Source organism: Chenopodium album, chromosome 18 (assembly GCF_948465745.1).
Source record: "Chenopodium album chromosome 18, dcCheAlbu1.1, whole genome shotgun sequence".
NCBI classification, from domain to species: domain Eukaryota; kingdom Viridiplantae; phylum Streptophyta; class Magnoliopsida; order Caryophyllales; family Amaranthaceae; genus Chenopodium; species Chenopodium album.
In genome coordinates this window covers 1,599,046-1,671,134 of record NC_137851.1, presented here as the reverse complement: position 1 = coordinate 1,671,134, position 72,089 = coordinate 1,599,046, and the positions used below count along the sequence as shown (strand labels likewise).

The following is a 72,089-nucleotide window of genomic DNA, read 5'->3' as shown; positions in this document are numbered from 1 at the left end:
CAATAATGATGTCATAAAAGTACAATAATGTCTTATTAGTGATATCATATAAGTATAATGATGCCATATAACCATAATAGTGATGTGATGTGACTTGATAATATTAATGAAAAATAACACATGCTATGATGTAACTATGGATAATCATAATAATTTTTACATGTGTGTTGATTGATGTGATGTGATACGTTGATTGATAGACTTTGGATAACCATACTACTATTTATGTTTGTAATGTAAGTATCATATCTTATCTCATGCAAACACAATAATCAATTACCTCATTTCATCATCAATTAACACAAATTGTCCTCTGAGGTCAATTACCTCTATTCCCGGTCCATCCCTCGAAAGACGGACAATAAGGGTAATATGGGATGTACTAAAGTGTCAAAAACCTATCCCCCCATCATTCCCAACTTTTTTCCCCATTTTCTGGGACTGCTTTAACAACTTTTCCTAATTTTCCAATCATCGCATTTTTTTCCGTATTTTCGGGATGTTACCTTGATGTACAATTTCTACCGAGCGGCGGGTTGAATCCTTTGCAGATGACTTAAATACATGACGGGGTATTGTAAGTGGCAGAGTGGTCTTGCTACCACAATCCACTAAAATTCATCTCTATGTTGCTTCGATTCGTCCCTCCCCCACGACCCTATGGACCCAAGGACAAGGCATACAAACAATGAAACAAATACTTTTGTCATTTAAGGGTATGTCGTTTTTGCCTTAAAACATGATGATTAAAAATGAATGAGATGGTTTCGGGCACTATTCATGAGTCTCAACTCCCAAGGCCTTTTGAGAACCCATGGAAGTACCCAGATGCATAATCTCGCCGGGTGAAAAAATGATGTATGGAACTCAAATTGAAGGCTATAATACACGAAATCGGAGCAATTAGGAGGTGTCGGGATCCGGTGTCAGAAATTCACGGAATTCTATGGGATGCATTCCGGGTTCATATAATGTTACTTCGACCCATATACGATCATTAGTCGGCTATATAAAGGCCTTGTGAAAGCTTATAGCCCATACAAGAGGCGTGTATGAAAACGGGTTAATTGGATGCTTTAAGCCAAATTGGATGGTTCCACCCACCCAATTAGACTCTCGGAGGGTATTAGAACCTATATATAAGAAGCTTGTCGGCAATTTTTGTGTTCCATGTTAAAAAAAAAAAAAAAAAAAAGAGTAATCTTCATGTCCAAGCCCAATTATTTTCTACAGGGTTGTCATTATGTGTGCTACTTGATAAATGGACTTGGACTTTTTAGTACAACTTTTGGGCTAAGTACAAAATAAATATGTTAATTGGGTTTGTTGTGCCCAATGATCCATTTAGAAACACTAATTGGTCATTTTCATTTTTGCATCATATACTAATAATTATCCATTACTCCGTACTTAATTGTCTCAGTTTTCTATTGAGCTCCCAAAAAAATATGTACTTGTAGAAATAATATGTAGGGGCCGTTGTGAAAACATTTTATGTGTAAATGTGTATATAAGCTTCATTTATATGTCTATAAATTGATTTAAACCCACTTGATAAAAGTTTTAGCTCCGTTAATGTGGTTTTAGTTTATTAGTATTAAATTAAAAACCACATTGCAACAATAAATTGCTCTATATATGCTCAACTTGCTCGAATGTATATAGTAAACAGAGTATTGAGTACATGATAAAAACATCAAAACTTTATTTATTGATTTGTTTGTAAATGTACATACGAAAATAAAGTAGGAAAAACTCATAGCTAGTACATAATAGAGCATAATATAATCAAGCATAAAATTAGGCTCTTGCTTTTTAATCATACTTAATTAATTTAATTACTAATAGCAAGTACTTTAGATGGATCTTTTTGACATTAAAAATTAGGCTTCCACGAAATAAAATTTGTATGAATAAATCATCAAAAATTATCGTCATTCTCCATTAATTAAACGGATTTTTTGGTATTTTCCTGAGCAGTGCGCTTCTCATAATAATGGTACATTGCTGCCCCTGATAACACTGCCAATGTTAAGGCTTGTGCATGCATCCTGTCAATTAATAACAAAACAAAAGTACCAATTAAGTTTATGTGATTAGGAATTCTTTTTCATAAGAACTTATCAGTGCCTTACCAGAGATAAAAGAGATTTCATGGGATGTAGCTGAATAAAAATTTCAATTTATCTACATTAGCCCGTTAATGTGTCGTTATGACAATATTGTAACTCGTCGTTTAACAGTTTTTATATATGGGCTATTGTTTATAAACATATTTGGTAAAACTCTTTTGTTGAACTAAGGACATGTTCTGATTTACTGAACTGAATTGAACTGAACTGAACTAATTGGAGCTGAGCTAACTGAAGTGAACTGAATTGTTTATATATGAGAGAAGGAAATTAGGGTTAAACTAAACTGAAATTAAGCTGAAGAGAATATGCCCTAAATTGATAAAAAAAAAACTTTGTCATTTAAATCCGGTCTAGAAATGTAAAATTAAACTACACATCCGGTTAGAAATCATATTGTCCACTTTTAACCTTTTTAGCATAGTAGAGACTAGAAATCATACTAATAAGGAGCCATAATCAAAGATAGTTATTTAATAAATCACTAAATTTATAAAAATGAGGCATACCTAGCATGAATTAGCTTGAGGCTTGGCTTGAGAGATGATGATTTCGAACGCGAATTATAAGCAATTGATCCTCCAACTGCTGAAGCCCATAATGCTCCTGCAAGACAATACATAGAGAGCATATAATTAAATCATTGCTAAAATAATGGTTACATTGAAAATGTAATTAGCTTGATACTACTTATGTACTTTAATACTACCATTGCTCGGATTTTGGTGCCATATTACTAGCTCGAAATACATATCAACATGACAATTAATTTCGGACAAAGGGATAGTATAGATACGTAAATTAAATCAAATGATGACATTTACGAAAAGTAAAGATTAATACTCACCAATGCTAGTGAGTTTGTGCTCAGAAACCCAGGATTGCATGGCATCCATATTTCTAATTGTGTATGAGTCTTAATTTGCAAATGTTGAAAGATGTAGTAATAAGCTAGAATTGATGATGAACAAAGAAAGGATAATGTGGGTATTTATAGATTTGATGATGAGTTAGTAAGCAAAATAAATGTTGGATAAAGTGTGGCCCCTAGATTTGGATTATCTTTTAAGAGTATCATTTTTATTTTATTTTCTAATAATTATTTTCATTTATTCTAGCTAGTTTTGTGGAAAACTAGTGGCTCAAGTTGCCTGGTTTTTTAATTTTAAGGCCAAAATAAGGCAAAGGACTAGGAAAAAAGTGAAGAGTATGGGTCACGTGCTGTGGGCAAGGCCGGTGGTTTTATGTTGTAAACTGATCAAAAGCTCGGATAAAGATAGTCAGATTTTTGCAGTTAGTGTCTAATTAGTGGTTATGTGCATGAATTTAGTCTTGATTCTTCTCAAAAAGTTGTTGACATAGGGATCGGTTTTTGCTTTAATAATACAGTCATATTGTAGGATCCTATAGAGTATTCTTTTTGTGCGGGATTAATAATCATATGTACGTATATGTTTAAGGAATAGAGTATTTAAAATAGAGGTTTAGAATTAAACTTGTTCGATTATTACCCTTGTTAAATTTAAGAGAATACGAAATGGGTTTAGGCTTGTCAAACAAGGAGGAGTTGATGGGGATATTTCAGACCGCTTACAAGTCCAAAAGAGTTTCTATACTACAATTGATCGGTGATAATTGCATTTTTCTACCTTATTAAATGGTGATATATTTGTTCTCTTCTATACGTGTGACAACTTATATATGAATAGCAGTGGGGTTTCAACTTTCTCTGTCATGCGAATGTCTTAAACATTTCAGGGATAACTAAAAAAAGATAAGTAATCAATTATACGCCATGATACTTTTAGGGGTTGGATATGATGTCCAGCCAAATCTTTATACAATTGATACTACATGCCCAGTTTAGAAGAACACAACCTAAACTCTAGTTACAAGAATAAATTTGAGTTAATTTAAAAGAATTTGAGTAAATTTGGGCAATTGTTTTGATTTGATGCAAACTTGAAATCCAATTTCACCAATTGATTTTATTAATCATATGTTGGTTTCACTGATTGATTATATAGATCAACTAATGTTGGTCATAGTGGATTCTAGAATGGACCCGCACTCTTGTTTTTAACTTTGTTAATTCTCTAAAACACCATTTTCTTTTTTATGAAACACCATTTGTTTAGACTTAATTGGCAAACTATTTGGCTAATAAAGTTTTTGAGTCGATGAAACTTTATGAAATATCTTTCACTAAAAATAAAGATAAGCACAGGCTTAATTATACTAAGAGTACACACAAATCACATATTTTGTGTCATGTCATGCCATGCTTGATTGATAATTTAAATATAACAGTCGATTAAAATATGCTTCACATCAAATTTCCTCAATTTTAAACACGAAATGAACCGATTACTTTAAATATCGAATATAAAAATTTGAAAATAATGTCCATATAGTAGTCGATTATCAAATTATTAATCCACTAATACGACATTTGGGCCATGCCAACACTAAACTTAACTCATGTGGAACCACCTTTTCCCAAATAATAGTGCATTGATAAGCAATTTTGGCGCATTTGGGCTTTTTAACCATCAATCCACAATCATCACCTTTACTCTTTTCTCCCTCTTTCTCATTCCAGAAAATTGTCGAAGACGGAAGATTTTCCCGCCATTTCAAACTTCTTCTTCTACCCAATTCACTCTTTCTCTCTCCTCAAATTTATCAGCAATTTTGCAGCAATAACCCATTACCAAATCACAGTTAACAACAGCAAGCTAATACAATTCAACAATGGAAGCTGAGCAACGAAGATCGAAGAGGAAACCCCTTTCTGATTGCACAAATACCCTTCAAAATCGAAGGAAAAATCCTTCATCTTCTTCGAAAATACCCAAATCGCAAACCCTAATTAAACCTCCTAAACCCTTTAATTCTGCTGCTAATATTGTCAGTAACAAACAGGTTAATACTAGTTCTTCAATTTGTAGTTCGCCGAAATCGAATACTAGTACTGGGTCTAATAATTCTCAGAATATTTCATCGATTCCTCGCTCTCCTGAGCCTCCTGCACCTGCTACTCCTCTTTCGGATGCTGGTATGTGATTTTCTTTCTCTAATTTTGGTTAATTTTGATTTTGATTGAAACCCTAATTTTGAATTTTTTTTTAGGTTTTTGAGTTGTTATGTGTGCTGTTTCTTTGATTGAATCGTTTTAAGATGTAGATTTGTTTGTGTTAATGAGATGAAGCTGCTTTTCTGGGATTTATGATTGATTTTTGAGGATTGAACTGAGTTTCTGGGTTTGATGAGCTGTTTTGCCGATTTGGGTTTATATAATTTAATTTTTAGGGGAATGGATAGTATATCTTACGAAGTGGAACTGTGAAGTGTTCCTCTATTAGCTTACTCGGACTCTGCTAGAAGTGTCCGACATGTCAAGTGAATTTTGAGTGATTTTGATCTGAAATGAAGTCTCTATGTGCGTATCCATGTCTAAGTGTCGAGTATCTGACATGGATAGTTGAGGTGAAACGAGGAATCAGACTATTAGAGTAACATAACCGCTGCACTTGATTGAACTCGAAACCTGATGGATAAGGGTTTAGATGAAAGAGATGGGAAGATGAGTAACGTGGGGATCATATTGTTAACTTGTGAATGAATATGCTACTTTCATCATCCTGAGAATTCACAGTCTCCGTTAGATGCGTTCATGGACTGAATGCTATAGAATCGTTTTTATTGTGCTTCTTGAAGTGTTGCTTACTTGCTTCAATGAGACCGGACATGCTCGTTGTGATGAATTTGATTGCCCATGTAATGGTGGTGCTATGAGACCCGAGGTTCAGTTTGCTGTTGTGAGATGCAGAGAATAGTTGTGAGCTTGTTGAAAGGCACCTGATGCTTAGATAAACGTCTGCGAGTTAAATTGTATCTTGCAACACTTGATATTGAGGGATCCACTGGGTTCAGCTTGGATACACGGAATTATATGGAATGCAGTTGCTAAACAAAATTGAAATAGATCTGTTGAACAGTGGCATCTTATTGCTTTACTTCCATTGAACATGCTGCTTGCATGGAAATTGTTCTATTCTTAGATGTCATCACTTTCGTTTCTGGCTTGTTTGGCAGGCAATAATTTATGGTTTTACTAGTAATGGTCTATATTATGTTCTCCTATTTAATAGAAAGTCTCATTCCAATATCCCTGATTTTTTTCTTTACCCAATTATTTCTTTTTTGCATATGTTTTTATTGCCACTTTAAAGATGGTATTGACTATTGAGTGACAAGAGACATTTATGTAAAAAAATCTACCATTTATCTTGGGCTCTTGGCCCACCTAACAGGCCAATAATGTTATCATTTGGTTGTTGACTATTTGACTTAGGTAGTTTGGTTATGCCTTATGCTGTGCTACTCCCCACCTTTATTGATTATTTTGATTGCATGGGGGTACAGCTACATGAGTTTCATATCATCAGTGTAATTTCAATCCATCAAAAGGTGTAGTTATTCAGCTTGCCTTGTATTTGATCTTCTTTCCTGATAGTGCAACATTTACCGAGACTTTTTAATCTGATTTTGTAAGGTGGCGTAGATGGTAAGAAATCTAGGCTTTCAGCTGATCAGAGTCAAAGACATGATGCACCCAGAAAGGATAAAAGAAAGATGGTTGCAGATGATCAGAGTCAAAGACATGATGCACCAAGAAAGGATAAGGGAAAGATGGTTGCAGATGTTCTTGCAGTTGATCAGAGTCAAAGACATGATGCACCAAGAAAGGATAAGGGAAAGATGGTTGCAGATTCTTCTATCATCCAGTTACCCACATCTTTGACATCTAATTCCTTACAGGTATCATCATCATCAGCTCCTGGTCATTGTTCTCGCCCTGATAATCAATCTGTTCAGAATGAAAGCCTACATACACAAACAATAAAAGATAAGGGAAAGGCAATTGTAGATGTTCGCCCTGAGAATCAATCTGTTCAGAATGAAAACCTACACACACAAACAATAAAAGATAAGGGGAAGGCAATTGTTGATGCTACCGTTATTGAATCACCTTCCCCGTGGACATCAAAGTATTTACATTCATCATCATCATCATTCACCTCCGATGATTCTCTCTCCAAGATATCTGCAGTTTATAGTCAGAAACTCCATGTACTAACAAGGAAGGATAAAGGCAAAATGGTCTTAGAGACTCCTACCACTGAGGCATCTGAACCATCAACTCCACATGCGCCCCATGCATCACAAGCTGCTTCTGGTAAATATTCCTGCATCAATTACTGTTTCTTATTTTAATTCTCATGAGTACATTAGCTATGTGTAGCAGTCTCTTATAAACCTTATGAAATACTTCGTTTATTTGAACATCATAAAGATTGACTTAGACATCCTTATTTTCATATTTTATTAACATCATGTTTCATATTTGCACAATGAATTTGCCTCAAGTCTGTCATTGTGTCCTTTTATATAAATATCCATTCCATTTGCCACTAATTTTATTTAGCACTGTTGTTTTAGAAGTTAGTTTGTAATTGAGATATGTTTCTTCGAGGAAATATAATCTTATTGTTATAGTTGGCTTTTAGAAACATTTGCTAATAATAAAAAAATTGTAGTGACCAAACATTACGAGAAGTTCACTGGCATAGTTTATAATCTCAATACTGCATACGTAGTACATTTTAATTACATTTATTTTTTACAAAAATAAATTTTATGTAATTTCTATAAATATTATATTTAAATGTATATATTATACCTTATGCTATATTGTAATTATTGTTTCTTGGAAATGTATTAATTTATGGGGTTTGCCTTACTGTTGCTAAGGTACTCGCGGGAGACCTCTAACGGTCTATACTCATAGAAAAGCCCGACAAGGAAGAAAGCATGCAGCTGGAAAGATCAGTGAACCTTTAACTTGCCCTCCTGCCCAGAGGATAAAGAAGAAAGGGTAATTAAAACTCTCCATTTATTCATACTTCTGTATCTTCCCACTCTCCACCCATCCCAAACCTCATGTTTCCTGTTTATAAATCATACAATATCGTCTCTGAGAATGGAAATCTTGTGATTAATTTCTATCTTGTCAATTAACTCAGATACTTCTTAGATGAGAAGCTCCTCTTGTTGTATGTTCTGTTGGTGTCTTGAATGAGATGGTGCTTTTTTCAACTTCTGAATGATATTTGGCAACCATATTGGTGGCACTAAAATGCCGTGAATTCATAGTGTACGGAGTGCAAGTTTCAATGCTTTATCACTGCTATGACAGCTCCCTATTCCCAGAACAATTTTTTTTTTTTTTAAATTATAGTTTGGATATCTCATGCCGATTTTTACCCTCATTCATATTTTGCACTGCTCTTATTACTCTGTATACTGCAGGTTGGAACTAGATTCTGATCAAGGTGATAGCAATTTTGGATCACATACAGACCCTCTTCCAATGCATAAAAAGGTTAGTACTTGGACAAGCAGCAATTGAAAATTTCATTCGTCCACTTATGCATGATATTATGCTTTTGTTGCTCCCACATTATGATATTGTTTTCTTTGTCCGACTTGAGCATGTATTTAAAATTTCTCTTTCTGTTGTGAGCTGTCCTTGAAAGCTGATCCTCACACCTTTTAAAATGAACATTTGTTTGCCCTTGTAAACTGTCCTAGACAATCTTGCTTGCTGAATGTTGCTAACATCTTGACTCAGACTTTTCCTATTTGGGTGGCGGTTTTTTTTTTTTTTTTTTTTTTTTTTTTTTGGGGGGGGGGGGGGGGGTGATCATTGGCTTTTCATATTTGCTTGGAAAATGTGTTGCAATGATTTGAGGATCTCTTAACCAATTACTCAGAAGTCAATTCTGTTTTCATCAGTAACTGCATTTCTGTGTGGACTATTGGTAATATACCTGGGTTGAAAAGTCTTATTCCTTTATGTATTTGCAGAAGCGGTCTCGTCAAAAGTATGATGATTCAGTGCATGTTTTGCCAAAAGAAGAGGTAGAAAGGCTTAGAGCAATGTATGCAGATATAGATGCTTATGAGTTGCCAGAAGAGGTTGCTTCAGAAAGTGAGCTAGAGTAAAAGGATGTAAGCATCATTTTGGTTTCTTAAAGGAGGCACTCCAGTTCTTGTATAGCCGCTAATGCTAATATAATACAAATTGCATGAAAAAAATCATGTCTTAGAGTGTAGATCAGTGTAACCTCATTAGTGTTAATATCAAAGCATGTCGATGTATACATCAAGTCATCAACCTTAGAACAAGTAATATGCAAGGCATACGGGCTGTAAATTGTTACTGATAACATCAGTGGGTAGCAAATCTGAGAGTTAAGGTGCTCATTAACTGATGCTCCAGCACTCCCAGCCCTCACTCGAATTTTGTTGATGGTAGAATCATGCCCCGATAGTAGTAGAGTATATGATTGTTCAGGCTGACGGTTGTGGCTGGCTGCAACCGTTACTTTTGCTGCATTATAAGTTGTTTAGTTACGGAGTACAAAACAGAGTATTTTTTTACTATTTTTATTTTCATATATATTTTACTCCAAGCTTTCAAGTAACCACTTTTTTATATATAGTCTTAGGCCTGCTTATTCATTCGTCCCATTTTTATTAAGCCAGGTTGACCTTTTGTAGTGGGCTTAGCACTAGGCCCCCGACAATTCACTTATTTTGTTGCGACCTTGGGTTTACAAATCACAATCAAAACGGAGGGATTATTTACTTCTACCTTTCACCTAAAGTGTTTTAATGTGTTCAAGGAAATGACAAGCTTTCTCATAAAAAAAAGGGGTATAGATTAGTAAAGTTTAATCGAAAAATTGATTAAAATCACGAAATTATTGTTAAGAGGGAAGATTTAAGCGTAACGTCATTTATGTTTTTTGTTTACTTCATACTTTCATATTATGTCTTTCTTAAAATACGTATCAAGAGGAGATATTGCAAGCGGGAAAAATTAAATATAGTAATTAGAGAGTTTTTATCTTTAATACCGGTAAGTTATGCCTTATTATAATAAGTAACAATTCCAATATTAGTACACTAAATTATGAGCGGGAGCTACAGTGCCGCAGACATAACATAAGAGGGCGGAATAAAGTCCTTTAGGATACATCTTATCGATCAGCAAGTGGGATGGGTGCTGCTATATTTTGTTACCCCCGTCGCGTCGCTCGTTTTAGATGGCATATACAAGTCTCCGTGTTGTCGATAGGCATTTCAGGTTCCGGAGCCGTACTAACTCATGAGGGCTTATCGCAAGCTTGGGGTAGGTTCGACCTACCTGTGTTAAGGCATGCTAAGGCATAAAGGGAGCCCATTTTCAAACAACCTTGGGGTCGATTTCGACCCTTATCTCAGTTAAGACAAGACGGCAATGACTGTCCTCGGTCTGGATACCACCTCATGAGCACTTACTGGTAGTGTGGGATAGGTTCGACCTATCTGTGTGTCGGTGTTCTAACGAGGACGAGAAAAGACTCAAGACGGGAAGTGGTGAACCCCTACCAGCTTGAGACACCTTCTCGCGCTATACCTATACTTGACGGTGGCTCCATACGGTATCAAAAAATTCTCATAGCCGTTGAAGTCAGAAAGTTTAAGTTGAAGGTGGATTTTTTTATTTGAGACATCAAGATTTTGAGAGAGATGGAAGGCGCGGTGGGGGAATCCCCCCCCTGTGACCCCCCCCCTTATTAAGCGGACCGTTTCCCCCTAACCCCTCGGGGGGAGCTTTCTGGCCGGATTCTCTTTTCTTGAAGGAGGTCCGGTGTTCGCTCGTTCGCGTCCTACTCCTGTTTTGTCTCCTCCCCAAGGTAACATTGCCGCTGTGTTAATACTAATCCTTCTATGTTGAAAGGTCAATAATAAAAAATTGCTTAATCAAAATTGCATGGAGAAAGTCGCCATAAAACCCCAAAAAAAATGGTGATCTAAATGAAATTGCTAAAGAAAGAAAGAGCATAAGATGCTATGAACTTAAAATAAAAACAAAGATACTTAATATAAAAAGAGAGGACAGCATGTGAGATGAGGGTATTTCTTAGCTTACTTCTCACTCAGCTTCTTTATAAAAAATCATGTTACTCGTATTTATCTACAACTTATAATTTATACACTATTCTTATTGAAACATACAAAAATCGAATCTTTGTTGAGGAAAGTTCTAAAGCCTTTAATTGAAGAGGAAAGCTGTTTTTCTTCCCTTTTCCACCTTTATAATTATTAACCTTTTATTTTGTATGTTTAATTTAAAATTACTTTTTCCAAAAATACACGAGTAATCAATCTTGTTTATTCATTATTAGTAATAAAGCTATGAATTAGACACCATGTGGTTTGTGGAACAACCGCTAGAGGAGAAAGCTAAGTCAAATGCCTTGGTTGATTCTTGTATATGCCTTTTTTTTTTATCGGTAAGGAGAAGAGTCCTAGTGGGTCGAAATCTCTTACATACTTGTCACGAGTTAGACCCTATAGGAGTGGGAGGAAGGGTAATGGAATCCCCACTAGATTGAACCTTGTTTGGTGATGTATATGCCTAAGTTGATTTATCTACGTACATGTTAAAGTTCTACTCTTTTGTAACCAACATTTCTAATAAACAAACATTTCTACCTTCTTACAAGTGCCCATAATTAGTGTAATATTAGTGATGAATATAGCTATCCAAAAGTTAAACTCTTTATTCAAAGCTTGAAATGTAAGTATAAAATCAAGGAATTTCTTTTTACTTGGTTCTACAATTTTTTCACCTTTTTTATTTTTATTTTTGCTTTTCATTGTTAACTTTACTTTTTAGCCTAGCCAACTTACCAACCTACTCTCAAGTCTCAAATGTTCCTTGCATTTTGATGGAAGAGAAGTATGTTAAGCAACGTATATTTACATGATTATTCCACTTTGAAGGGCACGGCTCTCCCTAATTTTACGGTTTCACCTAGACATTTGTGTTAAATACTAAAATACTTCTTATCTTTTAGCACAAAACAAATAATAAGAATCATAGTGGAATTTTAATATATAATACTGTATTTGTTTATATTGTTGTTTTTGTGACCCTTTATATTGAACTGAAAAATTATTTATCACCTTCTTTTTATTATTTAATAATTTTTTCACTTATAATATTAGTTTGTAATTAGTCTACATCACCTTTTTTTTTTTCTTATAACAATAGGCTAGCTAGCAATTTGATGTAGCCGCTACATAGCCACCGACGATTCTTATTAAATGTGCATGAAAAATAATTCAACGAAGATTGGTATCGAAAAGCTCCTTGTGAATAAGCACATGGTATGACCAAAATTTAACCAATTGATGTTTCATCAAATTTGTCCTACACTAGTTTACAATCTTATGTACTAGTACTTATAAAGATAATGCATGTCAATTTAGGTAACTAAATTAGCATAACATGTATTATTGTGCCTCCTTAGCTGGCTTTCACGTCCCTTACTTAAGGTCCATTCATTAAGAATATAGCTTTCATTCATGACTCGTCGCATTTTGATTGGCATTATTTACTTAAATAAAGTAAGCTCCACTTTCCATTGGATAATCTCCTCTCTCATTATTGGGGTACTATGTACTAATGTACCTAATTAATTAAAGGGGCCTTTTTTTTTTTTTTTATTTTTTCTTTTTTACTCGGTTTACCTATTTATTGTATTTTGTATTTATGTTGTGTCTCATGTGATTTTAAATATAGTTTAATATATTGAGGTCTTTGATGATGACCTTTAATCGAACTATGACCTAATCTGAATTTTAAGCATTTATGTAGATCACTATCAGTACTCCATACCAAAATTATAAGCTCTAAACTAGTGAGAACTTGGCTTAGTGTCAACAATTGAGAGTTATTGTGCAAAATATCACAGGTTCGAGTCACCTGGCCTCAAAGTACGAGCTCTAACTAACTACGAAGTACTTACTTATAAAAAGAATTAAAAAAATTAATGCTTAAGTAATGGAATAATTATACACCTATTGACCTATTTTCAATTGGTCCTTTAATCTAGAACTTTATTGTTTTATACTTCTTAATTAGATCATTAGATACTATAACTTAATCTTTCAAACTTTTCATCAAATAAAAAGGAGAAAAAAAAGGGTAATGATGCCCATATGACACGAAATGAAATTAATGAAAAAAGTATCACTTATTGCTTGTGATTTTAATTTTTAAAAAGTTACTACTTGTTGGTCGAGATTGCTGACGTGTTTAAAAGAAATTAGCATGTTGTTGGTCCACCGACCCTTTTTTTTTTTTTTTTTTTTTTTTTATGAGGAGATTGTTTACTTAATAAAGAGGAAAATATTGTACTCGGTATTAAAGGATGCTAAGAGCCTAAGATCCTCTGCTTTTCTTAAGGGAAAGATACTCTGCTTGAGAACCAGTAGCATTTAATTTTAATCCAAAGAATTAGTGCTCGTTGAATTTTCTGATTTTATTCGGTAAGCATGGAGAGTTCATGCACAACTGCATAATCTAAGTCAATTTATTATTGAAAAATTTGTCAAAAATAAGCAAATATTTACACGGTCTTTTCAAAATAAGCAAACTTTTTGATTAAATCAGAGTAAGTTGACCTTTATGGGGTATTTTCTTTAAATAAGTCAAATGACGTATAACCTACTAAATAGGTCACTTTTTCCTAATTCTAATTAATTTTTTTCTTATTTTATACTTCCTCCGTTTTTTTATAATTGCAACACACCTTTTCTCACGCTTTTTGAGGTTGTGATTACACTAGGTAAATGAATGAATTAATCTATGAAATTTAAACCGTAGCAAGTTATCCCTTTCTTCTAATCGGTGGTAAAATGTTGTAAATTAATTTATTCGTTTACCTAATCTAATATCTTTCTTAAAATGCGTGCAAAAGGGGTGTGTTACAACTAAATAAAAACGGAGGAAGTAATTGATAATTAATTAAATTGTATTTAAAAAAAAAACCCACCACATACCAGCGCTCAACCCCCATCCCCGCCAGCCACCAAACAAACCACCTCCCCCTCTAGCCTTTGTTCCCCCCCTTGAGCGCCGGCGACCCATCCTAACCAGCGCAGAAAGCCCGAAACCCACCTGAACCACCCTACCTTGAAACTCTATTTTACATAACCTCTTCCGAAAACCACCACATACCTCGATTCCCCACCCTAACAACCAGAATATTACCATATTGACCTTGAAACCCAACCAAACCCACCTCGAAACCCAACACCCACCTCGTGATTGTTGTTATGTAGATTTGCGAATACAATTGTGGGGATGTGATGCGATTTTGGAGGTGGGGAAGTCAAGGGATAGTGGATTTGATAGGGATTTTGAGGGTGGAGGTAGGAGGGATGGTGATATAGGTGGTAAAGGTAGGAGGTGGAGGTATTTCGATGCTCTGGGTGGTATCGACGGTAGCCGAGGGGCAAGGGCGGGGAGGGGTGTTGGCTGTAGTAGTGGGGGTATCTAAAAAATTAAGGGTTTTTTTTTTTTAAAATCTTGAAAAAGTGTTTTTTTTTAAAAAATTATTTTTTTTACAAAATTTCAAAAATTAATTAAAATAATAAATTTTAATTAAAATTTTAAAAACCGACCAACCACACAATGACATGTGGCATAAGCAACCAAACAACCGGTTACACTTAAAACAAACCGGTTATGACTTATTTTGAGAAAATACCCCATAAAGGTCAACTTACTCTGGGTTAATTAAAAGGTTTGCTTATTTTGGGAAGACCGAACAAAGATTTGCTTATTCTTGACAAATTTTCCTTTATTATTTTAAATACATAGGTATTAAGAGAAGACTTGTCTAACTTCTTATGCATATCTCTCTTTATATACAACATTACACACTTACACTATTATAAAATAGTTATAAACGTTTTGCAAACTTTTAAATTGAGTTAAACTGTTAAAGTACATGTTAAATATAAATTTCTTTCTACGTAGCTATCTTAATTTTGGATTATTCCAAGAATTCATAATAAAGACAATATTAGTATGACAGAGATGCAAAATGTTATATAGGGTCAATGATAGTTACAACAATTCAACTTGGTCAAATGCATAATTATTTGGAACATATTGAGTACAAACTTGGGTTGCTATATTGTAAAGTACCAAATAAAAAACAATATGATCAAAAATTCAAAATGAACATTCGATGGTATTATATGGATTATGGAGTTACATAATAATAATATTGGTAACTTAAATAACTATTTCATAGCATTTTAAGAATGTTACAAACTTACAATTATTAGGGTGAAAATTTCCTAATGTACATAAACAAAGAGGAGTAATATACACTCCTATATACTTTGAACACTAATGTGTGTAAAAGAAAAAAAAAACAAAAAAATAGCTATGTAATTAATCACATTTCAATACAAGATGAGAAACAACTTAATTAATCAATTAGAAACCTAGCTAATTATCGCGCTACTCGACAATTTTGTCTAATCTCACCTTCATTACCAAGAAGAGGGCTAATTTCACTCATCTTAATCATACCTTTGGAAAAATCCCTATAAAATTTGGAAACATCTCTTGAATATTTTCTAACAATCGGATCAGCTTTGTTGCTATTGTATATCTCTTGATCTGAATGAAGTAAACCTTTTTTAGTCAACAAATTCTTGTAGTATAAATTATCAAAATGTGATGGAGTTTTGAGGTCCAATCCTTGCAAAACGTCGTCGTTTCCAACAGGAGGACACTCTCCTCTTAATTTTTGAGCAAATGAAGGACTAATATCTCTATCATTGTAAATTCTTGACCTAAATGTTGTGCACCTTGCAAAGCCTAATGTATGTGCCCCTGTAAATATGACATCATTCACGCGTCATTAAAATAATGTAATTATTTTATTCAAAAACTAAAATAAAAATAATGTAATTATAGTAAATGGTTGACATAATAAATATAGATATGATGAATAAATAAATTTACAACTTTTTTTGTAGCTAAAAGTCTTAATCATTATGATTATTGTTATCATAAATATATGGTGTCATTATCATATGCATTACCTTTATATAATTGTGTATGACAACCCCATGATCAATTATTATTTTTTTGTTGAGGAAAACCCATCATCTATTATTTCAATTTATTGTATCCTGAAATTTCAGGAAGCTATTCCAAATGTGATTGGCATTATGTGATTTTTTGACAATTCCAATGAAACTCGAGGTTAAGATTGCGTATGACATCTGATCGATTTTTTGTCTCAATGTTTTATACTACGTATCTAAATTCTACTTAGTACATGATAGTACTATAATTGTCTGAATGAAAGTGTTTGGAAAATTGTGAAAAAATAAAACTTTTCTTGAATTGATTTGAGCGAGGATAAAGTTTATACTATTCACAAATCTTTACTTAATTAGTCACACTACCAATTTGAAATAAACTTAATCATAGTAGTTATAAAATGATAATGTTGCAAAAGGAGAATAAATTTCCACCTATTAAAAAGAGAGAATAGGTGGAATAAAAACTTTAATTACAGAATCTATAATAGGACAAAAGAAATTATTATTATTATTATTTTTTATATAAATGAGAATAAATAAAGAAGTAAGAATAAATAAAAGTATATATTTTTTTTCTTTTTTATGAGAATAAAGAAATATAGGAATAAATACCAGAAAGTGACACCAAGTCTTTGAATGATAATCCTACATCTGCAAAATTAGATTTAAGAAGAGTGATATTGGAAGATGGTGCTGGGATAAATACGTTGGCAGCTGTTAAGTTTGCTGTCAGAGAGTCTCTTCTTCCCAATCTTACATCCCAAGTAGGACCTCCTAACTGTAAAATAAATAAATAATTAATTTCACAATCAGAAAATCTGTAAAATAAATAATTAATTTAAGTAACATGTCATTAATACAAATAAATAAGAGTATTATTAAATGACAATGTTTAATTAATGTCGTCGACACAAATATTTGATAAACAATGTTCTACCAAATTAGTGAAGTTCATTAATTATCAATGTTCACTCTAGGAAATTCACAGGGACAATGCAAATTCCTATGAATTGACCTTTATTAGCAAGTTACTTTTTTATTCGAGTTAATTTTATTTTACATGTTAATTTGCTAGTTGTATAATCATTTTTCATTATTATGAAAATGTGAGTTATAACTTACATGATAAACGGAATCACGAGCAGCAATAGCGAGGATATCAGCACAGGAGACAATAAGTGGGCAAGCCTTCTCCAATCGAGCTTTAATGACATCTACCACATCAAATGCTCTTAGTGAATTACTATTAGGGAATGCATTTTTTTCTCCGGTAAATGTTGCATTATCATCCAATAGTACGGATCCATCACACCCCTACAAATCCGAACACAAATCAATCACCAACCTAATTAAACCAACTCTTCCAATCAAATTTCTTAAGAGGAGCGCGAAAAAGAATTATATTACTCACATTGACAAAGCAATCATGGAAATGAAGGCGAAGCAAGGAGGCACCATTTCGAGTCTCGTTCTTAATAGCTTCTACCACGGTGTCGCGTACGATATCCAAAACCTTCGGGCAAGTGTAGTAGTAGTAATCAATCGAAAGCTGCTCTTTTCTACGAGCTTCAACATTACTAGAAAGGCTAAGAATAATGAGCACTGAAATACATGCTATGAAACACTTGAAAGAAGCCATAGAATAGTACGAGTAGTATGATAGTGCCATTTTGCTTTTGCAAAAGTGCTATTTATATGGTAGATTGACGCATTTATATTTTTATATAGTACTACACTATTACTAAACACATCGGATGGTCCAATTAATGCACCTTAGTATTCGCCGCCACTACAAGATGATATAAAAGTAATGCTACTAAAATAAATATATAAATGTATTTTATATTATATGGTTTTAGAAAAAAATAAGAGAACATGAAAATATATAAGTAACGGTTGTCCACAAGTAGCGAAAACCACGTTTAAGACCACAATTTAGGGGACATTTCTTGCTCTCTCACATGGAGTTTTTGCATATTTTCATGCGGTAAAATTATTTTTTATATTCTAAACTAATGAGTCTTATTATTTGTTGAATTTAATTACCTAGAAATTTGTAATTATTAGTCCGCAAAACTTTGTTAGATGGGTGTGAATAATGTTGATCCCCATGTTTAAGAATTTTAGACTTGATTTTTCTTCTTATAACCTATATTGCTTAAAATCTATAAATATAGAGTACTACTTTATACGGAGTGCGTGTGTATATACTATTTTAAAATGTTATTGTATAAATTAGATCAATTTATTTTTTCAAAGAAAAATAATATCGTATGAGGATTATAACAATTTTTAGTGATATTTATCCTTCATTCAAATGAGGGTGATTATAACAGCTATTATGTCAAATTTTGGGTATTATTTGTTAATTATTAAAAAAAATTCAAGAGTTGCACATAATAATTAATGAAGGTAGTATTAATAACTAACTAAGCGTTTGTCAAATTTAATTAACTAAAGAAGGTTTTTTTTTTTTTTTTGCAAGATTGCAAACTAAGTAATCAAGCAAAGAGAAAAACCACATTTAAAAAAAAAAATTAAGAAAAGTGAAAAAGACATAACATAGTGTAGGCTAGTCTTTTAGGTTGTCTATGCACATTTCTCTTGCCATTGCAATTTAGGTTGGACAATAAAGCAAGTTTGCTTGGTTTATTATTCTCATGATATTATCACGAAAAGGGTAATCAATTTCCCTAAAGAGTAAAACACTTAAAAGGTGAAATAAATGAGTAAAGGCGCACATTTAATTCTTGCTTACATAATTAAGGTTAAAATGTTGTAATTTTTAAACCACTTGGTAATTAATTATGAGTAAACAAATTTTTTGCATGACCCCACTTGAGATAAAAATCGATCATGATTGATTTTGCATGTTCTTTTCATGCATGCGACAAATTTGGAGAGTGTCCTGGAAATAGAGTAGTTGAATTGTAAAATATAAATCATGTTACTAAGTTTATATTGACGTGTTTGAAGGGGTCAATGATAAATCACACCAATTATTGCAATGAATATATATACAATTACAAAGCACCGTTAATATAATCAACAATCTTATTGCTTATTATGTATTAAAATATAATATACTACTTCGTATTCAAATACACAATTGGTGTGCACCACATGCAAGTCTACAATCATTAGAAACGGATATCACCAATCTAGTATAGTGTCGCAACTAATAAGTGAATGATCAACTAACTTAGTTGGTTGAAGTCTCGAGTAATCTCACCACGTAGATTATTTGTCCTTATTGACTCTCTCTACACAAAAGAAAAAGTTTTATCTTGATTGTTAAATTATTTTGAGGATTACAAGGGACAATGATAGAGCGATGATGCTATATATAATGATTTGTTTTGGTGCAATAAGTCATAAGGGCAATATAAAGTACAAAGAGAGTTAACTTATTGTACATAATCATTCAGTCTTCAACACTAGATCAAAACCTTAAAAATGCTATGTAATTGTAACTAGTTCTTTGAAGCTTTTTCTTTCTATTTGTTCTTCAAAGTTCTTGAATTTTTGGAAGATCATAACTACTTTTTGCAAATTTCATACATGATATGATTTTGGGACGAGATGTGGGGCTAAAATTAGAAAGTAAAAGTCGTTTATTAATATCACTTTTAGCATACTAGCTACTAATTAAGTGATCACATCACCACAAGGACTAGCTAGGAAAACTTTGGTGTATGGAGAATCTATCATATTATTCCAATTTGCGCAGTTTATTGCCTCGCAGTCCAATTTTATAAATTTACGAAATTTCCAATTATTATTGTAAGGCCATATCTTGTTTTGCCTAGATTCGTTTGTTCTTGGAAATTGGAATGGGCCATCATTCAATTCATGAACGTAATAGTAGAAAAATGTTGCAATGAGAAGAAATTAGAATGTCCATTAATACTCTCAATTATTATTATATAGGAAGTTTCTGCTCCTTAAATAATCTATGGTATAACGAGACCATGAGACATGCCGCAAAGTATATGTTCTTTTAGACCAAAGAACAAGCAATTTAAGGTAGCTTTCGGCCAAAATTTTCATGACCATACCCGGATATAATTGGGCTTAGTCGGGCCGGGCTTTAGCACATGTTGTGAAGATCTCCACCCGTCAATATGCACATACATCGATGTTAACGAGGAATTTCATCTTTGAATACATCCTCCAGGAGTTGCGCTTGAGTATGCTTTTATTTAGTTGTATTGGATGTGAATCTTGTTTCCGTATTTTAGATCTTATTGATTTATGTATTCATATCCGATGTAGATGTCGTATGACTACTTATTAATGAAATTCATCCTTCCTTGTCAAAAAAAAAAAAAAAAAAAAAAAAAATCTAATGGTTGTTATCTTTAAAATGACTGTTATTGTACTAATTTTTTATTTGCTGAGTTTTGATTATTTTTTTTGTAACATAATTAATTGTAACTGTTTTTCTTATCTTAAAAATTTATTTTTTCTTTTTATATTTATATTTTCATAATTAGCTTATGAATTATTTTTTAAATTTTGCAATAATAAAACCTTAATTTTGTAAATTAACTAAGAAAACTATACAAAAAATTATATCAAAATTAATAAATGTATTTTAAAAATCAAATAAATGATTTACAATTAATTTTGACATTACAAAAAATCAAAATCAGCCTATCAATTTTTTAGGGTATGTAGTCATTTTTAAAAATGACTATCATAGAATCATCTTAATTCTATTAAAACTCACTTTATTTTAATTGCTAGAGTAATAAGCTTAGTTGGTACTTTAATTCAAGAACAAATTCTTGCATAATTTTTTTTTCTTGCTCGATTACTATGGCTTGTAGTACTTAATTAGTTCCAAATTTAATTCTTTTGTAAAATCAAACTTAAGATTGACGTAACTATTATATGCATTTAATCTTAATAATAGCCAAACTAAAATCCAAGATTTCCAACAATAATTCTCAATCTTTAGCTTAATTATAATAACTATAATAAAATAAAAAATTCTCCAACTAAAGAGAATGGACCATGCCACAGTTGTAAACATCACAGAGAACAATGTTATCTAAACTCAAAAAGCGGATTCATCCACGTATGTAATTTCTTCATATTCAGAAATCTCTCAATTTCAGTGCTAGAAAAAGATGTTTATTATGCCTTGGAATATTATTCAAAGCAGACGTTTGAGGTCATATACATCATAACATGCATATGACATTTTACGTCCTAATCACACCACATGGGATGATTGCTATGTTTTAACAACTAATAATACTATTACTACACTTCCCTCCAAATCAAAATGTTTTTGAGTTAGATTAGGTCGTCTCTACACTCTACAATATAATATCTTGCACAGATTTGTAATACTTCTTACACTGTATGTATATATTATCATAAAATATGTTGATAGGATAATTTGATCTGAAAAATTGATGCACCATTTGAATAACAATATTAGTATGCTCGTGATAAGTGAAAAGTTATTTATTGTCTTCTGAATCTGCGACAATGTCACTGTTATGAAAAGATTTAACTGAATATATGTATGTAAAAGATCGATTGAGTTTCTATCATAGTTTAAAGATGAATTTGTAGTTTTATCAAACTTGTTTGTGATCTTATTGGTATTGCTAGGGACTTATCGAGAGTGACAGTTGTAGTTAACTCTACGTCAAGTTTCCATTAGTTATGTAAGGGAACACCGGCCTCAATTTTGGGTTAGGGATTTTTTCGATTGATTGAGGAGGTATTTGTCAACAAATTCTAGACACATGTCATGAACTTTAAATAAAAAAACAATTGTTATAATTTATTTACCCAAAAGTATTTTGTCGTCCTTGCACGCATGAAAACATTGAATTGTACGTTGTAGGTTGTACAACTTGTACTAGTATTAGCACTACTTAAGTAAGTTGTAAGATGCCGGCACTTCGTACATACTGTATTTGGTAAGCCTTTAGAGATAATTTTTTCATAAATATTTTCACCTCCCATAGTTTCCGAGTCATCTTATACTACCTCTGATTCACAATAGTATAGTGTTTTAGTTTGACTTTATAAGTTAATCCTCTATTAACTTTATTTACCCTTTATAATATTTTTTCATTTTTCTAAACGTGTCGAGTGAATATATTATGATTAAGATAAAGTTAGTTTTAATTTTTATATATTAACATAAATATAGATATATTAATTGTGATTAATTGAGGTAATGTACCTGGGCGGATTTGAATCACTTCAACTCTATTATTCTTCAAATGAATCAAATCTTAGCTAAAAAGATAATTGATTATTACCGACCATCTTATTTGATTTTAGTTGTCACGTTAGTATATATATATATTACTTGCTCGAAATACAATATTAACACGACAATTTATTCTTGAGAAAAAATTACATAAAATACTCCATACCAATCAAAACATCAATATAAATACATCTTTCACAAATTTACAATGATTAAAAATAAACTTGGACATATGTAAAAATAAAAAATGCATGTACGTAAAGGTCTATGAATTAGGGACTAATCTCTAATTAGGTTTACGGCAATTACGCCTAATTTCGCCGTTACTTCCGGTAAGAGGCTTGATGTTTCCCATTCTAATCATGCTCTTAGCAAAGTCCTTAAAGAACTTACATTGATCCATTGCATACCTTTTAACACGAGATTCAGACTTCTTGTCTGCATTGTAAAGTGTCTGATCCGAGTGTAGTAATCCCTTCTTAACTAGTAAATTTTGGTAATATTTGACGTCGAAAGTATACTTAGTTTGGTAGTCTAAGGGCTGTAAAACATTGGTATTTCCAGTTAGAGGACATTTTTCCTGGAGATATTTAGCGAAGGCGGTGTTGATATCAGTATCATTGTGGATATGTGTTCGGAATGTCGCACATCTTGCTAATCCAACCGTGTGTCCGCCTTCACATACAAAGCATGCAATAAGTACAAAGTTATTAAGTCGTCATTTGAGCTAATCTACCAATTAGCATTATTTTACTAAATGCTAGCCATCGTTAAAAGTTATACACAAATTTATTATAAAAAAGACATTAATAAATAATAATGCATAGATATTATTATTCTACGTCGTGACATATAATTATTGTCTTAGAGTCTATTCATGTTTGAATAAGAAAACTAAATTAATCAAGTGGTTATGCATTATGTGAAAAGAAGGGAGTGGATACAATTATAAATAGAGATGATGGGACTCTTTGAGTCTATTCATGTGTTTGTAACTCTGTATAGTGTAGGTGTTGATAATAATGGACCAATTAACTAACAAATTAAAGGATGGAACAAAAAGTAAAGTTAAAAGAAGGAAGAGAAAACCACTTTGAAGATGTGTTGATTTCTAAAGTAACATATACAATAATCCTTCCATTTTAAATTATCTAGCTACTTGTATTATTTAACTAATTTCTCATTCCATTAATTATGGATAATATGTAAAAGATCCATGCACCACTATATGTAGATTTTCAATATCAATTCTCTTATTGCATGTTTGCGTTAAGTGCTACGTATTAGTAAGTATCATTTTTTTAAATTAAAACGAGTGCATTACCTTAAAAAATCATCAATAAGAAATTGATGGAGTATAATACTCTTGTATTTTTATACTAGTTACGTGCTTTTTTGAAAAAGCTTTTTCTCTCTTTATAATTTATACGTAAAGTAAAACATATAGTCACAATAAACCTTTTTCCTGGTCTAAAAAAAAAAGTGAAAAGAAAAAGAATACGCGAACTCTAAATTTGATTTGTGAACGTATGAACGAAACATGATAAGAAAAAGGGATTAAAAAAAAAATGTACCAGAGAGGACCACCATGTCCTTGAAAGATAAACCAACGGCGGCAAAACTGGAAGTAAGATTACTAACATCGAATGAAGGTTGAGGAATAAAAGCGTTTGCTGCACTTCGGTTTGCTGTGAGAGAATCTCTTCTTCCCAATCTCACTTTCCATGTTGGACCACCATACTACAAAATTTCATTTCTTCTATTTAGCTCAATTACTATATATATATATATATATATTACATATATATATATATACATATATATACATATATATATATATATATACATATATATATATATACATATATATAAATATATATATGAAGAACAAGTTCGGGAAATAGTGGAGAATAAATTCGAAAATACTTACACGAACAACTGCATCACGAGCAATAATAGCAAGGATATCAGCACAAGAGACAACTCCAGGGCATGCCTTTTCTAACTGAGCCTTAATGTTGTCTACAACCTCGAATCCACGGGCTGAGTTATTATTAGCAGCCGCTGTTTTCTCACTTTTGAAATTTGGAGTATCATCTAGGAGGATTGATCCATCGCAACCCTAGTTAGTTCATCAATGACAATGCATATATTATTAATTAGTTAACACTACTTAAAAAACACTTAATTGATAAAACTAGCATTAATTACAATACTACCTTAACTCGGGTTTTAATTAATGAGTACTTACATTGACAAAACAATCATGAAAATGCAATCGAAGAATTGAAGCTCCAACTCGAGCCTCTTTTCTTATAGCATCCTTAACCCCTTCCTTAACAATATCAAGGGCATTTGGACAAGTAGAAGCATAATAATTTGATGAAAGTTTGCCTTGTACATTATTTAGAGTAAGGCAAAAAATAACAAAGAGTAGGAAGTAGAACTTGCCACACGCCATTTTCATCAACTCACTATACTTAGCTTCGTGCCGACAATTGTTAATAAATAAACTTGATGATTTGTTTAGATGAAGGCTTCGTCTGCCAATTTATTATGTGATGTGCCAAAACGATGGACAAAATTCCAATAATGTTGAGCTATATAGTATATGATTGGTGTAATATAATTTACTCAATTACTTAATAAAGTTAAATAATATAGAGGGTCCATAAAAAACAGTGCTCGTGATATGCTAATCAAGTCATTTTCGAATACCTCTTTCCTAAGTTGGAGCTTTGCTTGCTGTGGTTACTTTGGAATTTTATCTTTATTTCTTTTCTTGATTTGTCAATTTTAATTTTGCTTTTACAATTCTACTAATAGTATAGCTTAGTTACTAGATTACAAAGTATCTCGATGAACATAGTTTTTTTCATAAAAATTTTTAGCTATAAGATTCTAGTTGTCTAATAATAAGTGATTTTACAAAACTTCTTGAACTCAAAACAAAAATTCTCATATTCCTAAAGAGAACGACAAAAGCATTTATTATAATTTCGTGTTCCTTGTAACAAACATTCTAATTGTGTTAGTGTTGGATCATTTAAATGAAAACGATCCACAATATTTAATCGACGTTGTAACAAACATTCTAACTGTCTTTGTGTTGGATCACTTAAATGACAACGATCCACAATATTTGATCACTAATGTCGATTAAGTAAACATTAGCCATACATTAAGACAAAATTTCTAAAATTAATTTAGGTTGTTAGTTTTTAATCGTTACCCTACATGCATGCAATTTGTTTGATTGTGGCCAGCAACTGGTAACCTTTCATTTTCGTGGATAAAAAGAATTCATTAACAATTGTTACAAAGTGTGGCAAAATGACAACCTTCAGAATAGTTATGGTGCAGTAGCTTGATTTGATAGTTAGCTAATCAGATTTTGTGTATAATCTTGTTTAATTAGCGTCGAATATATAAAGTAAAAATACAACAATTATTGTAACTAAGAATAGTTAAAACAATAATAATAATATTTAATATTCTTCATATTGATCAACTATAATATATGAACGTACACTATATAAATCACATTAAAGCGATTAGACATTCAATATATACGCAAATTCAGAAATTCACTTCAAATCACAAACTACGTACATTTAGGTGAAGATATTGAAATGGTCACGCGTTAGCGTTAGTTCAATTTGGATTACGACAATTGCGCCGGATTTCTCCATTACTTCCGGTAAGTGGCTTGATGTTCCCCATTCTAATCATGCTCTTACCAAAATCTTTAAAGAACACGCATTGGTTCATAGCATACTTTTTAGTAAAACAATCAGCCTTATTTCCATTGTAAAGTTGTTGGTCCGAGTGAAGTAACCCCTTCTTAACTAGTAGGTTTTGGTAATACTTGTCGTCAAAACGAAACCTTGTTTGGTAGTCGAGGGGTTGCAACACGTTGTCACTTCCATTTCGAGGACACTTTTGTTGTAGCGATTTGGCGAAGGCCGGATCAATATTGGTGTCGTTGTAAATGTGTGGCCGGAAACTTGTGCACCTAGCAAATCCAACAGTGTGTGCGCCTATGCATAAAAAGTAGTAAACAAAGTAACAACCAAGTTAGTTCAAAAATTCAGGGTAACACACCACGTCCTTCCACATGTAACCTTATGTCATTGTAACATTGTATTATCCACAAAGAAAAAGACATTCACTTTCAATAAGTAGTTTAAACATATCATCAAGTAACACCACACGCCATTCAATAAGATCATCGTTATAATTTTACGTCACTAATTATTGTACATGCAAGCCTATATATGTTAACTCGTTTGTTATCCAGTATGAAGTAATAATCAATTGTGATACTAGTAACCAAACAGCCGTTATAACGCCAAAGAGATGAAACGAAGTATCGAAAATTTGAAGGAAAAAAAAAACATAATTCAACTTAAAAAAAGAACCGAGAAAGTATAAATCTTACCAGAGAGGACCACCATGTCTTTAAAAGATAAACCAACGGCGGCAAAACTAGAAGTGAGGTTACCAAGATTGAACTTAGGTTGAGGGATAAAAGCATTGGCTGCACTTCTGTTAGCCGTAAGAGAATCTCTTCTTCCCAATCTCACCTTCCATGTAGGACCACCGTACTGCACTTTCCAATTTTCTCGTTAGCTCCATTATATTGGCTCAAAAACAAATGCATATCTATATAAAATACGAAGTACAATGTTCTTTATCATAATAAAACGATTAAATAATTATTACTCCTAGGTTTTTTCATTCTATAATAATAAAAAAAAAAAAACGTCCATGATGTAAATGAACACTAAAAATTTTAGTTTGATAGACTTTAAACAACAATCCTTTTTTCAAAAAAATTTTTGTTGGGAAAGTAAGTTGGGAGGGAAAAAAGAATAACATTTAGTACAACATACGTGAACAACGGCATCACGAGATGCAATAGCAAGAATATCAGCACAAGAAACAACTCCTGGACATGCTTTCTCTAAACTAGCCTTGATATTGTCCACAACTCCAAACCCGCGAGCTGAGTTTTTATTTGGGTTAGCCGATTTCTCACTTTTAAAAGTTGAAGTATCATCGAGTAAAATTGATCCATCGCAACCCTAGTTGATTAACAAAGTATAAACAAATGAACAATCACTTAACATAACTAGCATCATAATATTGCCTTACGACTTTAAGTAAATACTTACGTTAACAAAGCAATCATGAAAGTGCAACCGAAGTAAGGATGCTCCAACACGAGCCTCATTTTTAATAGCTTTCGCGATTTCTTGCTTAACTATACTAAGAGCATTAGGACAAGTAGAAGAGTAAAAATGTGGTGAAAGATGGCCATTTATGTTTAGAGAAAGACCAAAAAAAATAAGCAATAACAAGTAGAGGTTGCCACAAGCCATTTTGGATAGTTTAAAATTCATACCGACAAATAGTACTAGAAGCTCGCTACTTTATAAGCATCTTAACATGACTGTGTCAACTAATTAATGATGCATTTTTTTAGTCATGAATTAGAAAATAAAGTTTAGTAAAGGTTTTAAGAGCCATTCATGTCACAATCAAGTCAGTGTGACTATTCCATACGTAGTATTATATTGCCACTTTTCTAAGACAAGGAACATTGCTTGGCTTGGTAGTTTGGAAATCTTTATTGAAGAGTATGTATAGTTTTTTTTTTTTTGGTTGGTAAGGAGAAGGGTCCTACCGGGCCAGAACCTCTCACCGGCCCGGGTTAGCGGGCTAGACAATTTGGAAGAGTGGGGGGAAGATAAGGGAATCCCACTCCCCAAAATTGTCACTAATGGGGATTAAACCCCCAAAAGTGCTCTTCTTTCCACTAGACCGAGATTAGCTCAGTAAAGAGTATGTATAGTTAAGTTACATACATTTTTAACATATTGCAAGACAGTATATCTACCAAGTAAAACCCACTTTTTGTACAAATTAAAACATGTGTACTAGTTTATTCTGATTAATTAGTTCAAATACTTTAGAGAAGGAACTTATTGTGTGAGTTTTTTTGGAAATCTAGTTTATTCTGATTAATTAGTTCAAATACTTTTGAGGATGAACTTATTGTGTGAGTTTTTTTGGAATTTCCAAAAAAACTAAATAAAAATAAATAATTAAATAAAAAATTATTGTTTGAGTAGTTATCAGTTATTAGGCTATATTTAATTTGTATTTTCCCCGTTATTTGAGTGCAACCGTATTTGAACTTCCCATGTATTTGAATGCAACCAACAAAGCCTTTACAGTTACACATTGACTAAAAAATAAAAAATAAAAAATAAAAAAAAAATAAAATAAAAAAAAATTAAAGAAAAAATTGGGTGTTTAGGGAGCCACAAGGACGGGTGATGAAAAACGATCCTAAGATCTTTTGGAATCGAAAGGGGAGCTCTAACTAGGGGTGGCAATTCGGGTCGGTGGGTCGGGTTCGGGTCAGATTTCGGGTTATGTTTAGAAACAATCAAAAATAGTGTAAAACTTAATATTATTACGAAATATGAAATTTTGGTCAAATCGGGTCGAATTCGCGTTATTCGGGTTCGAATCAGGTCGGGTTCGGGTTTCTCTCAGTAACTTCGGGTCGGGTTCGTTCGGGTTATCGGGTCAGGGATTGCCAGCCCTTGCTCTAACTACTTGAGCTATCCCTCACTCTCAATTTTAAAAGTTGATTAGTACATAAGTTGTGAAAGAAGATGTTTGTGTAAAGATACAATGGATGACTTATATGACTAAAACTATAGATACAATATTACAATCGTGTGAAATCTTATTTGAATCTTTACGTAGATTACATTAATATTTACTAATTAGAGATATTAATAATTAATAATATATTTTCACAAGCGTGATAAAAAAATTTGTCAACAAAAAAACATGATAATAAAAAGAGACGAAAGAAGTATTACAGGACAAGGAGTATTAAAACACCTCCAAAACATTAAATTTATTAAATGAGCCCACAATGTCCATACAAGAAGAAAAGACCTAACTAAACACAAAGCATAGTACACAACGTATTCATTGGCTAATTGCCATCCCAAAATGGCTCATGCATTACAACTTTTACTTACTTTTCCTTCAACCCGTGAAAATATACACGGATTTTCTTTCTTATTTCTACTAACATCTGACTTTATACTCTCTTGTACTCACTCCCAAGAGGTTATGACGCAGATTTCACAAGTCACAAACGATGACAAAAATATGAAATTGTATAATTTGTATGCAACTACTAACCACCTCTGAATCCTATTCCATCAGTAATTTTAAATAAGTCGTCGCGATTGTTAATATCTTCTCCGAATGGTACTAATCTATGAACCTAGTATTTTACCATCTAAATATTATCCAGCATACTTGAGAATCAATTCTATAAATTCATATTATAAAAGTTAAAATACTTCTTGCGCCAAAAGTACATATGGAGAAAAAATTAACAGTATATACATGAGCGTAAGGGTATGCTATCTAGTTTCTCCCAACTCGTCTTAATTAGGTCATTACCGATAAAACAATTATAAATGTATGATTATACTCAACTAGGATCTTACTAAGGCGCGTTATAATGTCCAATTGTCCTTGTTACATCGCATATCCACGCGTACCACATCTTAACTCGTCTTAATTACGTCATTACCTATAAAACAATTATAAATGTATGATAATGCTCAACTAGGATCTTACTAAGGCGCGTTATCATGTCCAATTGGCCATGTTACATCGCATATCCACGCGTACCACAACCCATGTAAGAAGTCGTAAAAGGCAACAAATGGGCAAGGCAGGGCAACAAATTAGGTAACGCCCTATGGGCTTAAGAAAAAGTCTATCCACTTCATAGAGCGAGCACCTAACTGACGAGGTATAATAGAGCGAGTACCAGGCACTTAAGTTTTGCCCCCCAACCCATGACAGTTCCTAACCAAATGCAAAATTGAAGAGGTCTTCTTTGGCTGTACTACAAGGTACTAACTGAAATAAATTTGTCAAGAGACATCTCATTTTCATCTATTCTATAATCTATAATGTAGACTTACACATTTTCAAATCAATACTATCCAGGCTTGCTGGTGCATTACTAATTCGGTATCTCATACACAGATATACTTGCCCGCCCATTCTAACTAACATAGTCATCCAACAACATATAAATTAGAGTATTTTCTTATTATAAAAAAAAAAACCAATAACTACTCCGTAATTATTTCCTTTTATTCCATTAGCTTTTATCTACCCGTGTTTGAATAAATGAAATGTTTTGAAATTTACGAAATTTCAGAAAAGTTAGTTGAATTTATTATTAAAAAGTAGAGAGGTTAAAGTCCATTAATTAGTAGAATATTATTGAAAAATAGAGAGAATATTATTAAAAAAAAAAAGAAAAGTTACTTTAAAAAAATCGTGGAGTATAAGTATTGTTTTTGTTCACAAAGAATATATTTCATGCACTAAAATGTGTACATTCTAATACGTAGTATATATATACACTAACATGTTCTCTGCCACGTCAAGAAAAAATATTAGGCCTATCAGATCAAGATCGAAGAACAAGAAAGGTAAAATATATTTCACAAGAATCTAAATTCAAAAAATAACTTGCTTTCTTATAAGAATCCTCGCACATGATGTTTTACAAATGAAATAAAGAATAGGGACATATACACCAAATAAGACTTTCTTTAGCTTGGTCAATTCTACTCACATATCATTAAGATCAACAAAATCTCTCCCTAAGGTCTATTCTACTCACAGATTATTTAGACAAAAGCCATCAAAATACAAGAACTCCTCGTCTCAAACTCTTCCTAAAACATGAATTCTTCACAAAAAAGCACTATACGAATATTCTTCCCACACAAGGTATGTATTGAAATCTCCAATAGGGAGAAGAAAAAAAAAAAAAAAACCCCTCAAATTATCCTTGGAAATTCAATAGAGAACATAAAGCAACATTAACACCCACCCGAGTAGATCAATCTGAACTCATAATATTCCCAGTATCTTCCAAAACCCCTCAAACAAGACCCATATATCAACTTCATAAACACAACTACCACTAAGAGCAAAACCATTAGGCAGTTAATACTAATATTTACTCTTGCCTTTAATCAGCATATCAATAAAAATAATTCTAAAACCATGCACAAGCATTTTGACACATTTCCCATTCCTCCAATACACCACACTACAAAAGACTAGTAGTATACACCTCACTATCTCAAAAGTAATAGATACCTTAGTTTACATAACATCATCTATCACAATGTATCAAAAAATCTATTCACCAGATGTAGCTTCACCATAATTCATTATCACACCCTTCACTTAACCAAACTTTCAATCCTCAAATCAACACCCCTTGTTGATCATGCCAAATATATACAAACACAATCATTACCCAAAAGAAGAAAAAAAAGCTCAATAACTAGCATCCTACTTATGAAGAATTACATTCACCGTTTACAATAGGAATAGCACTCAACGTAAGCAATAGCACAAAAAAAACCCAACTTTAGCAATAGCACTCACCATAAGCATCTGCCACAATTTACAAAGTTTTCACAAAAGGAAGTTTCTCCACAACTCATAATATCTTTAATGCCAAACATCCTCCTCAAAATCTACATTGTCCTAAACCTACCTAACCTTGAAAATAGCTCTCACAATGAGAATCTAGATACAAACTAATAGTATATCTTTAATACTTGCACCATTTCAACATCCTTACATCACTTCCAATTCCATCCAAGAGAGAAATGTATTCCAAAGTTCTATCAAAGACAATATCCATCCAACAGTTCATCACTTTCTAGTCTTAAATAATCCCTTGTAATAATATTGTTCTAAACACAATTTCCCATCCTCTATTAAACAACACTCATTTCTAACCACAAGCATACCCCCCCCCCCCCCCAAAAAAAAAAAAAAACACCAAAAGACTTGGAACTCAACATCCTAAACTCCCTCAAACCTTATAATAGATCACTGCAATACATCAAGACATGCATCTCACAAACCAATTAAAAAAACAAATGCAAAGTTTGTGTACTTGGAAATTTAATTATGTAACGTGTAGCAGTATAACAAACTCTAACGTATATTAAGTAGATCAATCAGAACTCACAATTCTAAAATGCCCGCATAACATAGACTAACAACCCTCAAAAACTACACCTGCGTATCAACATCACAAAACACAGCCTAAAAAAACAATCTTAAGCATGACAGCACATTAACACTTCTAATAAATATTGAACAGCACTGCAAAAAGCTTATATCACTTTAGAATCCTTCCATGAGATACAAAAACATGACAATAACCATTCAGCCAATTCTTCATTATCTAATCCAAAATGCCATATAAAGAATGGGACTAATACACCGAACAAAAGTTTCTTTTGGCTAATGAGGTACCATCATAATTATTCTTTTCTTCTTAACACAATTTCCTATCCTCAATTCAAATGGTCTTGCCTCAAGCCAGATTATACCACAAATCAATTACAGAGAAATCATCAAAATACATAAGACTCGGCATTTCATACTCCCCTCAAAACTTGAATTCAACATCATGCTCTCTCATCCCATAAATCTAACATCTCGATCAGAAAAAGATACTTAAATTACATCCCTAAATTATGAGAGTTAAACAATAAAGCAGCTTAATTTTCCCATAATGAATTCAGATTCCAAATTCTAAAAAGCCCAAATAATATAGACACAATTTCAAAACCTTACTCATCTCCTAGTACAAAAAATAGATAAATAAGATCTTGCATTTGATTCTGTCAGAGAACAAAAAAAAAAGAGTTTAATAATAAAGCAGCTTAATTTTCCCACAATGAATACATATCAGATTTCAACTTCTAAATAGCCCAAATAATAAAGACACAATTTCAAAGACAAGCTATTCTCCAATTTATGCTCTTCTATTCGCTGTCCACCAGACCCAATATAAGTTTATTTATTGTCATAATCAGATTTTATACAAAATCCTCAAGTCTAAGGACATTAAGCCCACAAATCATTTAGGCAAAAAACATTAAGATACTTGAACTCGACATCTTAATATTTTAATTCTTCACAATCAACCATTGTACTGTTCCCAAGCAAGGCACGTATCTAACCTCTTCAAGATAAAAAGATTCCTAAAATGTCCATAGAAATATAATCATACTAATTAAACAATCTGAACTCATAATTCTAAGAATCGCAAGTAACATAGACCAACACCCCTCAAAAACTATAACCACAAATCAGCTTCATAAACACAACCACCACCGAGAACAAAAACAATGCTACCTCCTTTAATCTTCAAAAAAATTATACAGTCTAACAAGTATATCCAGTCTTGCCTTACAAGAGTTCCACTTTCTAGCGTTGTAAAAATACACGGCCCATAACTATGTGCCACCGATATCTCAAGCACTATGGCATCAACTCCTTTACTATACCATTAAAGGATAATACAAGCATAAAATCTACACACAAATATAGTAGTACATGATTAGTCCAAAACACTATTGCAAAGCTACTAGGCTCAAACACTCACTATAATAAAATGTAAGCATACAGCTCAATAGAGATACAACTTCAATGTACATAACACTATCTATCACAATTCACCAAAGAACTCGATTCACCAACGAAATTTCTCCATAATTCAGTATCACACTTTCTTCTAAATCAAAAACCCTGGTCAATAAGGCCCAATAAGACGTAAACACAACAATTAACCCTAAAATCCTCCTATTCCTCCATAAAAATTATATTGTCCACACTTGACCTTAACAATAAAACTCACAAAAGGCATCTACCAGATGCAAAAATAACTTTAACACTTGCGCCACTTCAATCCTTTCAATAGAGAAATAAACTCCAAAGCCATCAACGTTATCTTGTCATTTCATCATTTTCAATCAATTTCCTTCCTCAATTCAACAGCTCTCATTTCTGACCAAGTATACATTATACCCACAAATTGAATGGAACAAAACCATCATAATGCTTAAAACTCACCATCTAAAACTCCCACTTGAAAATTATACCTAGAGTAACCTTAACAACAACTCATAAAAGGCATCTAAACACATGCAAAAATAACTTTGACACTTGCACTACTTAAATCCTTTCAATAAAGAAATAAACTCCAAAGCCATCAACCTGGTCAATTCATCATTTCCTAATCAATTTCCTTATTCAATTCAATAGCTCTCATTTCTAACCAAGTATGTTGTATACCCTTAAATCAAATAGAAAAAAACCATCAAAATACTTAAAATTTAGCATCGAAAACTCCCACTAAAACTTATATCTTTCAATGCATCTGACACTTCACCAAATAACTTTATTCGCCAAACGAAATTTCTCAAACAGATATAGAAATAACTTTAACACTTGCACCACTTCAAAATCCTTTCAATAGAGAAATAAACTCCATAGCCATACATCATCTTGTCCATTCATCATATTCTAATGCATTTCTCATCCTCAATTCAACGGCTCTCATTTCTGTCTAAGTATACGGTTTACCCACAAATTAAATAGAAAAAAAAACCAATAAAATACTTGAAACTCAGCATCTGAAACTCCCATTCAAACTTATATCCTTAGACAATTTTTTTTTTAGATTATTAAAATTAAAAATAAAAATAAAAAAATAAAAAATAAAAACTTGATTTATGTCCTCAAAATTTGATAGTATAAAATGGAGCAGCTTAACAAACCCAAACTTACTTGTATATTAAAGTAGATCAATTGAAAATTATAAACCCACGTACAATAGACTAATACACCTCAAAAACTAGACCCATAAATCAACTTCACATGTGTTCGAGATTTTTTTGATCAAGGGGAGTGTTAAGTTAATCAAAAAAAATCTTGAAATATCTAATAGATATCTTGTATGAATGTACTAGAAGATGCTTAAGAAAAAATCAATGATAAATATCTAGCAAACTTAGAAAGTCCTAAATAAATTTCACCTAAAATATCTAATAGATATCTTGTATGAATGTACTAAAAGATGCTTAAGAAAAAATCTAGGATAAATATCTAGCACATTAGAAAGTCCGAAATAAATATCACCTAGAATGTTCTAGATAGAAGTAGAAAGATGTAGGGGTCGTAAGCTATGTAGTATGTCGGTGGAAGCAAGAACCGACATACACTACTACTATAAATACTGCCATGCAAATATAAGCAATATTCATGTAATAAAGCTCTTACTTTTCCAACCCACTACTACTTCCACTCTTTGATTGCCAACAACATGATCACATCCTCAAATCAACAGCTCCGCTTATTAGCAATCAAACCCACAAATCAAATACATAAAATATTTTTAGCACTTGCACCAATTCAAATTCATTACATCATTTCAAATCTATTTAACAAAGAAATATGTACCACATCCAGCTAATTCATCACTTTCTAGTCCCAATCAAAAACTCAATTCACATTTGAGTGAAAATTCTTAATCCATAAAAAGCTCAAACAATTCAGATATTTAGATCAGATGAGATCGTTAAAAAAAATCAATTTATTTCAAATGCAAAATGTTCGGATAATTTAAAGCTTTGAAAAGTAGATAACCTTATTTCAAATAGTGTATGTAATAGAAATCTATTATCATTTAGTATAATTTTCCACTGATATGTCACAAATGAAATAAAGAATTAGAAACAATACACCTAACAAAAGTTTCTTTATGAATATAAAGATAGTCTTCATTACTCTTTTGATCTAATAGAATTTACCATCCTCGAATCAACAACTCTAACCTTGTCAATCAAGGCCAATAAGACATAAAGACAACCATTACCTTAAATAGCCCAAACTGATTAAGTAGCATTTGGCATCCTCCAAAATTAAATTGTCCGAACCTAAAGTAAACTTAACAATAGAACTCACAAAAGGCTTTTAACACTTGCACTACTTCAATCCTTTCAATAGAGAAATAAACTCAAAATTCATCAACGTCAACTTGTCGGTTCATCATTTTCTAATCCATTTCCTTCCACAATTCAACAGCTCTCATTTCTGACAAAGTATACGATATACCCACAAATAAAAAAAATAAAAAACTTAACTCAGTTGCTGAAACTCCCACTCAAACTTATATCCTTCAATGCATCTGACATTTCAACAAATAACTCTATTCACGAATGAAATTTCTCCATAATTCAATATCACACTTTCTTCTAAGTAACACCTTCCAACCTCAAATCAACAACCCTTGTCAATCAGGCACAATAAGAAATAAAAATCAGCTATTACCCTAATATAGCCCAAACACATTAAGTAGCATCTGACATCCTTCTTAAAATTAAATTGTCCAAACCTAAAGTTACCTTAATAGTAGAACTCACAATAAGCATCCAAACAAATACAAAAACACTTGCATCACTTCAAAATCCTTTCAACCGAGAAATAAGCTCCATAGCCATCAACGTCATCTCGTCAATTCATCATTTTCTAATCCATTTCCATCCTTAATTCGAGAGCTCTCATTTCTGACCAAATATACGGTATACCTACAAATTGAATAGAAAAAAACCATCAAAATACTTAAAACTCAACATCTGAAACTCCCACTCATACTTATATCCTTCACAACAATGCATCAACTATTGACTATCTAAAAAAAAATAAACCTTGATTTATGTTCTTAAAATTTGATAGTATAAAATGGAGCAGCTTAACAAACCCAAACTTACTCCTACTAATTAGATCAATCAGGATTGAAAATTCTAAATCCGCATACCATAGACTAATTAATTACCCCTAAGAAACATGCATCAACTTCACATGATCACATCCTCAAATCAACAGCTCCGTTCTTGCCAATTAAACCCACAAATCAAATACTACATAAAAACCATTAGAACATTCAGAACTCACTCAAACCAGCATCTCATACTCCCCTCAGACTTAGAAACTTAATAAGGCCAGCCAGAAACAGTTAATAGTTACCTAACCTCCATTACCACCTTCCTCATTCAACAAAGAAAACTACGCGATAAACCAAACCAAATGGTAAGAGAAAACCGAAATTTGAGGTTACAAGTATAATTAAACCCCTACGCAACCAAAAAAAAAAAAAAAAAAAAAGAAAAAATCAATAAATTCAGCCAAAAAGACGAGATTTTTCAAAAGTTCATCCCTACTCACAAACAATTTTATTTAGGGAAAAAAAAGTGATTTTTTTTTACAGAACAATCTTAATATTTCTGTGTAACACTTGAAAGATAAAAACTTCACACTATACCCTCTTCCTCCTTTTCATATACAGCATTACAGACCGAATCATAACATAATTGGAGTAGTTCAGATAATTATACTAAACACAAAACAACAACAAAAATCAAAACAGCCAAAAATGTAACTAATTTGAGACAATATTCTGGAAATAAACATACATATTCAACTCAATAAATCAACAAAACAGAAAAAAGTACCCGAAAAATTCCTAAACTCTGAAATAAATTTCGCTAACCGTAGGTGATTCCTCGTAATTCTACTTCATCAACACCGAAAAATCGGCGAATGTACTGGAATCACCGCCGACAAAACCGTCGAATTTCCAATTCAGACATTAATTTGTTGCCTAAAACGGTAATTTTTCCCCAAAAATTGAAGATTTTGATCGATAATTTCATGTAATCCGAGTAAAAACTAGACGAATTGGAGAAGAAATGAACACCATTTAGGGTTAGGGTTTTAATCGGAATTTGTTAAAATTTCACCGAGAAGAGGTTGATCGGAGAGAAATTTTAGGGGTTAGGGTTTGAATTTTCACTGAAAATGAGGAAGATTTCTATAAACGATTGTTGTATTATGGCGGTGAATGGTACAACGGTAATAGACTTTGCAACGGTCTTTTTTTTTTTAAGGGTTTAGGCTTCAGGATTTTTTATTTGACAAAATTGGTATAAATCTCCTGTTTGACTAACTTTTTTGAAAAAATTACTTTTTATTTTATTTTTTTTAACTAAATTACCTTTTAAGTACCTAAGTTTTTTTATTGCATCATCCCTATTTCAAATTTTGACAAAAAATTTAATTGAGATGTCAAAGGAGCCACAACTTGTGATTTTCCTTCTTTAAATCATTTATTTTTTCCCTCCTAAAAACATTCGACCCTTCTCTATATAAATGCATGACTAAATTGAGTAAAGCTCTATAAAAACCAAACGTAATTTTGCTGCACAAATTAAATTGTAATCTTTGTTTATTCTCAAATCCTAAATTGAGGTAATTGAAGTGGATAGTTGAGATGGAAGAGAAGGTTTTGTTGTGCTTGTTGATTTGGAAGTGGATAATTGAGATGCAATCCGTTAGATTTGAAATAGGGGTGGTGCAATAAAAAAACTTAGGTACTTAAAATGTGATTTAGTAAAAAAGAAAAAAAAAAAAAACATAAAAGGTGATTTTTTTTAAAGTTGGACAAAAAAGGTGCTTTATATCAATTTTACCTTTTTATTTTCTTTGAAGGAAATTTTTTTATATTACCCAAAAGTTTAATTTTTTTTTTTTTTTTAATTACAGTTATATAAACTTTTTGTCAAAAAAAAAATATGCTATGGGCTCAAAATAAGTTAGCCACATAAATAATAAATTTATAAATTAAGAAAAGTGGCAATTCATGGAACATTAATCATTTGTATAAGTATTTCTTGCTACTAGTGGTATTTGCTAAATATTTCAAATATGTAATGGCACTAAAGATACTTCAATATGTAATATTTCAAATACATATGTTACTAATGACAAGGATCTAGCTTGCTAGCATATGCATATCTAATCATTTGCTTCAAATGCTTATCTTAATGTCTGAAAGGTCTTTATGTCTCAGAATCTAAGTATACGCTAGATATAAGTTTTTGTTTTAATTTTCTATTACTTTCCCTTTTATTTATATATTTGCATTGGTTTTCTTATACCCTTTTCCGTTTTCTAATGGGTTAACGAACCTATAATTTGCTTTAAAAACATGTCATGAGTTATGGAGTATAATTCATTTTAATTTGAAATATTCCGTAGCATTTATTATAATAAAATTAAGCAATAATGTTTGATAATTAAGCTCACCCTATTTGAACATCTTAGACCCACTATTGTTGCGTGATTGTTTGGTTATTTAGAATTTAAAAGAAGAAATGCCGTTCTCTTCGCCTGATTTAAACTAATGTTATGTGAGTTTATTATAGTTGTTCTTGTTTAACTTATGAAGTACTTGAATTTATCAGGTATATATCTTATATTAGTGAACCCTTTAGGGTCTTAGCTTATTAGACTATATATTAGATCCTAATGGCCCTAACCTTTATTTGAACTTCCTAGACCTTCTTTATGTATACGTTTTAATTTTTTTTTTTACCATCTTACAATCTTACCTAATAAATTTATTATTCCTAATCTTATCTTATTTTATTTAAACTAATTATCAAATATAAGATACTTGAAAATAAGATAAATTGAGTTAAACCGACCAAGGCTGGAGCCCTGGACCATTGATCATCTCTAGAATAATGATAATGAAATTTATCATTATCAACAAGAACAAGAAGTAAAATGGAAGAACCGCCCAAATAAAAAGTGAATGATAATGATGATCACAATATAATGGACATCCCCAAACAACCTTATCACAAAGGATTGGTCAAATTTTAGGAAGTTTTATTAGAGGTTGTGACAATTATGTCAACACTGACATGACAAACTGTTGGGGTATATTATATGGCTATATGCCGTGTATTTCCAAACTTATGAAGTCCAAATTCCTCGTGAGACCTATATGCAACTATGTAACAGCCCACCTCTTAAAAAATCTTACTATGTAGATACATTTTTATTCCTAAACCGACATAATTACTTTTTCTGTTTCATTTTTAATGTACTCATTTACAATGATATAAAATAAGAAAAACAAATCTAAAAAAATAAGGTGATTTAAGTGTAATTTGTGTAAAATTAAAAAAAGGATAAAATAGAATAAAGTGAATGAAATTGTGTAAATATTGTATGGGTGAAGGCCTGAAGGGTAGGATAATACATTTGTTTGGAAAATCTAAAATTAAGTAGATTGGGCTTGTCTTTTGGTCTTTTTCCTCCCTTTCAATGAATCTAACTTATAAAGTTGGACTGAATTAACATACGGGATGTATCCATTAAAAAAAAAAAAAGTGTCATTATTTTAGTCTTTAATGTTCAAGTTTTACGTACGTAAAGGATCAACTTCGGAGCATCTTATGATCTATGCCCATGATCGAATACGTCATTCTCCTATTTTGTACTCTGTATTGTCAAGTAGACCATGAATGTTGTACCTCCAATCCCCAATTTAGGTTTTATGTTAGTATAGCTAAGAGAGCTAAACCCTCTTCTTGTTTTACTTGTAGTGTCGAGACAGTTGGGAGCTAGTTTTCTTTTTGGACCGTTGTTAATATATATATATATATATATATATATATATATATATATATATATATATATATATATATATATATATATATATATATATATATATATATATATAAAGTAGTTTAGTTTTTTTATAAAAAAAAAATTCAATAATTTCTCATAAATGCCAACATTAATTTATTTCTTTACAACTTCAATAAATACAATAAATACAATTGTTATTGTAATGTCCTGTGTGTAAAACACAAATGCTAAAATATTAATATTATAATTTTATAAAGAAAAAGGGGGGAAAAGAAAAGGGATATTTGCCAATGCTATTTATAGCCTAACACCCACGACCTCCACTCTTATATAGTGTGAATTATCCACCTAGCCACCTACTTTCATTCCATTCCATTTCTTAAAAACTACAAAACTCAACGCACACTCACAACCAAAAGCAAACAAAACTAAGTAGCTAGTGATTTAGCAAACTACATACAAATTTGAACTTCAATTCATTCTCTTCTACCCAAAATAATGGATTTGGAAACCAACACTAAGGACTTCACCAATGATGGCACCATGGATCTTCGTGGCCGGCCCGTGATCGCCTCTAAGACGGGCAAATGGAAGGCTTGTGCTTTTCTTCTTAGTAAGTTTCTTCATATTAGAAACTAACATGTCTTTTATTTACCATATTCTTTTTGCCATTTATATATATACTAACATTTGCTACAAAAATATGCATGTGTTTTGTTTTTACTCTTGTATATGTAGCTTATGAAGCATGTGAAAGAATGGCCTTTTATGGAATAGCGTCAAACTTGGTGGTTTATTTGACTACCCAACTCCATGAAGACACTGTTTCATCAGTTAGAAACGTGAATAATTGGAATGGAGTGGTTTGGATGACACCGATCCTTGGTGCTTACCTCGCCGATGCTTATCTTGGTCGATTTTGGACTTTCACCATCTCTTCTCTCATCTATGTCCTGGTAAAGTCTCTATACAATCTTGTGCAGTTACTACATACACTTCTTTGTGAAATATGGAGAAATTCGTATGCTTATTTTGTCTTTACAAGTTCTACTCACTTTTCGTTTAATAATCCATATCATTTATTATATTCGAATTATGCACACTTTTACTTTATTCCTTTCCTATATTGCTACCGTTTTGTTCATATATATTTTTTATTTTCTCCAATCCCACGTTACAGGAGTCTATATGATTATTAAATAAACTATTACTTTTTTTTTTCTTTTTTTTCTGATATTAAATATTACTCTTAATCTTGGTCTGTGTATGTCCACCTGAAAACAAAAAATATCGATCACATCAAGTATTAGTTGTCACAATACAATTTGATGTCAGGTTGTACTATTAACCTAACAATCTAACATATTTAGGATGGAACGATAGGAACCTTTAATTTTGTTTGAGAATTTATAGTTAGTTCCGAAGATTGAAAACAAGAGAACAAGAAATTGAACTTCTTTCATGATCAAGTCTATGTTCCTACAATCCTGCATACTCATATTTTGAGCCTCATACATTTTCCTAATAAATTGCAAATTTGTTAATTTCATAGTCTTCTACTCCCCACCACAGCTAGTTGATCAATAGATTTCACTGTTTTAATTAGAATCAATTGTGGGTCCAAAAAAGAATGTCGTATTCACAGTAAATGCGTAGGGCACGATTTAAATGGATGTGGATTTGCAACATTGCTCTCCACGAATGAGGCTTAATGTAGTGAAATAACTCATGATTCTTGGTAGGGTTAGGTATTTTTGTCTATTTTATGACGACTAGTCGACTAAAATGTTAAAATATGGATTTTTAGTCAATCTATTATGCTTAATGCATATCCCATTTGGTGTTGATAATGATTAATATCATAGTAATCTAGAACATTAAAGTCATATGGTTTTTATTATATTATAAATAAACATATAGTTTTACATAAATATGCATGAGTGCACTAAAGAATTTGCTTTAACCCCGGCCATTTGGTGTAGACAATGATTAATCATGGAAATCTAAAGGTCATAAGTCATGATTTTTATTATATTAAATAAGCATATGGCTTTATATAATTAATTATATAAATTCACTAAGAATTTTCTTTTTAGGATATGACTACTTGACTAGATTGTGAGTTTGTGATTCACATTGATGTGTACCAAACTAATAATATAAAGTTTGTCTTATTTTATTGTGATGATAAGTTTCTACCATAAACATATTCAATGTTTTTGCTCAATTGGATCTAGCCCCAAAGTCAACTGTGGGCCAAAGAAGAATGTTTTATTTATGTAATTATATGTGATGTTAAACTATACCAATTTCGAACGCAATTAGAAGCAGACACTCGTCAATAATAATATGAGACTATTTTACAAAGGATTTAACCTTATGATTTTCCATCTTATGTATTTTTAAATACGCCTAATAAATAAACGCAAATTTCTATAGTTATGTACTCTATATATTACTTATTTGATACGGAGTAGTTGATATTATCTATTTACTTTTCGAAACCTTGATAGGGCATGGTACTCTTGACAATGGTTGTTTCCGTTAAGTCCTTCAAACCAACATGTACAAATGGAACATGCAACACTGGCTCTTCACTTCCAATTGTGTTATTTTACGCTTCCCTTTACATCATTGCCATAGGCGCCGGAGGCACGAAGCCTAATATTTCGACATTCGGGGCAGACCAATTTGACGATTTTGATCCAAGTGAGAAAGAGCTCAAAGTCTCCTTCTTCAATTGGTGGATGTTTTGTGCCTTCTTAGGTGGTTTATTTGCCACTTTAGGGCTTGTGTATATCCAAGAAAACTTGGGATGGGGGTTAGGTTATGGTATCCCTACCATTGGCCTCATCTTATCTTTGATGGTGTTCTATTTGGGAACTCCAACATACCGACACAAGCCTAAAAACATAAAGAGTCCTGCAACAGATATCGTGAAAGTTGTTATTAATTCAATGGCTAATTGGAAACTTAAGGTTCCTACTGAACCTAACCAACTACAAGAGGTTCAACCACCTTACTACATCACCGATGGAAAAGCCCTACAAAATAATGGACCTTCGATTTTCAGGTTAGTTACTTCAACTATTCGTCTATTCTTTCATTTTTACATTTCGTATGTAACTTTATACACTGTTTAGTATCATTCATAACCCTTAAAATAATATCTCACAATATCCAAAAGAATGAAAATAAAAAAATATATTAATAGACTTTCATCATGAGTTCATACACCTAGTGTGTACGCAAGAGTGGTATTTTGCTCATTTGATGGTATTTTTTGCTCATTTTTTAAATATACTTCTTTTTTAAAAAAAAAAATACAAAGTATTAAATAAACAGAAAATACTCTTATATTACACTATTGCACCCGGATGTATCTAGAAAATTTCAATCCATTTGTACTAAATAGAAAAATGACCTTTTCAAATTAAATTGCATATAGACCCCAGAGTGAGGGAAACATGTTTTGTTGGAGGAGGGACAATTGCAAGCTGTAGCCAGTTTATGATGGAATATTATTGTTGATTCTATGGTTCGTTGAAGCTCATTTATAACATTGGTGTTGATATTTGAGATTCATGTGTAGTAGGAAATGGTAAAAGTACGTACATTTTATCAAGATTTTTCATTGATGAAATTATGAGTAAATGTTAATGGGCCCAATTTGTCGGGTACTGCTAGGATTGTGCTACTACTATGAAGCCTAGGAAAAAGGATAAATGCGTACAGTAGTTGGCCCATTTTCATTATTTCTAGGCCATCCATTCATAAATTGATGCATGTGCATTATTCCTTCTTAGAAATGTACTAATAGTTGATCCCAAATTATTGGGGCATGTCCTATGAATCTATGATCCTATCTTCTCAATGTGTATCATGCTTTTAGATGTGCTACTATGTCAAACTATGTGTGTCCAAATTCTTTCTACCTTTGAAAAGTTTTTTATCTTGAAAAACAAATTAAATTTAATGGAACTATTTATTTATATACTTCGGAAGTTCGGAGTTATGTAGAGTACGAAGTAGCACTCTTAGACTTTAGTGCGCAGTAGTATAATTAGATTATTTACCTTTTTTTTAGGAATTCCAATGTATAAGATTTATTGTATCAATTAAGTTAGGTTATTTTTACTTTGATATAGATGACCAAAAAGGAATTAGTATACTAATTAGTTATTGGCTTTGCAGATGAGTAAGTTAAAAAAGATTTGAATTAAGCAGAATATAAGTTGATCTTAAAGGTTCAAACTATATTACCATATGAAATGGAATGCAAATATCCTTAGTAGACCAAAAAGCGAAAGAAAGGACCTACACGACTATTTACCCGAACGTTTATTCATTATATTATTGCTATACATACTATAAGTTGGTTGATTAGTTTGTACAATTGTACTACAATTTATGATTTTGTAGATGCCTTAATTGAGTACGAGTAGTAGCTTTTGGCATTTAAATTCATATAAATGGACCTCAAAATGATGGGAACATGCATTGTGATTGAGGGCACTCTTGCAAGTTGTAGTCTTGTCTTTCCTTCCAAGATTATTGGTTGAGGCTCGTTTATACCTAGATTTTGGAGTTGAAGATTCCCTTCTATCACATTGTATAGGCAACCACCCGTTTACTGAATTTGTGATAAAAACGTGAATTGTACTATTCTGCTTTTTAAAGTGTTTATTTTTTATTTTTTATTTTTTTGGAGTGTTTTTTTTAGGGGAGAGATCTCTTAATTGAGTTCCATTAGGTTTGACTCTTATACCGGATTTGAAATGGAGAGGTGGCGCAACTAGTCCACTACATCAACCTCTCAATATATTAATATATATTTTTTAAATCTAATATACATAATTTTTTATTCATCATTTTTTAAAAATTGTCTATATTTTTTTTTTGGTAAATTTCTTTTACTTGTAATTTTCAACACTTTCATTTTCTTATAGCTCTATTCATTGAAACTTAAGAAAAACAATATACTATAAAATTAATTCCAGTTCAATAAAATTAAGTTTGGTTAAGTAAAATTAATTTCAGTTCATTAAAAATCAGTAACTTTAAAGAGGAAATTCAATAGAGATTTAACAAAAATAATTTTAATTAAGTAAAAATAATTTGAATTTAGCAAAAAATAATTTTTGCTCAGTAAAAATAAGGTGAGGTGAACAAGGCGGCTATGTTCAATTCACCTTATTTAAATACGAGTACCTTATTATTAATTCATATGAATCATATCATATTAGAAATAAATAAGTTCAAATCATACTTTATATTTTATCATACTTTATATTTTTATTTGCAATTTTTCATCGCTAAACATTGACCACTATGAAGAATCTTTTATCATTAAAAGGAGCTTTTTGACTTTGTGAGAATAGATGAGTGGTTAAAGTGTGGTCCATTTATATACATTTTTACTACTTTTAGGTTTCCACTGGTAAATTTATAAAGCCAGGTAAATTTATACATGTGCCCTCTTGAATATTGCAATATTAATTACTTGCTTTTTATTATTATTTATTTATTTTTTTTTATGTTGGTTTTTTATTTATTTATTTTTTATATAGTACTCCATATAAGATTGGTTCTAAATAGTTATTGTCAGCTATTTCCCTTTTTTTCTTCTTCTTTTTTCGTCCTTTAATCATCTACCTCGTGTTTTCTTATTCTACTCAATCTCACTTTGTTGTTTAATGTATTTTCAGTCGTTTATTCATTTGATTTGATATTTGGTTTTTTTGCAAAACAAACAACAATAATGCAACATCATTGTCTCAAAAAATAATGCTAAAACGATTCATTGTATCAACATGAAGGAGTCTACATCCTTTTAATTAATTAAAAATTGTTTTCTTTCTCTTTATCATGAAATAAAAATAAATGAGAGGGGAAGAGAATGAAAAGTTTTTAAAAACCTAAATGTATATCGTGTGAGCTGAAGTGATGAAATCCTGGTATCACTCTGATCCTCTCGATTTGAAATCTTTGTATACAAGAGTCAAATTTTACGATGCTCATTTGAGAGTTTTTCTTATCCTTTCAAACAAGAATATACAAAAATAATTACTTCGTATCATAATACCTACTTTGTATATTTTAGATGTCACAATTCGAGAAATATAAATTGATTCTTCAAAAATAATACATGAATGTTAGTTTATGGCTTTACGCTAAAGTGGTCTTGTTTCATTTTATCCCTTTACTTATCGATCAGGGAAGCAAATACCTTAGTCAGAATACATGCGTAGCACGATTGATGGAAGAGTTTCACTACCTTATCAATGTCAAAGACCAAATCAATATGTACATCATGAAGTGACAATCGTACCTCAACTTGAGTTGGCTTGATGTTATATTCTACGATGGAGAGACGATTTTTTTTTTTTTATTTATTTGTGATAAGCCCTTTCCTAACTTCCTCATAATAAAATGATGTTACCTATAGTACATATATTTAATTAATGAGTAATGATGCTTATCTTAGGCACTTAAAATTACGACTCGTTTAATTGACAATAGTGATAGAAAAAATTAACTGACTTATAATTATAAAGTTTGAACGTGTTTTTACTAGGAAAGTCTTGTATGTGCTGATGTCTATGTTAATTATATATATGGTAATTAATGTAATGTTATTTTTAAGTGTTATCAGACATAATTTGCACGAGTAGTCCAGTACTTCATATGTTCTTTGTAATAATATAAATAGTTATTTTTCATTTGTTTCATGTAGGTTTTGGGACAAGGCAAGCATAAAAGAAGGTAGCTCAAGGCTACCATGCACAGAAGCACAGGTTGAGAAAACAAAGCAAGTATGTGGGATGATTATGATATGGCTAGTACTCCTTATACCAAGCACAATTTGGGCTCAAATCAACACCCTCTTTATTAAACAAGGAACTACGCTAAACCGTCATATAGGAAGTACCTTCCAAGTCCCAGCCGCATCCCTAACTAGCTTTGTTACCCTATCAATGCTTCTCACTGTGCCTTTTTACGACCGCTACTTCGTACCCTTTATGCGAGCAAAAACCGGCAATCCTAGAGGGATCACCATCCTCCAACGACTAGGCATTGGTTGCATCATCCAAATTGTGGCCATAGCATTCGCCTACGTAGTGGAGATGCAAAGAATGCATGTAATTAAGGAGGAACACGTACTAGGTAAAAATGCTATGGTTCCAATGAGCATATTTTGGCTATTGCCTCAATATGTACTTATTGGTGTGGCGGATGTGTTCAACTCCATTGGTTTGCTTGAGTTCTTCTATGATCAATCCCCGGATGACATGCAAAGCCTAGGGACAACGTTTTTTACTAGCGCGATTGGAGTTGGAAACTTTTTGAATAGTTTTCTTATTACCATGGTAGATAAGTTGACAGGTAAAAATGGGGGGAAGAGATGGATAGGTAACAATTTGAATGATTGTCACTTGGACTACTACTACTTGTTCTTGTTTGGGTTGGCTATTGTGAATATGGGGGCATTTTTATGGGCATCAAGTGTTTATGTGTACAAAAGGGAGCCTAAAATTGTGCAAGAGGATGGCAACTATGCTCACATGGAAGGGAAGATTGTAGATGCTTCACTAGGATTATAAATATGTATTAGGTTAATTTAATTAACTAGGAAGGTTGTTAAGTTTTTAATTTGTAAGCTTTCTTTATAGTGTATTAGTCGACGTGATGATATAAATAAGAATGTGTCACACTTAATTATAGAAGATTTTCTCGTATATTAGACCTGGTAAAATTAATTAATCTCTATTAACTTTGACAAAATTATATGTGAATCACTCCGTAACTTGAATATGACCCGATTTGATTAACAAACTCGATCAAAACAATCACTTTTGAGCTTTGGCACTTTCTTATAATTTAAATCTCAATCTTTTTCTACCGAAATATTAAGCCCAATAATTTGAATCTAATACAATTATGCAGTTGAATCTAATGCAATTATGCAGTTAACTATATATCCATCCACAATGGGTCTTGGCTACATACTAATGTAGCTATTATAGCTGCAACAAGGAAAGACCCAAACGCGCGGCCCAAATCAAATAACCCAGATAATATATTCACAATCCGCCCAACTCAACTCCACGCTTTATAAAATGAACATTTAGTTTCAAAAAATGAAAATGAAAAAAATGAACATCTTATAATAAAAAATGAACATGTAAAAAAAATGAACATGTAATACTAAAAAGTGAACATGTTATATAAAAAATGATCATTTATTAAAAATGAACATGATGCGTATTTTGCGGTTTTAATTTGATGGAAGGATTTGAGTAATTTTAATGGTGGAAATTCGAAGGATAGTCTTAGAAGGCAACGACTTCTAAGTTTGATCTTAGGAGCAACGATCCCAAAATCCTAGTTAACAACTAGTTTGAACCTTAACAAAGTTCTCTTCAAGCAAAAGCTCAATAAACTCAACTTTTTGTTATAAAATATCCTCCTAAAATAATTGACATACATCTAGTATATATAGGAAAAATAAATCTATTCTACTTGCTCCGCAAGCAAACTAGATAAAATTCCTAATAATTAGTTAATGAACTAAAATAGCCCACTAACTAATTAACACAACTTTGGAATCCCAAGGCCCCATAACTATTACTAAGAAAATAATAAAAACATTATTAAAAACTCACTTGTAAAACCCCAACTTTAAGAGTAAGGTAAAACCAAGAGAGTACCTAAAATAAAGCAATAAAGATAGTTATAAGAAAGGGGATTCGATTCACATCAGAACATGATCATCATATAATCATATATTTTCTTGACCAAGACCTTAAAAACGAACATTTAGTAAAAAAAAATGAACACGTAAAAAAAAAGGAATATTTAATAATAAAAAATGAACGTGTAAACAAAACGAACATTTAGTAATAAAAAGTGAACATATCAAAAAAAGAAATGAACACTTAGTATATTAGAAATGAACACTTAGTATACAACCATAAAATAGCTAGACCATACCAAATAAAATGAACTTTCGTAAAAATATATGACCTCATTATTTAGTATAAAAAAATGATAATTTAGTATAAAAAAATGTAAAAAAATGAACACGTCAAATAATATTATGAACATTTAATATATTAAAATGAACATGATTTCATATATTCATATAGGTTCAAATTCGTTATATATATATATAATAAATTTACGAAAAATAAAGCTAAAACAAATCATTAAAATATGTTCATTTTTATGTACTAAATGTTCATTTTTAGTGTACTAAATATTCATTTTGTACAAACTTGTTCAATTTTAAAGTACTCTGTGCTCATTTTTTTACAGAAATTATACACAAGTTCAATTGTAATTATTTTAGCTCTAAAAATTTGAATATCCGCCTTAAATCTAATCTTGATTCATCTTAGAGACAAAAATTATTGATCAATAACATGATAAATTTTTAATCACAAATGCAAAATTGATTGAAATCAACAATTTTACAACATTCACATGCATATTCATAAACACACCAAAAAAAAAAATTAAATTACCTCGAGATTCATAATCGCGACGGAAATGATGACGATGGAGAATGCTACGAAGGTGACAAATTGGAGAATATCCAGAGTAGGACAAAGAAATTTAAAGATTGAAGGGAAGTAATAAAGTAAACTTTTAGGGAAAGGGAAAAAAGAGGAGAGAGAAATTTTGAATTGAGAATAAACCAGAAGAGAGAGGAAATTAATAGAGCTAAGAAAGAAGAAGAGAGATAGAGTTAAAATATAAGAAGAGAAAAATACATATGTTCATTTTTTATGTACTATATGTTCATATTTAAACCTGTTGCAGCTAGGGGTGTGCAAAAATGGACCTGGACCGGAAACCGACCGATACCAGACCGGACCAGACCGGGGGATTCCGGGTCGGTCTTTGGTCCTCACAAATTGGCGATTTCGGGTTTTCAGTCCGGTCCAGGTAAAAACCACAATATTCCGATCCGGACCAAAAAGTGTGTTTTTGTAATTTTTTAGGCGAAAATTTTAAATTTTATGTTTGAATTTCTAAAAAATTTAGTTACAAAACTTGTAATTTATAAATTCTAGGTGCAAAATAGGAAAACATGCAAACAAAAACAAGACATTTAAAATGTATGTATATATTAAGATACTAAAATTAAAATATGAAAAAAAAAGAAAAGAATATAACCGGTCCATTCTGGTCCAAAATCGAACTGGAATAAACAGGTCTGGACCGGAACTCGGACCGGAACTCAGACCGGTTGATTACGGTCCTGGTCTTCAAAAAAAAGTCGATTTTAAGTTTCGGTCCATTCCGATTTCGGTCCGGTTTTGAAAAGGTGCACAGCCCTAGTTGCAGCTAGCTTAGCTACACCAGTGTGTAGCTAAGAATTTAGAATTTGTAAGAATTTGTAATCCGTCTAATCTTATTTCATTCGGTATGTGATGTGCTCTTCTTGAATATCTAACATTTCTTGTTCAAAATAGTCGGCTATTACTAAGTTTGGGCCTAAAATGGGTCCATAATGAGGCGCCAATTTTCTGATTTTTAATACTTTTTTTCTTTCTGATATTCAACCACTTATCAAATGAAAAAAAAAAAAAAAACAACAACAACTAAATTTAGGCCCAATGTATAATACTTCATCATTTTTATTAAAAAAAAAACATTTGAATGAAAGTATAATTCTAAGTTCAATTCTATATGTTGGAAACGTGGTGTTAGGAAGAATAGGAACACCAGAAAGAGTCTAAGTATCGACCATATAGTAGTAGAATAATTAATAGATGCATTATATTACAAATTTACAAGTAATGTAACCTTTAACAAGTGATGAATGAAATTAATTAATTTATTGTATACGGGAAGATACAATTGATGAATGTTCCTCATATGAAATACTTAAAAAATTTAAGTCATGAATTAGTTTATGATAGTAAATTTGTAATAATAAACAGCTATTCAAAAGAAAAAGTATAGGCTCACATGCAAATAAAATACTTAAAACGATAATTTGTATGAAGTAGAAAATAAAGTAAAAGATTGATTTTATGTTTGAAATAATTACTCTTTTTCATGAATAATTAGGGCATCAGAGTACAACATGTCAACATGCTTCAAATTTGGAATCAAATACAAATTCATTAATATAAATTATAAATGAAGATCGTTTACATATTTTGTAAACAACGATAATGATAAAATCAATATAAACTGTACTATTGTGGTGTACATAATAGAATGCTTCCTAAATAATCAAACACCCTAAATAAAAACATAGATCTTGCAAATCTAATCAAAGGATTCATCGTCATCAGTGTCCTTAAGTTTTTCCAATTCAAACCGGCAAAAAGGGTACATATATTTTTTATGAAGCCATCTAAGTACACAAGGCTCATGAAACACATGCTCGCAAGGCAACTTCACAAGTGACTTAGCTTTAATTATTTCAACATTACTATGAACATCAGTACTAGTAGTAGCGGTATCATTATTATCGATATTTAGATCTTCATCCTCTTTGTTTTCCATGATTTTCAATTTTCGTAAACAAATACCACACGTATCCTCTTTTTTCCAAAACTCGCTATCATCATCAAAACTAACCTTTTCTAACCCCGTTATAATTGGTATCTCCTCTTCAAAAAAATCCTTTCCGGACCATGCCCTAAACTTCTCTTCATCGCAAACTCGGTCGGGAGCATAAAAATCAAGCTTATACTCGTAAATATCAACCTGTCTTTGATCACAATCATTGCCGCGTTATGTCATGACGATCAATTTACACCATACTTCATCGCTTAGATGTTTCAACTCATTATTCACCCCATCAATAAACATATTATTCTTGGATACTAAAAGATATTTAGCAATAATTTTTCGACATAAAGGGCAAAAAGGGTTAAAACTAAAACGTGTATTGTTTGGTATATTACGTACACTCACTAATCGTCGACCGTTCGTATGATAATATATCAAGCTTTCGTAGACGTCGAAGACTAGCCTAACGTCGAGTTTCTTAGAGGAAGAAGGCGAGTCATCGTGTGGTTTATTAGGATTATCATGGCAACAAGGAATTACGACACAAGGATATGGAGCAACTTATACTTTTTAGTTTCCATACTCAACTCCATTATAAATTAAACAAGTATGCACTAAATATAATTTATGAGAGTATAGAATATCTTTAATTTTGTAATGAACTATTAGAGCTAGGGATTAGAGGCTTTATATAAAAATTAAAGTTGGGGGTATATTGAGGGTAGCAATAAAGATTTCATTTACAATCACATAGGATTAGATTTCATGTATATACAATATCAACTATGATTGTCTTTCAAATTTGAGTGGAAATTAAATGATGATTTTAATTACATATTGAGGAGGTTATTGATAATGTACATATATTTACACATTAAAAAAAAAGTAAATTAATTTATAACTAACCTAGCTTATGTTGAATTATGAGGAAAAGTAATTTAAATACAAATAGGAAACCATGAAAACGGTGATAATTAAATATACGATACTACCAAATCTGTATAACCTAGCTAATGTTTTCTTGTATTACAAGGAAAACTAATACAAATAGAAAACTATTGAAACAATTATAAAAATAATTTATCTAATGTTTTCTATCCTATATCAAATATATAACAACTTATCACATTTGATGATTTTTATTAAGGAGTATAATGACCGTTTCTATTTGACTTTTTTTCCTTATCAACACACAATTTTAATTACAGGGTATTTATTAAGTAAATTACAACGTTAATACGTACTGCGTAAACAATAAAAAATAGTCGAAAGTGTTATGAAAGTACAAGTTTTAAAAAGGGACCTAAAGCTCTAAAAGTCAAAAATCCTCCGTCAAACGATCAAACACTTGTAAATGGACTTATGGGCTTGTCTGAGATGGATCAGCAGACGAATGGAAGCTTCACCTTGAGTCCTGTTTTATAAATTGGTTATTAACGGCCCCCTTTTTTACTTAGCGTCCAAATTTTAGATTTCTTTGATTAGCAGGCATTTTTGCTAATTATTGAAGCTAAAGTATACTTAATACAAAGCCGATCAAGAACCTCAACTTATTTCCTCCAACAATCATGATTAGAAAGTTAGGGTGTGTTCTATTCACCTGATTTTAACTTATCTGGACTTATCTTAACTTATCTGATCTTATTTGAATTTATCTTAATTTATCATAATTTATCTGAACTTATCTGATCTTATTTGAACTTATCTTAATTTATCTGAACTTATCTGATCTTATCTGAACTTATTAACCCTTGTTAGAACTTATTTTAGCTATAAATTAAACTTGGGGTAGCCCTAATTAACCCTTATCACAACTTATCTGAACTTATTTTTCCTGAACTTATCTTATCTGAATTTATTAACCTTTATCTGAACTTATTAACCTTGAAATAAGTGAAAATAAGGTGAACATAATAGGGTCTTACGAGTAGTAAGCTATGGATGGAGTAGATGCTAATATAAATCAAGGACAACCAAAATATTGCATGAATGTACATAATTTTTGCCAAATCATAACAACTCTTCTTGTAATTTTTTTACCCTACTACAAAAAAACCCTAACAAGTCGGACTTTTAGGCCCTATTCAGTTCACCTTATTTTCACTTATTTCAGGGTTAATAAATTCAGATAAGTTCAGATAAAGATTAATAAGTTCAGATAAGATAATTTTAGGAAAAATAAGTTCAGATAAGTTGTAATAAGGGTTAATCAGGGCTAACCAAGTTTAATTTATAACTAAAATAAGTTTTAATAAGGGCTAATAAGTTCAGATAAGATCAGATAAGTTAAGATAAGATCAGATAAGTTTAGATAAGTTCAGATAAGTAAAAATCAGATGAATAGAACGCGCCCTTAAAGTTACCTGTATATAAGGTGTGACTAATAAATATATCGAGTTACTTCATACTTATTAGACGACTTGTTAAATCAGGGTTAAAATCATCAAAGCACATGACGAGTCACCTAATATAATATACATGAGGCGATTTGGTAGGTTTAGCATATATGCATACGACTCTATAACTCGACTTATTTGGTGATTTAAATTAGATTTTCCAAATCACCTGTATATAAGGTGCAACTCGAAAACCTATCGAGTCGCCTTATGCATATTAGGCAATTCATTAGGTGAGTTTTGTTTAATGAGGGTATTACTATAATCTTGTTATATGTGTAGATTTACATATTATCAAAGAGCCATTAGGTCAATTACTTTGCAAAAAGGATGTGGATTTTTTTTTTTTTTTTTTTTTGGGTGTTCCACCCGGTTCACCTTAGGGCTAATTCGGATTCGGGGTTCAGTTTTGGGTGGTCACTGGTGAGGTTCCAATCCTCTCCTGATTGTTGTTGTGGGGGATATTTATTATTATTATTATTATTATTATTATTATTATTATTATTATTTTGCTTACTTCTATTAAAATTTCCATGTTATCTACGAATCATACTAGTGTAATTATATTTTTCAATGAAGATTCTCTATCTAGGACATGCGATAAGATGGACATCGTTAGAGATACATTGTACTAGGGAGTTGGTTCCCTATCAATATCACATGTGATATTGTTAGTGGTTTTTTTTTTTATTTTTCATCATTAATTACATTGACTAGCCTTTTAGAAAATAATAATTCACTACTTACATACATGTACATTAGTACATTTATACCTCTGCATGTTCATATATATATATATATATATATATATTAGATTTATATGTATCTTTAAAGGATAAAGAAGATAGTTCATACACTTCAATTTGGAATTAGACTAAGGATAAGAATATTTTTTTTCCCTACATTAAACATATATTAGATTTATATGGTCGTTTTATTAATTAAAAAAAAAGTCACTATGTTAAAATAATGGTTATTATGTTAAAATAAAAGTGATTGTGTTTTTATAAAGGTCATAAAAGATTAATTTTTTAATGAAAATTTTAAAATACTGGTCAATATGAATAATATAGGTCATTAAGTTAAAATTAGGATCATAACGTCATACTTCAAGTTTGCAACAATATTAAAAATCACACAAATTTTATTAAAGGTTACTATGTTAAAATTAAGGTTACTATATTTAATATTAAGGTCACTATATTCAATACAAATCCAGTTGCGCACGTGTAGAACTTCGGGTCCACAATAATATTATTATGAACCAAGTTCACACAAGTTTTTTTGTACATTATCTTACTACCTTAGTAAGAATGAAAATTTTAAAGAATATCCTTTTGTTTCTTTAAAGAAAAAAAAAATTCCTTTTGTTTGGTCATAAAGAAATTAAGATCTTGTAGTTTTTACTTTGAATAGCAATAGCCTCTACAAAATCATGGAGTAAGAATGAAAAACCTTGAAAATATATCCATTTGTTAGGGCCGGGAATAAACAAGAATTAATTATTTTCTCAATCAAGTTTATTACAAATAATTGACGAAGGTTCATCAATTGCCGTCAATACTGCTAGCTTAGAAACAAAGTTATGCCAATGATAAAGTAAATCATCTTAATCTTAATATAATTCTTGTCCAATGAATTGCTCACTACTGGCAACAAGAAAAGGGGTAAGAATAAAAGTTAGCTACTCAAATTTATTTAACAAGTCAAAAGTTGCATTGTCTTTTTAGAGTGAATTATAATATCCACGTTTATCCAAATCCTGAAAATGAAAACCTTGTTTGATGCTTATATATTTCGTGTCAAATTTTATTTTTTATAGACTATAGTCAACATCTTCATTAGTTTTCCCTAAAGATAAATAATATAGTCAATATCTTCATAATATTTCAAATATACTCGTATTAAACTTTTGTCCATAAACTTTGTTTTGGGTGTTGAACTGTTGATTGGATTAAGTTTTTGAGTTAGGTGACTTGGAAATGACCAAATTAAACTTGTGAAAATTCGACAAACATGCATGTAGGGAAAAAAATCAATAGCTATAATAGCCCGGATCATGCTAAGTCTTACTTAAAATTCAAAAACCTTTGTGTTATCTTGTATAAGCACATCTTATATTATACTTATTTATAATGTATGTCTTATCTACATATTATTTCGAAGAATATGTTTGGCTTGGAACAATTTATTTGCACGTGTACTTATTCTATCAGTTAGAAATGGATGCACTAATAACTGTACATTTTCATTTTTTTAAGAAGAAAATAGGGTGCAAAGAGAGTTAACATTAAAACATTATGGATCTTAAATTGCACACATAACTATTGACATTAATCTCGATCTTAGCTAATCGAGTCAAGAGGGAAAGTAATGTTGCCATTGAGGCTAAAAAATCTAAGATAGATTAGATTTTTTAGGCTATCAAACAACAAACATGATGGTTTTAATGTAATTAATCAGTTCTAGTCGTATATTATTTACTTACTCCATCATCATAAGTTGATGAAAAAACGTACTTTGTAACACAATCAATCTAAAATTTAATGCATAACAGGTCTAATAACATCGATTACTCAATTCCTTATTGTGTCAAAACACTTTGATTATTTGAACACTTTTACATCTCCTGCTTTTGAATCTACAGTAAACTTTCATTTCATATTTGCTATCTTTCATTAAATCACTTCTCTTATCATCCTACAATATTTGTACTATTTGCTTCATTTATGGTATTCAAACACATTAACCATTAATATTCAAAATTATACATAAATAGTACAACTAAAAAAAAAAAAAAATCATATTCTTGAAAATACATGCATGTTGAAAGAATGAAAGAACTCTAACTATAAAATTAACAAGATTTTAATTATTTAAATAAAATGGAAAATTATGCAATTTTAATATAATGATGGATAAGTGTTATTCTAGAAAAAGTTACAAATTTCGAAAGCATTTTTTTTTAATTGTAGTTTTTTTTTTTTTTTTTTGACAACTAAAGTTCAAAAACAATTGTTAGAATAAAGCTAAACATGGAGACCAATAACTTACTCACAACTAACACTAGGAAAATTGGCTAGAATGAAAGATGATAAAGCATGAAAAGAAATGTATGTATTAACTAAGTCAAAAAGTAACACATCTTGTTAAAGGTGAGCACTATAATCTCCGCGTTTTATCAAATCTTAATTATATGGAGTTGTTGAGCATACTTTCATATCAACGAACAACGTTGCATATTTACCATAATTAATTAATCACCTTTATTACTTTCGTCAAATTCTTAATGATTTTTCTAATCGTAATTTATTATACCTTTGTGTGGAAACGTAGAAATTTAGTTCCATTTTTACTTTCTACAAGTCATGGAATTAGGTGCCTTGAAAGGGCCCCAACCTAGAGAGTGTTCGACCTAAAATCCTACATGCAAGAACTTAAGTTCTACTATAAATAGCCTTGAATTGGTGATCTTGTTCTCAACATATACACTTTCATCTATATACTTGCTAGTTAAGCATTGAGTGTCTTGATTAGTACGGAGTAACATACAAATGGCTTCCCCGTCTCCTCTTTTGCTAGTCTTGTTCGTCTTTCTTCCTCTTTGTATCGGAAGATCTAATGCTAATCTATACTATAATTCCTGTCCACAACTATTCCCGACAATCAGAGGTGTGGTGCAATCTGCTATCAACAAAGAGCCTCGTATGGGTGCCTCATTGCTCCGCCTTCACTTTCATGATTGCTTTGTCCATGTAATCAACTTATCCTTTGTCCTTAGGTTACAAATCATTATTATTGTGCAAGTGCATATTCTATTTTTATAAACTTCAATTCCAACTTTCATCTTTGCATAGTTGCACTATTCCATATTGCATGATAAGTTTATACTTCTTACACATACTATTTTAATTATGTATAATTTTATTATTGATTTTTCTAAAAATTATTTTCATGTAGTGATTTAGGGCACCTAGTTATGGTCATATGCAAAAAATGAAGAAAATGTAACAATTCTATTTACAATTTTTAATGATTTGGGCCGGAACAAAAAAAAATCCAAGCTGTTATAGCCCGTGTATTATTATGGGCCGAGCTACCTATTTGATTGGGCAACTCTCCTAAAAGATGTGTTGATGAATTGGGCTGAACTGGACAACATATTAAGCCCAAACTCATATCTATTGGATAAACTTTTAACATACTAGACTGGATATACCCATTTTTTTTTTTTTTTTTTTTTTTGGGTCATACAAGATGCATTAATATTTATGTTTTGTGACAAACAGGGTTGTGACGCATCTAATTTGCTAGATGATTCCTCTTCTTTCAAGAGTGAAAAAGGTGCAGCTCCAAATAGAAACTCTGCTAGAGGATTTGAAGTCATAGATCAAATCAAATCAGCGGTTGAAAAAGTTTGCCCGGGTGTAGTTTCTTGTGCTGATATTTTAGCAATTACTGCTAGAGATTCCGTTGCTATTGTAAGCATCCTTTACTCTTACAAATTTTCAAAAAAAGGGCTAAAACTCGTATCTAAATAATTATAGATTAATTATATATGTTTTTAATGAAATATTGTAGCTAGGAGGACCTAATTGGGATGTGAAGCTTGGTAGAAGAGATTCATTGACAGCCTATTTCGCCGAGGCCAACGCCACGAATACAATTCCTGCTGCAAATGCTAGCCTCAGTAATCTCATTTCTAGCTTCCAAAATCATGGACTTTCTACTAGGGACTTGGTTGCCTTGTACGGTATGTACAACATCATACGGTCATACCCAATTCATAATCCGATATTAATATGTTTTAATCAAACAAGATTTTGATCCAAAATCACCTAATTTTAAGCATGTAATATTCTCTAGAGAAATATTTGTAAAATGTAATTTTGTACTCATTCTATGATTTCTATCTGTTTTAAATCGACAAAAATTACAGGGGCCCACACAATTGGAGAAGCAAGGTGCACAAACTTTAGGCAACACATATACCAAGACAAGAACATTGATCCCTCATTTGCAAAATCAAACCAAGGAAAGTGCCCTAAAAATAATGGAAATGGAGACAATAACTTGGCACCCTTAGATGTTCAAAGTCCTAACAAATTTGACAACACTTATTTCAAGACCCTTCTTAACAAACAAGCAATTCTTCATTCAGACCAAGAGTTGTACAATGGAGGAGGTGCTACTGATACGCTTGTCCGAACTTATGCTTCGAATCCAAATGCATTCATCTCCGATTTTACTGCCTCGATTATTAAGATGGGTAACATCAATATTCTTACTGGTTCACAAGGACAAATTAGGAAGAACTGCAGGAGAGTGAACTAATTATATATCTTAAGGCTATTGTTAGAATTACAAGTTTGAGTTTTAATTTGTGATGATGTTGCATTTTAACTTTCCTTAAGAATTGTGAGTTTTTAGTATGCTTTATTTACGTCAATTAGTTTGTATTGTGAGTTGTGAGACATAGATATTGTAATGTTTAGTGATGCATTTATCATAAAGCGTCAACAAGTTTATTTAAAGAAGTAAATTATCTACAAGTTCTGTCTTAATTAATTGGTTGTACCTTTTTTTTTTTTTTTGGTGCAAATTTGGTTGTAAGAGTACTTTTTTTTTAATAAGAGCGAAGTTAGAAAACATAAGAGTAAATAAACCAAGTACTTTGTATTCAAAATAAATCTCTCATCCATTAGTTAATTTACAATTTTACCCCTCACTCTCAAATCAATGTTTGTTAACTTGGATCTAATTAATCTATGTACGATTCTATCCTAATTGGGTCTCCTTAATTTTTTTTAAAAAAGGTTAATTTACAATTGGTTGTATGAAAAAACTATAAATCCCGCATGATGAGTCATCACATGAGTATAGGTGACATGCTTTTAATTCTTTGTATTCAGAAATAAGTGTGTAGCCTAGCTCAATCCTTAAACCTTAATATATATATATATATATGTTATATCTACATGTTACATGATAACATAAAAAGATTTTTTTTTTTTTTTTTTTTTTTGAAATTATTGCATTAGAATTATTACTCCCACCATACATTATTCAATTATATTTAAGCTAATTAGTTAGTAGCAATCTAATAAATTCGTATATAACTATGAAGTATGTTAAAAGAAATAAGTGCGAAATTTTGAATGGGCTGAAATATGAATGATCAAACGTACATAATATATATCTACTCGAAATTTAATTGATGATATATTCGACGTAGGTTAAATAGTAGACTTAGCTAGATACTCACAAATTCTCATCTTATATAACTCCTAATCCAACTAAACAAGCTAAGTTTAGTATATAATTTAGATTGAAGGCCATAAAGGAAAAGTAAAATCCGATCCCTAACCCTAAATAGCATCCAGCAAGGTTTAATTTCAATATGATTAAAGTCATGAGTTTAAACCTTTGCTTAACATAATTATTTCATTGTTAAATTATTCCGTAAGTTATGTAATTCGTATTTTCCTATGACATTCCTTAAGATAGATAGCTGTAGTACACTAATAAAAAGATCTCTAGAAGATGAAATATCTTTTAAAAGAATCAATCAAAAATATCAAAATTGGGTAATTAAAGTTGACACAATCATAGGAGTAGTATCTATTTCGAATATAACAACTATAGTCAGCATTCACACGTTCAAAACCTGGACAATAATTGAAATTATTGGTCCTTTATTTTAATTTCATTTTGTAAAAGTAAGTAGTCAAAGTTTGTTGGAAGAATTAAAGTGGTAGATGACTGTATCAAACCTTGGCATCGGACCAATTAACAATAGTTGTTGACTTGTTGGTAAATTGTAGGCACATGTCGTTATTCTTTGAAGATTAATTTATGGAATATTCTACCAAACCTTTTTGTTCGAGCTTTTATGGCGTGACATACTCACATGGAATTTTTGTACTTGTTAATAAGTATGATTATAGTCGTTATACAGTAATTAATTCTTTAATCAAGTCAGTATGTAATCGTAGTTATGCGATTTTTTTTAATGTTTAACAATCGTTTATATCAAGTGTTGTAGACTTCTAGTTAATATGAAATGAGAAAGCATGTACGATTGAAGTTGATCAGATAAGCACTAGGTCAATACATTCTTTTACAAGTTCGAGCTAGCTCCACTCATATTATCGAAAAAATTCATATTAAAAGGAGATGTAAGATGTACATCAACATTAATTATGTTTTCTTTGTAAAACAAGCCAAAGAACAAATTATATAGATAAGTTTTAACCAAGTAAGAGTCTGTTCACTTCAGCTTAATTTCAGTTCAGCTCAATTCAGCTCCAATCAGTTCAGTTCAGCTCAATTTAGCTTCTAATTTCCTTCTCTTATAAAATATTCATTTGAACTCTATTCAATTCAGCTCCAATCAGTTCATTTCACTTCAGTAAATGTGAACATGGCCTAAGCTACATATTTATACCTGATAGAGTATAAAACATATTCTCGGGCCTTATCCATCAGCTTAAGCTTTTGGTTGAGATGGTCCTCTAACATGGTAAGCTTAGTGCAGATGCAGGACCACCATTTCGGGATCCAACTTTGTATCGTAGTTTAGCAGGTGCTCTTCAGTACCTCACTTTCACTAGGCCAGATATTGCCTATGCGGTACAACAGGTGTGTCTTTTTATGCATGATCCTCGGGAACCTCGCTTTGAGGCATTGAAACGCATTCTGCGTTATGTTCAGGGTACCATTGATCACGGCTTACATTTATATCCGACTGTTTCTCATCGACTTATTACTTACACTGACGCTGACTGGGGAGGTTGTCCCGATACCCGACGTCCCACATCGGGCTATTGTTGTTTCCTTGGGGACAACCTCGTGTCTTGGTCATCTAAGCGTCAGCATACTTTGTCTAAATCGAGTGCAGAAGCGGAATATCGAGGCGTCGCGAATGTTGTCTCAGAGGCATGTTGGCTTCGTAATCTTTTACTTGAGTTACATTGTCCTCTACGGCAGGCTACTATTGTTTATTGTGATAATGTCAGTGCTATCTACCTTTCTGGCAACCCGGTACAACACCAACGCACCAAACATGTGGAGATGGATATTCATTTTGTTCGAGAAAAGGTTGCTTTGGGACAAGTTCGGGTTTTGCATGTTCCTACTAGATATCAGTTTGAAGACATTTTCACCAAAGACCTACCACGAGATTTATTTCTGGAATTTAGGTCCAGTCTTAGCGTTCGCCCTCCTCCCGCTACGACTGCGGGGGTGTGATAGATATTATAGGATTATTATAATATTTGTCGCAGAGTAGGATATATTTGTATATATTTGTGATATAGTTTGTATTCTTATCGTACTAGGTTTCCTAACAAGATTAGGACTAGTATTGTAACACTATATATATTATTCAATGGTACACACTCCAACCCAAGGAGTTTTCCCGAAATCTAACATGGTATCCAGAGCCAGCGTGACACAAAGGTCACGAGTTCGAATCTCATCCACCCCTCCTTCAAAGTGGAATTAATTCGCACCAGGTATGGGTGGGCCTGTGTTGCATCCACATTTCAAGCCCAAAGGGCCTTTCATGTGAAGGGGAGTGATAGAGTATAAAACATATTCCTGGGCCTTAACCATCAGCTTAAGCTTTTGGTTGAGATAGTCCTCTAACAATACCCATCAACGCCAGTTAATTATGAAAAAAATTAATTAAGCGTTTTAAAATTTAAACACAAATTAGTAAGGAGTAGTGATGGGCATTTGACCACGAAAAAGGGTTTTATGCAATTGAAAGCATGCACTGTTTAGTTAGCCGATCTATTTGAATTGCTGGCTTATACATACTGTAGCTAGGTGGGTAGTGGGTACCTTTCCAAATGACCAAATCGCTAGCTTTATCTTTCAAAATAATAATTGTACGTCTTTTCTTAACAGATTTCATTAATATGAGCAGCAAAATACTAAGCTTTTGAACTCTAGTATGCCGGTAAATACCTATAAACCTAAACATAAGACAAATTATAAATTTCACAAACATAGGAATCTAGACAATATGACAAAGGACAGAGTAAGAAATTTACTCTGCCGATAGTACCCAAAAATATGCATGTACTCCCTCCATCGAGGGGTACGTTAAATATAATGAAGTATTTTAATTCGTAAAATTTATACTAATATGATGAATGAGTGTTAATACTCAAATAAGTTTTATACACGGCCGGAGTACTTAAATTTAAGAGCATCGAAAATTGTGCTTCATAATAGTGCAACGTAACCAAGTACACCACGGTGTAACTTCGTGAAAATGACAGCCCATGAAATAGCACTAAGGGTGTGTTTTCTTCAGATTATTTTCAGTTCAGTTCAATTTTAATCAGTTCAGTTCTAAATTTCCTTCTCTTATGAAATATTCATTTCAGTTCAATTCAGCTCATTTCAGTCAATCAAGACATACCCTAATTTGTGAGCAAGTCTTACATGCTTCACTGGGAGCATCTGAGCAGCATGCAATGGTGCATTTACTAATTTGCAGACTTGACTGGATGTAATTATCTGCATAATACTTAATTACATGACAAAACCATATTGTCCAAATTTGACATTATCACTTGCTGTTATGGACTTCGTTATCTTAAAATATATTTTAATTAAGGACTAAAATATTTTAAAATTAATTTTGAAAGCATTGTTATAAGAAAACGTCTTGGCAAGGAGTGACTTGTAAGTATTCCTATTTAAATAGTCATGTCAAAATATAAAGATTAAGAGTCCTGAAAACTTATAGGTAATCAACTAATCATGCATTTATCCCTTAATTATGTATTTAAATATGAATTGAACGGGAATTGACTCGTTCAATTCTATCAATTTGCTGACTAGATATGAATAATAATGAGGAGATGGGTATGGAAATACACATTATAATATTTTTGTACTTATTTTCAGTAGATTTTAAACTATTTCTTTATATTATATTGTTTAAACATATTATTAATGTCATGATGTTTTCATCTTAAAAAAATATTTAGCATTGTAAAAAATAAGTTAAGTTAAATAAAAATAAACAATTTGAAAAGATCATATATAATAATGAACTATTAAAATTAATTTAAATTCAGCAAAAAAAATTTCACCCATCGCGTCGTTCTCTTTCATGCGTGTGAAAGTAAGGTTTCCCCGGGTCCCATTGGCGTGCATCCAGTAGGAATTGAACCTACGAATTCGTCAATTATGAGTTAGGCGCTTTAACCATTCAACCATGGTTAGAAAAAATAATTTAATTTCATGCAATAATTTTTTTTTAAAGAAATTTTTATTTATTTAAATAATTTAAATTCTCAAAAGGATAATTTAAGTTAAATAATAACATTAGTATGTGATAAAATCAAATAGTAAGTTAATGCATTGAAAATGTGTCTTCTAACCGACACTCATACGCTAAGTAATTTACACCCCTAGTTATTTTCTGAAAATAAAGTGGATAAGCTTTTTGCATGGATATATAAAGAAACACGTACACTTTACGTGAGCAAAGTGGACCCTGACTCCCTAAAAAAAAAAAAAAAAGTGGACCCTAATTCCTAACTCAACTATTCGTATTAGTAACTTCTAAAAGGTTCACTTTATGTAATAAAGTCAAAGTTTCACAATTTTATCTCCTTTTTTTTTTTTTTTTTTTTTTTTGACTCGAAACCATTAATTGAGCATATCTAGCGATCAAGGGCAGCAAACACCAATTTTGTAGGCCTGTTGGATTGATAAATAAGAGTTGCAAAAGTGCGCAACAAATTGGAGGAAAATCTTATTCCTAGAACTATGTTATCGCCATTATGCAGTATTCAACAATTATGATAAATAATGTAATCTGCAATTTGAATCAAGCAAGCTTGGTGGAGGTGGCTGGTGATAAATTCACCTTAAAAATTTGAGGTTATAAGACCTAACCCTACCATTTAAATATATTTATTACATAGGAGTAGGGAATTCTCTAATCCTCCCCTTTATGCTCAAACAATGACCTGTAAGAGTTGTTGATTTAGTATATAGGATCCTTTTCGTTCCTTACCAAAATAACAGTATTAGTAGTAGTAGTAGTAGTATTGTTGTAGTAGTAGTAGAATAAGAATAACAATTATTAAAATAATACATGTAATACATATTGCTTGTATACAATAATGCCTATGAACAATGCCTTATAACTCATATTATATACTTCCTTCGTTTTTATTTACTTGACCTATATCCCTTTGGTACGCAGTTTAAGGAAGAGATTTTAAGAAAATTAACATAAAATAAAGGAAAATTTGCAAATTGCAGCCATTTAAAGTTTGTATTTTGCAAATTGCAGCCATTTAAAAAAAATGCAAATTGCAGCCCAAAAGTTCGTATTAATTGTAAATTGCATCCCGATTCAGCTTTTTCATCGGTTTTATATGTCGAAAAATCTTCAGTAAATATTTTAGGGGCCATTTTAGTTCTTAAGGGACCAAATTGAGCTCGGAATTAGCAAAAAATTAACCCAAGTGTCTCATTTTTACAGTTTTCCATAAATCGATTTTTTTGTTACTCAAAACGAGGCACTAACACTATTTTTTTTGCTAATTCCGAGCTCAATTGGGATCCTTAAGGGCTAAAATGACCCCTAAAACCTTTATCGAATATTTTTCGACATGTAAACTGATGAAAAAGTTGAATCGGGCTGCAATTTACAATTTATACAAACTTTTGGGCTGTAATTTGCAATTTTTTTTTTAAAATGGCTGCAATTTGCAAATTTTCCTAAGATAAATAAAAAAAATTAATACCATGAAACCCCAATTCATCCCTTTAATTGGTGGTTTTATTTTTTTGTGTTAAAAATATCATTTGTCTTCTTTAATTAACTCCTTAAATTACGTGCCATAAAACTATAGGTCAAGTAAATTGAAACGGAGGAAATATATACCATCTCTTGTAATAATATAAGAGTAACATTCAAATCAACCTAATTAATAATTAAGTTAAAAAATGTGTATTACACGGGATGAAAACCGCAACTATTTTATAAAATATTATACGGGAGGTGCAACAACCACAAAAATATATACTGTATTTAGCCATATATTATTCTACAATAATTGTTTATGTAGAGTACTTAATCCGAACATTATTTAACAATATTTACAATGCAAGGGTTTTTTTTTTTTTTTTTTTTACTCATTTTATCAGTTTTATTCATTTGAGAATTTTAAAATGAACCGAAAAAAAAAAAAAAAAAACTATCTATGAGTAATCGAGTATACATAATCGATTTAATCTTAAACTATGAAACTTCTGTATTCCAAAGTCTACCAAATCTCGTAAATTCCAGCTACTGGTTTGATGTGTGACAGTTTATATGAGCTTATTAAGTTATCTAAAAATAACAATTGTTTTTATGTCCAAAAAAATAAAATTGCTTGGGTCACACTTGCTTAGCTTCATTCACAACAAAATTCCAATAATTGACTTATCTTTAGGGGATCAAACATTAATTAGCCTACCGCTTAAGAACACAACTCAAAACCAACATTCAATTACATGCAACTAGGCATATTTATATTGGACTATTAATTATTGGTAGGGTTTCTTATAATATAAATGAAGTAACCTTGAGAAATCTTATCATTAAGATCACTATATATATATATATATCATGCAATTTCCTTAAGCTTCTTCAATCCAACAACACGTCCTACTTTGTTAGCAAAATTTGCTTATCATTTGGCTAACAAATTAAACTTCCTTAATTTTTGAATATTAATATACATAATGGCATCATCTTCTTTCTTAGCTGTGTTTGTAGTTGTGGCTTTACTTGTGGTTTCTTTAGGGAGTTCAAATGCTCAACTTACGACGAACTTCTACTCTAGCTCTTGTCCCAATCTCTTATCTACCGTAAAGTCTGTTGTGCAATCCGCTATCAGCAAAGAGGCTAGGATGGGTGCTTCGCTCCTTCGTCTATTTTTCCATGACTGCTTTGTCAATGTAAACTTTATGTCCTATCATATCATACATCTTTCATTTCATTTTTAAATAAACACACGTGCAAACATCTTTTTATTTTAAAGTCTCTTAATTTATTCTTTTGATACATAACAGGGATGTGATGGGTCAGTTCTACTAGATGATACTTCTAGTTTTACTGGTGAGAAAACCGCAATTCCCAATAGTGGTTCACTAAGAGGATTTGAAGTAATTGACCAAATAAAAACCGCGGTTGAGAAAGCATGTCCTAGTGTTGTCTCATGTGCTGATGTTTTGACCATTACTGCAAGAGATTCCGTTGTCATTGTGAGTAAATAGCTAAGATTCATTCAACTATTCATAACAGTAGTTGATGCATGAAACTAATAAAAATGTTAATACTATCAATCTATCATTATACACAATTTCTTGTTTTAAATTTTTATATTGTTATTGTAGCTTGGAGGACCAACTTGGAATGTGAAGCTAGGAAGAAGAGATGCTACAACGGCTAGCTTATCTGCTGCTAACAACAACATCCCACCACCAACTTCAAGTCTTAGTGCTCTCATCACTAGTTTCAAAAATCAAGGGCTTTCCACCACCGATATGGTTGCTTTATCTGGTATATATAAAAACTACATACTTTTATAGTTTTATGAACTTTTTATTTATTTCCCCTTCAAAAGTTAAATTGCATTTTATTTGGTAGCTTAAGTTAATATGCCTTGGTTAAAGTATTGCATAACTTAAATTAGAGAAGCTCAAAGTAAGAAAACCAATATAATAACTAATAATTTTTGGAAAGGTTATTAGCTTATCAATTGGTTTAATTGTGTACGTACACATGGACATAGATCCCTCGCTATATTCTTTTTTAAGGATATGCTATATTAGTTTTTATAAGGAGTTAGTTATTGCATTGATACGAGATAATTATATGTTTAGTTGTGTTTTTAAAGTATGTGATAGAATGAAAATAAAAGGTATGTTGTCGAATATGTACAAGTATATACTTCGTATTAGGGTTTTGAAAGGAGAGCAATAATAATTAAATTATTGAGACAAAAAGGAGTTGATACTAGAAGGAAAAAGAAAAGGAGAAGAAAAAGAGCGAAAGAAAAAGACACTGGGCTTTTGTGCTAGAAAGAAACATGTTACTCGCCGGTTATATAATTGTAAAAGGAGTACGAAAATATTGACTAGATTTATATTGTTTTACCAATTATTTTTTCATTGTTTGTTATGATTAGAACTTTGAAAGGTCCACTCCATTTAGAAATTAATTCAATAATTATTTATTCTAATAAAACAAAGTAAATATTAATCTTATACTAAAACAATTATATTATAAAAATACCGTATGACGACTAACATAATGAGTGATTACTGATTAGTGTTATATATCCAGATTTCTCATCAAAAGTTTTATATTTGATTATATTCATAATTCAAATATTAGGTTGACCTAATTCAATGGGAGAATAATTTTCTATTGATAGACTGAAAAAAAATTAAAAAAAAAATTAATAAGGAGTTGAAAGACATGTATAATTGTTTAACTTAAATATCAATACTACACATTATTAATGAAATATTTATATCGGCATTGGATCAATACATATAGATTGACACTTTTAGTCATTTGAATTTCTTATTATACACAACGTCTCCATTGATAAATTTATTATTTATTTAATTACTTATGATGGGCAAAACTTGTCGTCGCATTTGTTTATTGTATACATTATGTCATAATCTTGATGATGATTTTTGCTCGCATAATTTATCAATTAGGTGCCCACACAATTGGACAAGCAAGGTGCACAAGTTTCAGGACGCGCATATACAATGAGAGCAACATTGACGCATCATTTGCCAAAACAAGGCAAGGAAATTGTCCAAGTGCTAGTAATTCAGGCAACAACAACTTAGCACCCTTGGATGTCCAAACCCCAACTTCCTTTGATAACGACTACTACAAGAACCTTGTTAGCCAAAAGGGTCTTCTACACTCTGATCAACAATTGTTTAGTGGTGGTTCCACCAATGCTCTCGTCCAAACTTATAGTAGCAAGCCTAGCCAGTTTAACTCCGATTTTGTCACCGCTATGATCAACATGGGTGATATTAAGCCGCTCACCGGATCCAATGGTGAGATTAGGAAGAATTGTAGGAAGGCTAACTAGTTTATTTAAGATGTGGTTGTAATAATATATGAGCATATAACTATGTAATGCTTGTTATCGTTGGGTAGGTTCAAAAGAGCCTAGATGTGCTTATTGCTTGAATCTTGTCGTCACAATGGTTAGTTGAACTTGTGTTCTAAGAGTTTGTTGTAATTGTAAAATGTTCTACGAATCAAATTAGAGTTTATTATGTATGTCCCTCTTGTTTGCCCCTCTAAAAGTTTAGATAAATATATAATTGGATGTACGTAACAAATTAATAGATCATAAAATGACCAAGCCAGAATAACCCGTGTTTGATTGACCTAAAATTTTGTGGCTAAGACCTTTAGCATGAAATTAATTAAAGAGCATAGATTGCACCAAATACTATTTCCATATTTTACTAGTTTGTACAAATTATTGTACGTAGGATGCCTATAGAACTCTCCTCTTATTAAGGTGGTGTAGGTGATAATTCTCTAGAACATAGATAGTTCTTGAAAATTCTACAATATCATTCTTTAAAAAATGCACCACAATTTGCTGATGTGGCAAAATTTGATTGGTCCAAATTTAGTATTGTTATTTTCATTGTGAATTATTTTTAATGTCCATTATGTATTATAATTGTATTGTTTCTATGTATTCTTTTTAATACATGTATTTTTTTAAGAAATACATAATTGTAAATTAATTTCAAAATTCTAATTATAATTAAAAACCCTAAAATTAAAATTGTTCATCAATGTTCATAGATTAGTCACCCATTCCCAAAATCATTGTTAATTGTTGATAAATTCTCAAATCTAGCCTTAAATCGGGATTAAAATTCTTGTATCAATTATGTTTTTGCGTTTCGTTTTATGCAGTTTTTTATTTAGGTTTTTGTCCATTAAAAAATTTCATTTACAATCTCATTTTTAAGCATTTGTTAAGAAAGAATCGCATAGGTATTTTGCAATATAGCGGTGACCGGCGACATAGTGATTTAGGTTGAATGATGGGCATTCTTCCAAATGTATACTCGGAGAAGACAACCTTTCAGTTTTTTTTCCCTTTTCTAGCCCCCTTTGTATGATCCGTAAAAATGTAATGATTTGTTCGCGAACTTGTTTGTGGCTTAGGTAATGACCTAAATTATTTTTGGTCATTACGTAAGGAAGTATAGGTAAGGACCTTGAAGGAGTTATGTCTTCGATAAGTGCAATTACTAGATATATCAAGGATCACTATTATGGAGATAATAAGTTCATTCTATAGGGTCGTCAATATCTGGTGCTAGATATGATAATTGATCTTTGGGTTAGTTAAATAGCCCAAAGCCTTATAGAATGGATCCTATGAGGTCACACAACAAGGGTATTGGGTTAAGCAAGTAAGAGGCCCATTAATGGGCCTCATGAGCAATTAACTAATCATAAATTGGATTGCGCTAGCATAGTTGGATTGGAATTAGGTTTTGGGCTTTTGACATGGGCTCTTATTTAGAGATGAGATCTATAAATAAGATCCATGCCTAGGGTTTGTAGTAAGCAGTCATAATTCACACACAGTGAATTTTGACATCAAGGCAACCAATCCCAAAACCCTAATCCTCTCTCTAACTCACGGCTATCTCTCTCCTCCCCTCGTCCGTACGGCCGGCCACCCTAGGTGGCGCGTGTGGTGTTCGTGGTGGTTCATGGTGGTTCGTTGCTCGCTCTTCTCCATAGAAGGTCAATTGAAGGTTTCAATTGCAACTAACTAGCATTAGTGGAGGTCTTAACTTGTGCCCGTGGACCAAGTAGAGGAATCACGCTTGGGGTTCTTTATCTCCCTTTGTTCTTGCTCGATCGCACGTGGAATCACGCTTCAAAGGTACAATTATGTGTTCTTTATGTGTTATGCAATGATCCTTGGTTTAGGTGCTTTATGAATATGATTCATGTTATTTCCGCTGCGTAGTACCTATAAACTCCTACAGTGGTATCAGTTAGCATATTGCATTTACGCATATTGCCAATAATTCTTTGATAATCCACAATTTTAATTCAATTAGGAGGGAGAATATTTAATTATGGTTCAATTGTTACTTTTAATGTGATTAAACTTTTGGAATAGATTAAATGCGATTTAATTATGCTCAAATAGCCATGAAGAGGACTGAATTAAGCCCTAATATGTTCGAAAA

The 72,089-nt window shown here is 31.5% G+C and overlaps 7 protein-coding genes and 1 long non-coding RNA gene across 8 annotated transcripts; 4 read left to right on the top strand and 4 right to left on the bottom strand.

Annotated features, from left to right (window-relative positions):
* Positions 1-1,890: 1,890 nt before the first annotated feature.
* On the bottom strand, positions 1,891-3,101 carry LOC145591053 (uncharacterized). Its single transcript, XR_014102234.1, has 3 exons — positions 2,980-3,101; positions 2,642-2,738; positions 1,891-2,051 (listed from the first exon to the last, which is right to left on the bottom strand). It is a non-coding gene; the product is annotated as an uncharacterized LOC145591053 (long non-coding RNA).
* A 1,497-nt stretch (positions 3,102-4,598) lies between these two features.
* On the top strand, positions 4,599-9,639 carry LOC145592614 (uncharacterized). Its single transcript, XM_081649119.1, has 5 exons — positions 4,599-5,190; positions 6,691-7,374; positions 7,950-8,073; positions 8,508-8,580; positions 9,066-9,639. Exons 1-5 carry the CDS (start codon positions 4,887-4,889, stop codon positions 9,201-9,203), a joined length of 1,323 nt encoding a protein of 440 aa, XP_081505245.1. The 5' UTR covers positions 4,599-4,886; the 3' UTR covers positions 9,204-9,639.
* Positions 9,640-15,401: 5,762 nt separating this feature from the next.
* Positions 15,402-17,911, bottom strand: LOC145592613 (peroxidase P7-like). Its single transcript, XM_081649118.1, has 4 exons — positions 17,581-17,911; positions 17,292-17,483; positions 16,782-16,947; positions 15,402-15,951 (listed from the first exon to the last, which is right to left on the bottom strand). The coding sequence occupies exons 1-4, from the start codon at positions 17,836-17,838 to the stop codon at positions 15,566-15,568; spliced, it is 1,002 nt and encodes a 333-aa protein (XP_081505244.1). The 5' UTR covers positions 17,839-17,911; the 3' UTR covers positions 15,402-15,565.
* A 4,627-nt stretch (positions 17,912-22,538) lies between these two features.
* LOC145591125 (peroxidase P7-like) lies at positions 22,539-25,019 on the bottom strand. Its single transcript, XM_081647528.1, has 4 exons — positions 24,662-25,019; positions 24,341-24,532; positions 23,985-24,150; positions 22,539-23,085 (listed from the first exon to the last, which is right to left on the bottom strand). The coding sequence occupies exons 1-4, from the start codon at positions 24,875-24,877 to the stop codon at positions 22,697-22,699; spliced, it is 963 nt and encodes a 320-aa protein (XP_081503654.1). The 5' UTR covers positions 24,878-25,019; the 3' UTR covers positions 22,539-22,696.
* Positions 25,020-25,877: 858 nt separating this feature from the next.
* Positions 25,878-27,838, bottom strand: LOC145592612 (peroxidase P7-like). The gene is made up of 4 exons (XM_081649116.1): positions 27,588-27,838; positions 27,306-27,497; positions 26,852-27,017; positions 25,878-26,450 (listed from the first exon to the last, which is right to left on the bottom strand). The coding sequence occupies exons 1-4, from the start codon at positions 27,813-27,815 to the stop codon at positions 26,065-26,067; spliced, it is 972 nt and encodes a 323-aa protein (XP_081505242.1). The 5' UTR covers positions 27,816-27,838; the 3' UTR covers positions 25,878-26,064.
* Positions 27,839-41,175: 13,337 nt separating this feature from the next.
* On the top strand, positions 41,176-48,575 carry LOC145592611 (protein NRT1/ PTR FAMILY 5.1-like). Its single transcript, XM_081649115.1, has 4 exons — positions 41,176-41,467; positions 41,593-41,810; positions 43,368-43,927; positions 47,591-48,575. Exons 1-4 carry the CDS (start codon positions 41,353-41,355, stop codon positions 48,456-48,458), a joined length of 1,761 nt encoding a protein of 586 aa, XP_081505241.1. The 5' UTR covers positions 41,176-41,352; the 3' UTR covers positions 48,459-48,575.
* Positions 48,576-58,339: 9,764 nt separating this feature from the next.
* LOC145592610 (peroxidase 4-like) lies at positions 58,340-60,343 on the top strand. Its single transcript, XM_081649114.1, has 4 exons — positions 58,340-58,540; positions 59,075-59,266; positions 59,367-59,538; positions 59,725-60,343. Exons 1-4 carry the CDS (start codon positions 58,340-58,342, stop codon positions 60,117-60,119), a joined length of 960 nt encoding a protein of 319 aa, XP_081505240.1. The 3' UTR covers positions 60,120-60,343.
* A 7,204-nt stretch (positions 60,344-67,547) lies between these two features.
* On the top strand, positions 67,548-70,131 carry LOC145592608 (peroxidase 4-like). The gene is made up of 4 exons (XM_081649113.1): positions 67,548-67,769; positions 67,884-68,075; positions 68,208-68,373; positions 69,546-70,131. The coding sequence occupies exons 1-4, from the start codon at positions 67,554-67,556 to the stop codon at positions 69,935-69,937; spliced, it is 966 nt and encodes a 321-aa protein (XP_081505239.1). The 5' UTR covers positions 67,548-67,553; the 3' UTR covers positions 69,938-70,131.
* The last annotated feature ends 1,958 nt before the right edge of the window (positions 70,132-72,089 follow it).

Excerpts from the sequence above, each read along its gene's own strand:
- LOC145592613 (XM_081649118.1), bottom strand. The coding sequence starts at position 17,838 with ATGGCACTATCATACTACTCGTACTATTCTATGGCTTCTTTCAAGTGT. Across the intron at positions 17,484-17,580 it reads TCCATGATTGCTTTGTCAAT|GGGTGTGATGGATCCGTACT; the intron begins GTGAGTAATATA and ends TCGGATTTGTAG. Across the intron at positions 15,952-16,781 it reads AGACTTGGTGTCACTTTCTG|GGGCACATACATTAGGCTTT; the intron begins GTATTTATTCCT and ends TCATATTTACAG.
- LOC145591125 (XM_081647528.1), bottom strand. The coding sequence starts at position 24,877 with ATGAAAATGGCGTGTGGCAAGTTCTACTTCCTACTCTTTGTTATTTTT. Across the intron at positions 24,151-24,340 it reads CTCGTGATGCAGTTGTTCGT|TATGGTGGTCCAACATGGAA; the intron begins GTAAGTATTTTC and ends GAAATTTTGTAG. Across the intron at positions 23,086-23,984 it reads GGACATGGTGGTCCTCTCTG|GCGGACACACGGTTGGATTA; the intron begins GTACATTTTTTT and ends TTGTATGTGAAG.
- LOC145592610 (XM_081649114.1), top strand. The coding sequence starts at position 58,340 with ATGGCTTCCCCGTCTCCTCTTTTGCTAGTCTTGTTCGTCTTTCTTCCT. Across the intron at positions 58,541-59,074 it reads TTCATGATTGCTTTGTCCAT|GGTTGTGACGCATCTAATTT; the intron begins GTAATCAACTTA and ends TGTGACAAACAG. Across the intron at positions 59,539-59,724 it reads GGACTTGGTTGCCTTGTACG|GGGCCCACACAATTGGAGAA; the intron begins GTATGTACAACA and ends CAAAAATTACAG.
- LOC145592614 (XM_081649119.1), top strand. The coding sequence starts at position 4,887 with ATGGAAGCTGAGCAACGAAGATCGAAGAGGAAACCCCTTTCTGATTGC. Across the intron at positions 5,191-6,690 it reads TACTCCTCTTTCGGATGCTG|GTGGCGTAGATGGTAAGAAA; the intron begins GTATGTGATTTT and ends TGATTTTGTAAG. Across the intron at positions 8,581-9,065 it reads CTCTTCCAATGCATAAAAAG|AAGCGGTCTCGTCAAAAGTA; the intron begins GTTAGTACTTGG and ends ATGTATTTGCAG.
- LOC145592611 (XM_081649115.1), top strand. The coding sequence starts at position 41,353 with ATGGATTTGGAAACCAACACTAAGGACTTCACCAATGATGGCACCATG. Across the intron at positions 41,468-41,592 it reads GGCTTGTGCTTTTCTTCTTA|CTTATGAAGCATGTGAAAGA; the intron begins GTAAGTTTCTTC and ends TTGTATATGTAG. Across the intron at positions 41,811-43,367 it reads CTTCTCTCATCTATGTCCTG|GGCATGGTACTCTTGACAAT; the intron begins GTAAAGTCTCTA and ends AAACCTTGATAG.
- LOC145592608 (XM_081649113.1), top strand. The coding sequence starts at position 67,554 with ATGGCATCATCTTCTTTCTTAGCTGTGTTTGTAGTTGTGGCTTTACTT. Across the intron at positions 67,770-67,883 it reads TCCATGACTGCTTTGTCAAT|GGATGTGATGGGTCAGTTCT; the intron begins GTAAACTTTATG and ends GATACATAACAG. Across the intron at positions 68,374-69,545 it reads CGATATGGTTGCTTTATCTG|GTGCCCACACAATTGGACAA; the intron begins GTATATATAAAA and ends TTTATCAATTAG.
- LOC145592612 (XM_081649116.1), bottom strand. The coding sequence starts at position 27,815 with ATGAATTTTAAACTATCCAAAATGGCTTGTGGCAACCTCTACTTGTTA. Across the intron at positions 27,498-27,587 it reads TTCATGATTGCTTTGTTAAC|GGTTGCGATGGATCAATTTT; the intron begins GTAAGTATTTAC and ends TTAATCAACTAG. Across the intron at positions 27,018-27,305 it reads CTCGTGATGCCGTTGTTCAC|TACGGTGGTCCTACATGGAA; the intron begins GTATGTTGTACT and ends TGGAAAGTGCAG.